Here is a 57007-nt window from a genome sequence, read left to right as displayed (position 1 = left end):
GTTCAAAACTGTGTTTTAAAGCTGTGCTCTGCATGTGACCCTGCCCTGCCCAACAGAGCAGTCTAAAAGTAGCACAGAGAAATTTACAGACAGAGACCACGGCTATATATTATCTGTAAAACTCAAGCTTTAAAAACATTGTTAAGTGGTTGGAACATATGGAAGAGAGGCATTTTTCTGTGAATAGAGAGCAAAATAATGCTCTTACAACAGCAGAATGCTTCTGGATCAGCCTGACTCACAGCCCGAGAGGCCATTAGTGTATGACACACACCGTCACTACTCACGATAATGTGTTGATCCCATGTGTGTGTGTGTGCATGTGTGTGAACTCTAGCCCTGGTGTCATACGAGTCCGTCTAGGGACCTCAGTGTGTGTGTGTGTGTGTGTGTGTGTGTGTGTGTGTGTGTGTGAAACCTTTCAGCAGGGCTTTCATCATTAGTCTAGTTTGTTCTGCTGCATGTATAGTAACATCACCTTCTCTGTTTCATTCTAAAGAACACACACACACACAAACATAGCACGGAACACCTGTTCAAAGGATGCTACATCATATGGACACGCTTCTCTCTGAGGGAGCAGCAACTTCTATTTGCACATGCTAAGATTTTGCAGCGTGTCAATATGGCAAACAAATTTTCTATATATAACTGCAAGGACAGTAATACCACTAATGACCACCTCACTTCTCAGAATCAATCCAATTCATCCAATAACGTCAGTGTCAATTCTATTACTAGAAGGCATCACATCAGCGATGACTGTATGGTACATTCAGAAAGCCCAGAGGAGCAGTTCTCTTTCCTCTACCCAGACTGGCTACCTCTACTTCTGCATCGGCATCTTCTTCTTTCTCTTTGACCTTCTTCTTAAAGCAATGGTTCTGCCAGAAATTAGATCTACACCATACAATTCTCAACCGATACAAGTTTGCTCCTTTAATTTGGCCTCCAACTAAGAGGCTAAGCTAACAAATAATGCACACTAATAATCTTCTGCATGCCTACATCGTCACACACTTGCCACAAACCGGGTCAAGTTGTAGACTTACTTATGTGCTTTCTGACAGCTACCTACAAAAAAAAGTATGGACAAAATTTGCAGCTTCAGACGGCTGCTACTACTGTTCTTAGCTATGCAATGTAGCATACCTTTGACAGAAACCACATAAGCCACAGAAGTTTATTTAAAATTTCTTGTAACTTGACGTTACTGATTTTTACTGAAATTGCCTTCAATGTTGCTTATGGGGGTGTTCAGACAAACACAAAGCTAAAAAAGAAGCAGTGTGCTTCTTAATAAATGCAATTGATTAACAAGTAGGTACTCGATTTAAGAGAACATGTAAGATGATAGATCAACTGTAATATCACTATAAGTAGATAATATTTCTGTAACAAAACACAAATAGAAGAAAAAGCAACAGTACAATTAATTGTGTTTGAAAACACCCAGAACTAGCTAGCTAGTATGTTTGGTGGTTGACATGAGAAGATATCCTCGATATTCATTGGTCAAATACGGGAGATGCTTTTTTTATGGTGCTCAACACAAAAGTTGATGGTTTTTCAACCCTAAATGCATGATTTAAAAACTTGAAGTGCACCACACAGGCTAAAGGGATGCATTTGAGTTGTGGTGTGTGTTGCTCTATAGCCAATAATGAAAAGGATTGCAGTTTGAAAAGTCAAGTTGGAGACAAGTTTGAAAATGTATAATCTGAATGCCCACTAAGGTAAGTGTATGAAGATTTAGATATGTGATTCACACCATACTAATCTAGTGGTAAAAGCTTAGCAACACAGCACCAGTTCAAAGCTAAAGAAGCAAACTTCAGACATCGGCCAATGTTCAATATTCCTTGGCTGATTTCTGACATTTGGGCTAAATGGCAAGTTTGCAAATTACGTTTTTTGCTCAACTACAGCTTTAAAGACTGCTGTGGTTGAACATTTAGTAACCAAACCACACTGAGTGATTGTAGCCACTGTAGCAAGCAGTTTTTAGTGTTTGTCTATCAGGCTTAGGTACATAGCGTGCAAAGACCACCATTTTGGAGAATGAGGATGGTTAGATTGGTTAGGATGGTTAGAGAAGTTTTCTGAATGATATGAAAGTATATCATCTAGTAAAAAGAAAAACTAGCCTACTGAAAAAACAGCAAAGCCCAGCATGAACTCCATGCTGGTCTGAACTGTTTTTTGCTGTTCTGGTGCTGGTTTAGCCAATCACCCAGCATGGTCATGATGGCTGACCAGCACACAAGCATCCAAAACACAAAATATGCTGGTTTGGCCGTTGACCTGGTCCATGCTGTTTTTTCTAGCAGGGATATTCTTCTAAATTCACAATGAATAAAGTCCCTCAGTGTTCACTCCTGACCCCATGCCTAGTTTTCCATTGTCATATTAGGCATGTAATGTGCACCAGACTGCAGCCATTGGTTAAAGTTTACCACTAGTTAAAGTTTGAGCCACGCCTGGGCAAGATGGCTGGAATCAGCCTGTGCAAGCAGGGCTAAAATCACAGTGATGATATGCAAACTAGCTAATTCTTAGCCCTAATAAGGCTGTAGCCTCTCTTGCTAATGCAGCTCCATAAAATAGAATGTGGACTTGATGACCGTGGCTTGGCTGTTGCCTGTGGCTTGCCAGCACTCTATGAATCGGTCAAGTATTAACTGCTACACAGACTGTCTGGCCTGTCCATCCTCTGGAGAGTCCAGACAGAGTGCACAAACCCAGACAGCTGTTGGCATTGATACACGCAATCCCACAGGGTGTTGCATAGGTAGAGACTATACGTTGGCGCTGTGCCAAAACCCTTGTGATCCAGAGAGTACAGGCATGTGGACTACAGGCTGGAACCTTGAGCTAAATAGATGCTTTATCATGTCAGTATCTTCATGTCACTATTTACAAACACTTTGTTTATGTATTAAGTTATTGAGCAGTTTGACGGAAAGTAAAAGTTAAGGAACGTCTTTCATCAGGAATAACATACACTGTAAAGAACTTCTGCATATTCTACAATTATCCACCATGTTCAGGCCAGTGTGATACTTTAAATGTGTTTTACAGTTTTACACAGCATCATGAATTCTGGGAAAACATTAACAGTACAGGTAGATTATACTGTATGAAAGAGCTTATTGTATGGTGAATTTAATGTTATTGTAACAATATTGTAATAATACATACAAAAATCATCAGATTTACTCTAAAACAAGTTGCCAAACGTACTTATCTAAAGCAGCATAGGAACATCACCTTCACTGCAATTTCATTTTGTTTTTCAGTTTTCCATTATTTAAATGTATAAAGCAAAGCTGAGCTGTGAATCAAGTTTATATGCAAATTTGACTAATGGTAAACGTAAAGCAAAGCATAGGCTACTCAACTGAGCTCATGAACAGAATTGAGCAAAGCATTCTTTTTTTTGTAAGTATCGTTTTTCTTTCTTTTTACCACTGTAACAATTATGCTAATTTCAGCTAACTGTGAGATACAATGTCTCTATGGGATTTGCAGTGTCATGTTAGCACAGAGCTAATGGTGGTGTAATTTCCCACACTGAGCTTATAACATTCTTCTTTGTATTTTGCAGTTTTTGACTCTTTAAAGTGCATTTATGGTGCAATTTAAATGCAATTTCAAAACTCCTGTTTCATTAACTTTTTCATTTCCTAATATGTGTTTGCATATACACTATTTGGACAAAAGTATTGGAACACCTACACATTACACCTGCAGGAGCTTTTATGACACCCAACTCTAAACCCATATGCATTGATATGGAGTTGGTCCCCCCTTTGCAGCTATAACAGCTTCTACTCTTCTGCATTATCCCTCCTCCACCAAACTTTAAAGTTGGCACAGTGCAGTCAGGCAGGTAACGTTCTCCTCGCAATCGCCAAACCATCACTCATCCATCAGACTGCCAGATAGAGAAGCGTAATACACCACTCCACAGAAGTTTCCAGAGTCCAGTGGTGGCGCTTTATACCACTCTATCCGACACTTGCCATTGTGCTTGGTGATGTAAGGCTTGCATACAGCTGCTCGGCCATGGAAACCCATGCCATGAAGCTCCCGGCACACAGTTTTTGTGCTGATGTTAATGCCAGAGGAGGTTTGGAACTCTGCACTTGTTGAGCCAACACAGTGTTTGCGATGTTTATGCACTATGCACCTCAGCACTCCCACTCTGTAACTTTATGTGATCTGCCATCTTCATGGCTGAGTTGCTGTGGTTCCTAAACACTTCTACTTTTTTCAGTAATACCACTCACAGTTGATATCTATCTATGGAATGTCTAGGAGGGAAGAAGTTTCTCAAACTGAATTGTTGCAATGGTGGCATCCTATTAAAAAATCAGTGAGCTCTTAAAACAACCCATTCAGTTAAATTTTATACACCTGTGATATTGGGGCTGCAACACCTGAATTCAATGATTAAGAGGTGTGTCCCAATACTTTTGTCCATATATTGTATATTCAGAGCCTGAGTTTGCACCCAACTACAATATAATTTCTGCAGTCTATATAGTGCACACCAGCAAATGCACACTATAGTTTATTTAACATTGGCAATGTTACTGCATGGAAATAATGGAAATAAAAGTTATTTTTACAACATCATGATTCAATTAGGGTTGGACTTTCAATTGTAGGAGTTCTGTTCATTTCTCACACACATAGACAGCAAGTAAGCACTGATAAATTAGTGTGAACACAACAGCTGTTGGCATTGATGCATGCAAACCTACAGTGCATTGCATGGATAGAGATGGTGTGTAGGCCATGTGCTGAAAGCATTGTGATCCAGACAGTACAGCCATGGACTACAGGCTGGAATCTTGGGTTAAATGGGTACTCAAGAGGAGTCATAAGTGATAGCATCACAAAAATGCAGACATTTCCCTGCGTGCCTCTGTCGCTCATGGATTATGTAGCTGTGGGTGTGAAAAGCCTTACAAAAACACACAATTAATTCCACTCCGTTGTGGTGAAACTCTGGCTCTTCTGAGTAGGCCGGGGTGAGAGAGTTCACTTGGCTTTGGTTCTCCGGGGTCCACATTTGGAACCTGTGTCATTCAGGCCGTTTCATAATAGCCTTTGCCAAGACAGCGCGAGCTCCACTGGCCCTGCCTCCGTCAGCAGATGCCAGAAGCTTGTCTTAAAACGGCTGTGTCCTCCGCCACTTCCGCAGCGGCATGATGCACCCAAGGCCAGTGCGAGCTGACAAAGCTATTTATTTCTGGCCCTCCAATTTGAAGGCTTCTCCAAGCATGCGGGCTAGTTAATTTCCACTCCACGAATTTGGCTTTACGCTGCTCCGAAATACCCCCTCTTAAATAACGGGGCGTATTTTGATTTGATTGAGGCGTCCTGGCTTAATTAGTGACAGCAGGAGGTGCAGGATCACATGGACCTGGCTAGATGTGCATCAGCACAGTAGACGTCCTTAATGGCCTCTCATAAATGAGCAATTTGATTTTTATGTACATAACTGACCGTGCAGGAATAATCAGACTGTCTCTAAAGGTCAACATAGACATCATTAGCTAAAGATAATGTTCAGCTTCCTTGTCAGCTGTTAAAGGAGATATAACTTTTTTATGACTGATCCTTCTGTACACAACCTTTGCTCACTTCAAAAGAATGACTGATTTCAAACAAACACTTTCGCTATGGACTAAAGCTGGCAGTGAACTTTGAACAAAAATGGCGTTTTATAGCAAAACAAAATCATTTTAGCCAAAAAGATGTGGTTTGAGTTCAGAGCAGTGTGTGCTGCTTGCTGAACAGACCTTCTTCTCATTCTGAGCCCTCACCCTGACTGTGATTGGTGTAAATCGCTGCATTATTTGTTCTGAAATCTCTCCATGACTGTGATTGGTCCTAGTCACCATGTCTTTTGTTCTGAGACTTTGTACTGACTGTGATTGGTCCTAATCATTGCATTGTTTATTCTGATACCTTCCCTTGAATGTGACTGGTCGTAATCACTGTGTCGTTTGTTCTGATACCTCCCCCTGACTGTGATTGGTCTGAATTTGTCATTTGTTCTGAGACCTCCCCTGACTGTGACTGGTTCTAATCACTGCCTCATTTGTTCTGAGATCTCCCCGTTATTGTGATTGGTCTTAACCACCATGTTGTTTGTTCGGAGACCTCCATCTGACTGTGACTGTTTCTAATCACCACATCGTTTGTTCTGAGATCTCCCTCTGACTGTGATTTGTCCTAGTCATCAGGTCATTTGTTCTGACACTGCCCGATGACTGTGACATTTGTTCTTAGACTTCCCTCTGATTGTGATTGGTCCTAATCACGAAGTTGTTTTTTCTGAGCCCTCCACCTGACTGTGATTGGTCCTAATTACCATGTTGTTTGCTCTGAGACCTCCCTTAGACTGTGTTTGGTCCTAGTCTTCAAGTTTGAGACCTCCCTGTGACTGTAATTGGTCCTAATCACCATGTTGTTTGTTCTAAGATCTCCCCTCCGACTGTGATTGGTCCCAATCACTATGTTACATGTTCTGAGACCTCCCACTGACTGTGATTAGTCCTAATTACTATCTCATTTCTTTCTGAGAACCACCATCCGCCCACACACCCCCGGAGTGGATTGGTTTAGGCGTTAAGCAGGCTTCTAGCTGTGCTGACACATATAGTTCTTTTTAAGTATGTTTAGCGGTAGTTCGATTTTGTTTATTTCTTTTGTTGTTTGAGTTACACAGTCAGCTTAAAGGTGTTTCTTGGCCTGGCTTTAAAGACTTGTTGATTTATGGGGCATGGATTTTGGCACCCTTGAAAAACAACATACCAAAGCTCATATTATTCATATTAAATCATATTATTTGTGTGTGCTGTCAGACTGCAGGCAGTATGACTTTCCATGACCTATATGATTCTGTCAAAAGCAGTTGACAATCATGGTACATTTAAGAATTGACAAGGAAGTAATTCTAGGTAAAAAACGTTTTTTATTTATTTTGTTTTGTATATGTTATCAGCTGACGACTGGAGCTAGAGCTGGAATGTCCAAATGGAAAAAAAACAAATGGAAATGGCATCCCTTATACATTTTGACATCAAATATTTTTATCCTGAGTCATTTTCTACTGGTAATTTGCACATTTAGTGACTTGCAAAACAATATTAAGAAAAAATAAAATGTTTCTGAAACATTCAAATCCAGAATGACTTTTTTTGCCACTGATAAGTGCAGGTTCTATCTATCCATCCTCAACAGCTCTGTACTTCTCTATAGATTATAGTTCAATTATATAGGTCAATTTCTTAAACACATCACACTATTCTATTCTAAATCAGATCTTGGTGACAAAGCATCTCACACATGTTATAGGGCTGCACATGTCATGTATACATTTCACCAGTTCATGTGTACAGTCATTGCACTGAAATCCCACAACCAGCTTGGGCAGCAGCATTGCTAATGGGATTATTCTCCACACCTCAGGATAAACACACATTAAAGGGGGGCTGGGAAACAGAGAGATAGTGTGAAATACAAACTGCACTTCTACTGGGCAAAACTTGTACCTTCAAAGTAAACCTGAGTCTTTGTCAGCTCATAGCATAATCTTGGGGGAGCTAAACTGCTCAGATATACTTGACGGGAAGGAATAGGAATGAGGGTTGAATATTGAGATAATATTTTAGATGAAACAAACAGTCCCCCTCATGGAAAACATCAGTGTGAAAACCTCTAAAGTTGAATGAGTTACTGAGAAATCTCAAGATGCAATCAGGTGTAATTATTTTATTTACCTATAAAAGGGTATGTTTCTCATTCTGTGACTTGCAGACTACTAAACTGCAATGAGCCTGTCCGTCTGTCCTTACAGCCCAGCAATAAAAGCTCTGAGCTGTTGCGTCAACAACAAAAGGTGCTTGGCCCCCTGTGCTATTTTCAAACCTGGAACGTGTGCTGCTGACAATGGCAGTGCTTTTGGTTCACCTGCACCGGTGAGGCAGCTTTGAAAAGGCTGTGTGTGTGCGTGTCTGGTCATGTACTTAGCTCTTTGTGGGGACCATATGTTTTCAGGATGATGGAAAACATGAATATTGTAATGTTGTGGGGACATGTGGCTGGAAAAATACACCAATAATGCAAAATTAATTTGAAAAAGTACAACAGACAAAATACACCTTACACCTAGGGTTTAGATGTAGGCACATGATTATTTAAATATAATAATACAGAGATGAATGGAAATACCCCTCGACGACAGGAATACAAACGTGTGTGTGTTAGGCAGGCAAAAGGCAGATTGCCCCTGCAGAGGTAAACTAATCCAACCCTAAAGACAGCCCTGCACCCAGAATAAAAGACCTGGTGCATGTGGGGTGGGGGTGGGGGTTGGAGGACAGCTGGACGGCTTTAGCACTTCGTCTAGCCATGCTGCAGAACGGCTGCCAAAAATAAAGTGATTTGTTTCTGGAGGTTAAGTCGGCCCGTTCTCTCCTTCGTGGCTGTTAATAGATGTGTGGTGGGGGGAGTGTGGGTGAAGGAGGGTCCTCCAGCTAAAACAGCAGGTGAAAATTGTCTTCTTTTTTTAAAATTGGATCACCTGTGCTTGGCTCCATCTCCAACCAAAAGACCTCCACTGGAAATGGGGGAATAGGTTTCTGGGAACTGTGCGGATATTTGTGGGGTGAGACAGGCCAGCACATGAGGTTGGGCTCGAAATGTATTTGAGGGCAATGGAGACTATTTCCCAGCTGATCTTTACTGACTGGAAAAGAGGTCAGTACAGTGTCACGGTTACAACCTCTGATCTTCAGGACCAAGCCAGTCAAGCCAGCCTGTCAGTCAAGGACCCTCTAGCCACACTCCCAACTGCTACACAATGATAACACTTTCAAAACACTACAATGTGACTCATGCACATTTATTGGGGAAAGAGGGAGGGGGTGTGACAGCGCGATTCTGACAGTAACCAAGCAACACAAAAGCGGGCGCTTGAAAGTGGGATCAAACTGAAGAGCAGTGATGCAGAAATCTGGCTCAAAACTACAAAAGGAAAGCCACTTCTGATGCATCGTATTGAAGCAACTTCGTATATGTTGCATATACTGCATTATCAGCGAAACAAAAAAATCTGACCTTTTATGACTTATTATGACTGAGTTATATTGACTCTTCAGACACACTTGAAGTGCAACATCCATAAGTTAGTGGACATGCTTCAGGTTAGGAGGACAGGTTTGCGACAAATCTATTTTGCACATTCTTACCTTTCATCCTTACCATAAATGTTCTGGGTCTGGGGTTTATTTCTTTAGTTTTGTACTGGAGCTATGAGACCAAAGTAGTAATAGAAGCTTATTGAACAAATCAGCATTATGTCAAACAGCAGAGAACTTACTTCTGAGTGGATAACACTGGTAGCACTGCAGGATTTTTTAGTAAGTTTTTAGAGTTATTGAAAAGTTATTTAACTAAGATATTACTTTCAGTAATTTTGTGATGAAATATCAAAACACTCAAACAGTTAAAAAGCAGATTTAAACTGGCTGCAAGGTAAGCTAAACTTTATCTTGGTTACTTTTGCTAGCATTGATTTTAATGATGTCTAACAGTAAATTAGGTTACACTAACATCCAAAAAGGCCCCAACTTCTCTGGGTTGGAGTGCATCTGAAATGGACTGATGCCCGGTGAAAATGTGTTTTGTGTCTTTCAGATTGTTAAGGAAAATGATACATTGTGTTCTCCAGACCAAAGAAAAGGACCATCAGATTGTTACCAGAGTAAAGTTCTAAAACCAGGGTCTGTCATGGTGGGTATATCAGTGACGATAACATGAGTAACTTGCACATCTGTAAAGGCACGATTAACATTGAAAGATACACATTTTGGAGCATTACGTGCTGTCTTCTAGACAATGCTTTTTTCAAGGATGTCCATGCTAATTTCAATGCTAAGACACATTCTGCATGTGTTACAACCTGCACGGCTCCTGCAGTCCAGACCTGTTTCCCACCGAAAACATGTAGGTGATACATTATGAAGTGCAAAATGTGACAGTGAAGGCAATGTATGATTGCACAGCTGAAAACTTGTATAATGGAAGAATAGCAAAGAAATCTGCTTTTAAAACTGGATCAGTTTGTGTCTTCAGTCCTCAAATGATTATTAAGTACTGTTAGGAAAGATAGTGTAACACAGTGGTGAGCATGCTCCTGTCCCAACTTTTTGGGACATGTTGCTGGCATCAAATTTGGAATTAATATATATTTACACACAGTTCATAAGGTTAAACATCAAATATAGTGTTTCATACTGTTTCCATTTTAACCCTTCAGACAGACTGCTGAACGGATATATCTGATGGACCTTTAAACATTCTCATTGAACAACTGAGCCTTACTACTCACTTTATCTGTTGCAAATTAACTTCCGGACTCAGCCACTTTACTGTAAAACTGTAACCTGATTCAGTTTATATGCACAGTCACTTTGATCTGTCACTCTGCAGTTTTATTCATCTTTGTGGTTTCATTGCTAAAAAACATTGTTAATTATCAGTGCATTGATAAAATGTTGTATAGTGTTTGTACAGTTCATCATATTTATTGTATTTATTGTCTGTCTGCACTGTTGTTTGCTGCTGTTCTGTGTTTAAAGTAACACTATGTGCTGGAGAAAACTCATTTTACTGAAAGCTGATAAAGCCAGAGCTGTAGCAATGAACTCTTCGCTAAAAGGGAGGAACTTCAGCTTGGGGGCAAAACTCTGAGCATGTTGGTCATGGAGTGCATCCATCTGCACTATGTGAACAATACGTTCTCACATGCATGCATGGCTATGTAGCCCGAGACCCTCAGCCGTAATGTTTTCACTGCTATAGCAGCACAGATGGGTCCAGATGGCATGGTGGCGAGGGAAGATGCAGACGTACACAACTACTCAACTATTCTTGTATTACACAAACTATGCATAGATAAATAAACTTGACTTTCGTTATAACAAGTTATTTTTTAAAGTGATATAAGAATGAAATTTACACATTTTTTATTTACTCCAAAAGTTGATTAGCCAAGACGTGTTGGTGTCCAAAGTTTACTTCTTTAGTTTTGCATAGGAGCCCAATGCAGCTAACAAGTAATGCAAGTTTACACTTGGCTGATTAGCATAGTGAGAACTGCATGCCTAAATCATCACATATTTTATCTCAAATCCCACTGGGTTGTTTAAAGATTTCAAACAGCCTTGCTTATGTGGTTTCTGACACTGTATGACATATATAAATGGACAAATCGCAGACTAAATCCAGGCTCCAAATGGTTATTACTACTGTTTGTAGCAATGCAAGGCACTTTTGTCCATTTCTACAGGAAACACTATGCCAAACACTAAGCAAATCACATATATGTCACATAAATAAATCTTAAAATGACTATAACTGTGTCATTCAACTGTTTTGATGACAGAATCTGATTGGTTGAGAGGCATTCTACAGTAACCGTTTCATTCCGTTGAGCACTGGTTGATAAGTAATGACCCCCTTTAGGCTGCAGCTTTTGGAAGGATATATTAGATAACCTCTCTAAGATAATATTTAATCTGCAGCCTGTTTGGTCAGATTCTGAGGAAAACAGCGACAGCAGAAATACATTACATTCTGAACCTGTCATTGGCCCTAAACAAGCTTTTCAGTTGTCACCTGTGAAAGTGGAACAACTAAACAAACTGGAATTAGCCAGAAATGTACAGAATACAATTCAGCAAAACAGATGGGCTGTGAAATGCTTTACAGACTGACTGGAACAAAAGAACAGGTTACTTTGGAAAGTACTGAAAAAACTGAGCTGAACCTGATACTGTGAAAGCTTCATGGCTCTATCTGTAAGGCAAAAGGCTACTACTTTTTTGGTGGAAGGAAATGCTGATATTAAAGCACATTTGATACATCATTTTTTTTCCTTTATTTTTTCTTTATTTTGCAGAACCATTGTATAAAAGCAATATAACACTCAAAGTTGTGTAATAACGTGACTTGCAGGTGTGAGTTGAAGGTCCTATTGTTCTGTTGAACTCTCTGTGAGTTATCTTGTGATGCTATTCATGATAACACACACTCTTGTGTTCTACTGCTTAAGTACCAAACTGAGTGTCTCTCTTTAAAAAAGTCTTTATGCCACATATTTATTCTCCCATGCTTTGTTGCAATGGAGAATAGAAGGAGAAGCTTGTGGTGCACTATAAAGAACACCACAGAGCATTTAGGGATATGATCACCTAAGCTAACAAATTATTTCCTTTGTCATTGTCCTTGTTAAATACTGTGTGCCACACCCAGAGAAATACCAAAAAAAGAAAAATAGATCCGGCTTTTCTGGCTTGGTCTTTTTACCTGACCGAAAATTACAGCATATTGTTAACTGATTGATGTGGTTTAGGAGTGGGCATGCAGGACCATGCAGGGATGACAAGAAGTAATAGAAGCGATATTATCCAGGCTTTGGATTACGTAGTCAATCAGCTGACAATATGCTGTTATGGTTAGTCAAGTAAAAAGACAAAGCCAGAAGACCAGATCTTTTCATCTGACCAATAAAACACCATGTTGTCAACTGAATGGTGTGGTTTGGGAGCATGCAATCAGGACCATGGAAAAACGACAATAAACACAAACAGCGTCCTCCAGGCTTTGAATTATGCATTCAATCAGCTTCTACTATTAGAGGACAGATTCTCATTTTTGTTAAGAATAATTTACAGTAGAAATACCAACCTTTAGATGTTTGAAAGCAAAAAAGCCAAATGACCTAGAAGAACATCATGTTCCACTGAGGATGGTGCACAAACATTACCATCTCCTCATCTTCAAACAGTGTATGTTGAGTAGCAGAGGGAGTAAGAGTGGGTTGTGAGTGAATGGAAAGAGTGTGTATTTGGCTCCAGTGAATTGCAAGCAAGCATTCTACTCTGGATTTCTCTCAGGTTTTCTGCAGTCGTTGTATTTGCTTTGGTTAACAAAGTGTCTACAGGGCGGAAACAATTAGCCACAAAATGGCTGCCTTGCACATACAGGCCACCTGCCTATAGATTTACGGCCTATTTGCGTGAGGTGTTGTTGCTCTGTGTTGAACACTGCTGCCTCTCAGACACATCGCACAGACATCCAGACGTTTACCAGTCACCTTCTTCTGGGCTTTTACTGTTTGTCTTGGAGTACAAGTCGGGCAAAGTGTCATGCAAACTAATGAGTGCGATGAAGTTCCGCTTATTTTCATTCACCCTTACAGCCATTTCAGGATCGGCCCCTGGATGACCAGATGTACTACTGAACTTAAAGCACGTTTGAATTCTTGAAGATTCACCAGAATACAGCTCATGACTAAGCATTAAAACATAATGTCATTTGGCCAATCATACAGTGTGTAAAATTGTAGCCTTCTATGATCCGTTTCTGAGATATAGAGGCTTCAAGAAGTGGGTGTGCCCTTTATTTTTGAATTAAAATAAGCCAGTGGCACAGATCTGACTGGCCACCACCACTGAATCTGGTAAGTGGTTGGTTGTTAGGCTATCAATGCTGGATAGTTGGTTATCGCTCTCTTTTTAGGGAAGCAGGAGAAAAGTGATTGTGTTATACTGGCGATTCAGTTAAATCTACAAGAAGTGTCACAAGAACATTTTTCCGGGGCTGTTTTTGTGAATGAAAATATTTCAGAAGCTTTTAGTAGCACAATGCTTGCAACAAGCACTAAAAGACAGACTCATGCGGCCAGAAATCAAAGACTACACTCACTGCAAACTGACTGAGCCCTACTATTTAGCTCTCTAACTTAAAATGTAATTTTGTTGTTTAACTAAATAAATACAGTACTGTGCAAAAGTCCCAGGCAAGCAAGAAAATGTTTAAAAAGCTGTTTCTCTGAGTTGTAAAGGTCAGAAAAACACTTGCTCAGAATCTGCTCAAAATACATTAACATTACAATAAATACAAATAACAATAACACAATAAGTAGTGATTTTATGCATGTCAATGTGGTCACTTAACCATTACTGAACCTCTCCTCTAAGAACCCATCCAATACCTAGTTTAATCAGTCCTTCATTAAAAAAAGTAATGTGTGCTTGTGGTGCATTTGAACAAATCTATGTGATATCATTGAACAGAACTGTGTATCTCTGATATTACTTCACAATATACCACACACTTTTTTTGAAAACAATTTTTGTAAAACATGAAAAGAACTTTTTAATGAAATTGTTTATTTCTATGTATCCAAGACCAGAGAAAGTAGAAATAGGTGTTTAAATGGTATTTTCTACACCTTTAATTTTATTTATAAATGCTATTTACTATAAATTATATAAACATTTTTTGTATTGTTTCTATTCAATTCTATAGAGATGTTTTTTTTCTATAACAAAAACTGTTTTAAGTTACAAAGTCAGAGTTTTAAGTTACAAACCCCATACTCCCAAGTCAGATTCTGTGCCTCGCTGGAGCCCCTCTCAAAAACTGGTCCAGACACACCACTGACAAAAAAAAATGTACAAAATCAAGTCAAAATCTTTTCGTGTAATGAGTATTTGCCAAATTTTGTGGTACACTGAAAATTATTTCTTTGAGCATAAAGGCAACTTAGGCTTGAGAACGTTTGGGAAGACTTTTGTGGTGATGATGATCACATGGATTGACCATAATGGGCTTTTTATTTCTTCAAAGTATGTCAGTGGTCTTCTTTAGGGTCCACAGTAAAAAGATGTGATGATTTCAATCAGGTGCTTCAAAAGCTTTAACAATGGTTTTTGGTCTTTTGTTCCATCAGTCAAATCTGGAGTGTTAAAGTACAAAACAGCATAAAATGATTATACTTCTTTCACTAAAGCAACAGGACTGGACAGACATCAAAGTTTTCATGCCACTCAGTAATCAGTGTCCATTGTTCAAAGGCTGACCAGTTAAAACATACCGTGCCTCTCTGATAGCAAGGGTGATGAAGTAGGACATGACAACCTGTGGGAAGCTGAAAACAGCCTTATGGGATAGCTGCATAGACTGTTTCAGGGCTTCAGTGATAAGCAGTGACCAGCAGCAGTCGCCAGTGGTTGTCAATGGCAACACTATCAGCAGCTGCCAAAATAAAAGGCATGGTCACTACAATAGACCTAAATTAAGTGTTACAGAGGGAGGCAAGGTGACACAATGCCAGGCAAGCTATTAGGTGGTTGTTTTCAATTGTAGCACCAGTTACTCTGATTTTTTTTTTTCTGATCTTTTTTCATCTAGTTAAACACTCTTGAAACTAATGATTCCAAAAAGGGTTATTTTGAGCAATATCAGTACTTTTGGTTAAATAAAGAACCTTTCAAAACCTTTAAAAAAGACATTTATGTAATTGAGATGTGTGAACAGTGAATGTGAAGGACATCCACATAATGTGAAGATCTTATCCTTAAAATGTTTTCTAAAACTGTACATCCACGCATGGTCACTGAAACCATAGGAGCAAGCAGACATGTGACTCACAACTTTTCAAAGAACTGGGGTTACCCCCCACCAATTTTTGTTTGAGTTCACCATGTTTACATTGATAACAGATATGCTCTCCCTAAACAGCACAGAACCCTGGCCTATAGGCACAAACAGACAGAGTTAAACTCCACAGAGCCAATCAAAATCTCCATTTCAGCTGGGCAGTGAGACACTTCTCAAACAACAAAACCTCTGTGATTTTGTGTTCAGTGAAAGAAGCTGCAGCTCACTTATTTGGTAAAAATGTTTTTACTGCGAATAGCAAACTAATGTACTTGATCACTGCAACTGTATCCACAGTTAAGGCAGTTATTTGCACTCATACTCCTATCTCTTTGAAAGAGGAGAGACGAAGAGGAGTGAGCTAGGCATGCAAAGATCTGTAAAACCCAGTATACTGTAGGAATGATTTTGCGTATCTTCCTCAATGTTCTACAACCCTTTTCAATTTAATGTGAAGATCTAGACATCAACAAATCTCTCAGGAATTCAACACTGATCACAAAAAATGAGAAAATCATAAAAAATGAGAAAAGACAAGTGAAAACACTGCTTGTAATAGAAAACTGTTTTCCCAATGATGTCATTTTGATAGACATCTTCACATCTCTTCTCATATCAACCATCTTCTTACATCAACCATCTCTTTACCACGTGTCTTTTCTAATGTCTACTAACAGAAAATCTACTTATTTTTCAAATTATATTTTACTGATACTATGAAGTGTTAAAACAAACTATTCCTCACCTGGGTAATCTGATAAACATTTTAGAGGTCTGTTTCCTGACCCAAGGGCCAATAAAGTATTGGGTTTTGGGCCGATTTTTCATGCACAGCATCGGGCTCGAGTTGGATTTGTTCGCTTCTGCATTTTCTCTCTTGCAATCTCTCTCACTCTTTGTCACACATGTGCTCACTCTCCCTCTTTCTCTAATAATGTTTTAGTCTATATCTGCGTTCATAATAGCATCTGAGTTTAAGGAGTGGGTGAATGCACCAATGAATGAAACCATGGATGATAAGATGGATGTGCACACAGGCTTGGGTGAAACATGTGACTGTTTGGGGCAGGTTAAAAAGCATTTGGGGCCATAGCTCTGGAAACTCAGGCCAAGAGATGACCTTAAACTTAAAACTGAACACCACAGTAACATTTCAAAAACATATTTGAAGTCACTGGTAAAATCTGGCAAAAATCACATAGTTTGTAGTCTTTAACTCAAATTACACACTAAAAACATGTCATTTTGGGTTGTTCTAGCTACTGCAAATGTTCCCGCTTGGGGCTTTACCAACAAGGTGATAAGCTCTTCTTTTGAAGAGCCTCGTAGGGTCGCGAAGGTGCCCCGTTTACTATCTCCTTAAACATATGGAAAGTTGAGCATTATGAGTTTTTCCATGAGCAGTATGACCTTTCATTTTTCAATCAGTAAAATGTCTGCTCCTCCTTTACAGTGTAAGGACTTTGGTGGAACCCAGTGAACCTACATGCAAAACTAACAATGTTTATGAATAGATTTAATGTTAGTTTTAGTTCTTTAGTCAGTGGCCCAGTTGTCTTTTGTCAGTAAAAGAAATTTATCATGTCTGTCAGTTAGCTGTGGTTCCACCAGCATGCTTTTTTTAAAGATCAACAAAATTTTGACCATTTAGGAACCTTTACTTTTAAATGTGTAGAGCCATCAAAAGCATATGCTCCCTAACAATACGTAGGCCTCTAGTAACAACAAGTAGACCTCTAGTGTTTTCACGCCCAAACCCATGATTGCATTAGCTAATAAGGCTGACGTGTTTTGTTGTTTCTTCAGACTTTTAGAGCAATGCCAGAGCAGGTAATCTTGCTGTTTAACGTATGCAAACAGGCACAGTCTCTTAGCAAAGGAGTGGTGGTGAAAATAACACTGGAGTTTAACAGTAAAAGGTGGGTGCCTGAAACTGGTAATCCACTAAGCAGATCCATTACAGAGTGACTTACTCCTATGATGAGTCACACATACACACACCAACACAGAGGTTTGTTTTTATACAATGTTAGGACATGGAAGTCATACATATGTATTATATGTCATCCCATATATATTATTCATCTGTAAGTACCTATATATAATAATAATAATATGACCCGTATGTATTACATTTATGTAAATCTCTATATGCATTAATATGGCCTATATGTCTTAAGTTTTATATGTATTATATATACCACATTATATTTGACATAAGTACATATAAGTAACAATATGCCCCATATGTATGATATATGTAAGTATGTGTAAGTATCTATCAATAATAATACTATGTCACAAATTTTTTAGCCTAACTCTACATGTAACCCTAACCTTAACCTTAAGCAAAAATAAATGGCTTTTTTCCTCCTGTTTTTCTTGGTTTTGCTATAATGTCAGGCCATTTCTACACTGAAAATGTATGAAAACCAACACATGCACACACACACCCGCACCCTTTCAACCCCATCAATTATTAAACGGTGCAATATTACGTGTTGCTTGGTCACACATTTACTCTGTATTGATGCCTCGGGTCATCTCCCGTAGACGTAGCAAACAGAAAGCTTAGGTGACTTGAGCTGCATAGAAGGTTGTGGGTTGTCGGCTCATTGTAATTACAGCCAATGGTACAGACGTGTGTGGATGTTCACTCACACACTGGATAGACTGCAAGTATGGATGTTGTGGCTGTCCATTCCTAACATCTACACCGACCATGACAGGATATCTGAAGAGGCAAAGCCAGAATAAAAAACACAAACCACGCGGACTGTTGGTTTGCACTGAAACTGCCAATGGATATTGATGGAGTGCTTCATTAACTGATTCTTTGTCACTAATATCTACAAGAGAGGTCATCAAGGGTCACAGATCTCATCTAAGGTAAGATTAAAAAGATCCCATTCTACTGCCTGTTACGTTTACACATGTTGCTGAGTGTGGAGATGAGGTGTCAGCTGCAAGTTTCTAAATTACATTACAAGGAGAGTGAAATCAATACATCCCTCTTGAGGAAAGGAAAGAGCAACAGGAGAATGAGAAAATGTTCCATAATGACTTACAGTGGGCTGAATAATTAATTCTGGGTGTGACCCTCCATTTCGGACACTTCTGCTGAATTAATTAACACTGATGGTTTGATCCCTTTTAACAGTAACATTTCCTCTTGTTTTTGCCATCATAAGTGAATGAGGCCCATGTACAAGATCTGTCTCAAGTTCATGCTTCCACTCTCAGCTAAAAAGCTTCTATGTAGTTCCAAAAGGTGTTCTATGAGTTGTAGCAGTAGTAAAACCTATTCTGGTGCTGAAAGAAACACTTAAAATGTTCTTCAAATAGCTATATATAATAGAGTCTCCATAGAATCCATAGAATTTGGGTGGTGGATCATTCTCAGCACTGCAGTAACACTGATGTGATGGTGGTGTGTTATTGTGTGTACTGGTACGAGTGGATCAGACACAGCAGTGCTGCTGGAGTTTTTAAACACTGTATCCACTCACTGTCCACTCTATTAGACACTCCTACCTACTCAGTCCACCTTGTAGATGTAAAGTCAGAGACGATAGCTCATCTGCTGCTGTACGGTTTGTGTTGGTCATCCTCTAGTCTTTCATCAATGGGCACAGGATGCTGCCCACAGGACGCTGCTGACTGGATATTTTTGGTTGGTGGACTATTCTCAGTCCAGTAGCGACACTCAAGTGTTTACAACTCCAGTAGCACTGCTGTTTGATCCACTCAGACCAGCGCAACACACACTAACACACCACCACCACATCAGTGTTACTGCAGTGCTGAGAACGATCCACTACCCAAATAGTACCTGCTCTGTGAGGGTCCATGGGGGTCCTGACCACTGAAGAACAGGGTAAAAGGGGGCTAACAAAGTATGCAGAGAAACAGATGGACTACAGTCTGTAACTGGAGAACTACAAAGTGCACCTATATAATAAGTGGAGCTGATAAAATGGACAATGAGCGTAGAAACAAGGAGGTGGTCATAATGTTATGCCTGATCGGTGTATATTCATATGCAAAAGTTTAGGTGCCCTGGTCAAATTACATGTTTTGTTGATACTCTAATGAACATAGTTATAGATGATTCCTAAATGACTGTAAAAGCTGAAAAGCATCAAGAATGATTTAATAATAAATTGATATTAATAATTATTCATATATAAAAAAATGTTGATTATAATTTGAGGTGAGTAACTTGACAAAACATTATTTTAAATAATTACATTACCAAAATACTTGCAATATAAAATAAACAAAAAAATACCTTTTGGTGCCTATTTTATAGATTTAAATCTACATTGTATAAGCTATTTTTGTACATAAAACTCTATATACTACAGGTTCTTCATCTCTTGTAGTAGTAGAGACGACTGCTACTACAACTACAAATAATAATATGATAAAAGAATATTAAATTAAAAAATAAGCTGAATGTAATAACGGCTTTATAACTGTGTGGAAGCAACTATAGTATAATCAGAATGGCACACATAAAAAGAACCATTTTCGGAATGGCAAAGACACATCTGAGCATTCAAATGGTTCTCTGAGTTAATATTTTCAGAGTGTATAACTATTGCCTTCACTGAAGAATCCCCTAAAGAACATTTCAGTGCAAATATCACATCCTAACTCGCAGAAAAGACAGAAATAAGTGAAGCAAAAGTGAAATAAAGAACACTGGCTGGAGTAAATGCTAATCCTCTGAGATAGACACCACCCTCCAAGTAAACACACGGGCAGCCAGAGGGACACCACACCCCCTCTTTATCTCCAGCTGATTACATGATTCACGGTGATCATTTCTCAGCTGTGACCAAAAATACACCTTATTCAGCGCCTTCATGCAGACCGCGGTGGTGGAGATGAGAAAGTAAACACAGCTGCAGAGGAAGTGAGATTCTTCACCCAAAGAACATTTCGCTCCGACGCTTCATATTCTATTATATGTGGATCCACTCAGCTCAGTGAAACGTTTCCACCTGAGGTTGTCAGGCTAAACTGATGACTGAGCAGATTGTTTTGTGGTGTTAATTGTCAGTTGTTGGGCTGGACATCAACTCTCGTTTGCTCCTGAGCCTGAGTTGTGATCTTGGACAGATTCTCACTGTGCTGAGCAAACACGGAAACGGAATGATAAAAGTATTCTTGAGACTTTATGATCACGAGTATAAACACTGCTTATCTTAAACAACTGTACATGCTGCTTCTGTCCTTTGCATTCATTAAAGGGGAATTCTACCAATTCTTCTACAGTAACCAACAGTGGTGATGATAGGAACCAGGTGTCAAAATGTTTATAACACAAACATATCAGTTTTATTTACTATCCAAAACAAGCGGTGAACTTAACCGTGTCTTCCGGGTTTTATGTATAATGTTGATAAAGCAAAAAAAAAAAAAGATAAAATGTTTTTTAGGAACTACCTTGCCTCCCTGAACATACCCCTCCACCTAGAATATATTTTTTGAAATGTGTTTTAGGCCAAAAGCTTTTCATAAAACTATTGTAAAACAATGTCTAAGGGCACCAGGCAGTGCATTTGTAACCATTTCATGTCATAGCTTTCTGTGAGGGAGCTTTCAGTGGCATTAAACTCTTCTGATGTTTGGTTCCTATCATCACCACTGTGAACAAGTCTGTCTTGGTAAGATTCTCTAGAACGGTTTTCACATCAAAGAATGACCTTGTTTACATCGTAATAATTTAATTATGCAGAATTTTAGTGGCTGGCCTCTAAATAGCCAATACATTTTACATTCAATGACATGACATACTGGAATAAATCATAAAAGGACAAACATAATATAAGATATGGGTAAAGGAAAAGGAAATATAACATCTTCAAGGTACTTTATTTTCTGAGAAAAAAGCCATTCATTCCCAGTAAGGCTTACTGACAATATCCGCTTTACATTGAACTTTAATCCAAACTGTTAAAGTATGGTAAATGATTAGTAAGGGCTAAGGTTAAAGTGACATAACAAAGATTAACACACTCACAGATTCAGGAAACAGTGTTGTTAAAGACCCCCTGCAAACAAAAACAAAGGTTTGCTCTTCTCAGATGGTTAACTGTGATCATTTAGGTTGGTATTTGTGTCAAATGTGTTCCCACTGGACAAATTTCACATTTTTCCATGACAACGTTTTCAGTACATTATACATACATACATACGTACATACATAGATAAATAAATAAACAAATAAATGTGGGGCAATACGTATCAGCACATTTTCATACTTCACAACATAGTCTGAATCTTTCGCATTCCAATAAAGAAAAACATGTTATGAGGATTATAAAAGCTACAGAATATTATGATACTAATATAACTAACATTCATGACATTAGAACAGTGTAGTTAGCAATCTGTAGTTAACAAGTGAGCATGACACATTGTGCAGAGTCATGATGTCAAGTAGCAGCAATTTTGCTTCACTTTGTGCTGTACAATATACTTTCTTAATAATATTTAGCATAACTATAAATAAATAGTCTTGAAAAACTGACCTTACTTTCCACAGAGATTATGTTAATGGAATATACAGATAATCATGCTAAAAAATAATAACTGCAACTGGTTATAAAGGATATGTAAATAAAGCCACTATGTTAAAATAATATTATTAATGTTATTGTACAGAATTTCCTATCACTTACTCCAGTCAACAACTGGAAAGAGGACATAGAACAGAGCTGACAGGACATACTTGCCCTAAGAGCCAAGAAATGACAGCACATCAGAACAGACAGTTTTCAGTGTGCCACTGGACCATGAACATTGTTTTTGGAAGGTTCTCTTGTGTCTGCTTCAGAAATGCATTCAGACACGGGGGTATGGTGTTTGTAACTGAAGAGTGACAGGTGGTCACTGCTGGAGAATGCTCAAAAGTGATCCTGTATCCACCACTGGGGGTTCAGTGTCTTTTACATGAGTGCAATGGAAGCTCTCCTGCTGTCACAGCCTCCTCTTACATCACCTGGTTGGATAACATACTGTTTCTATCATTGTGCTAATAAGTTAATTGGTTGATTACTGTGTAGTTAAACTTGTTCAAAGCAAATCTCTCTGGGTAATTGAGTGCTGGATCTTATCAGTCAAACAGATGGGCTACTGTAGTTCTTTGTGTAGTGTTTGCTGCACTTGTACTAGGAATACCGCCATTATTTTGATCTGACTGATTAGTCGAGAAAAAAAAACACTTATGATGCTGGCAACTTGACTGCTTTGAGTTTAATTTTTTAACCTGGGGCATCCAGAGCTCTGTGCACAAAAGGGCACAGGCAGTCAGGATGGAAAGATAGCATGCAAAATGTCTCTCCCATTGAAAACAACAGAAAAAAGGCACCATGGTAGGCAAAAGATGCATGCAGTGTGAACCCCCTTAAATTCTAAGGGGCCATATATTGACCCATACTTCAGTTCCTTACTCACATAAACACATGACATATTAGTTTCATAGTAGTTACTGAATAATTCACCGCATTATAACAAGTAGCTGATTGGATGTCAGCCCATTATAACATTTTATTTTTACCAGTTTATACCTTCATATGTTAAAGTAAAATAATTATTGTACTCATCAGTTTATAACCCCTCACAAGCCTCAGGAATCTAAATGTTGTGAGAATTGTTATGTATCATGAAAATGTTTTAAGTATTGTGATATTATATTTCTGCCATATTGCCCACCCTTCATTTGTACTTGTTACTAAATAATTTGAATTTCACTCTGTAATCTCTGTAAAGATACTGTGTAAGACTTAATAACAATAACTAAATAGTGATCCTGCAGGGGTTTCATTTCTAAAAACAAATGAACATTTGAATTATCCCTCTTTAGTTTGTGAACAAACACTGCAGTTGGATCCAAACTATCCCTCAGCTACTCTCCATCTGAGTCCGTCTCAACTGATAAAGGAGATTCAGTGTTGCCGAGCAACAGATTATTTGTGCAACACAGTCTTGGGTTGGTCTCAGTCCTAGCCACTTGTCTCACTTCTTTGGAAAGGCCATTTAGTATTTACACGAACATAATATCATGAAGGTAGTTGTGGATCGCTGGAGAGAGATTATAGACAGATTACTGAAATGATGTAAAACTGTCTAAATGGTGGCTGCCTTTCACCTTATTCCTGGAACAGCATTGGTACATGGTGTCTGTTCTTGGAAATGCACTTGCAATCAATCCATTCAGACAGCATATGCAAACCTGTTATGGATGTTGCCACCACAACAATGCAAAGTATCAGAAATGTAAGAGTTTTAATGCCTTAAACTTTGGGCTTATTATCAATTTATTAATCTTAAGACTTATTAATTTACTACTATGAATTATTTGGCAACTACTAATACACAAGTTGTAGTTATAAATTACACTGGATGCGTAGCACAGGGGTTTCACTGGCAACCATGCACTCTAATATCTTTATTAGCCTCATATAATACTACTCATACTGAGTGGCAAACCCTGATTAATAGAGCTAGGTCTTCAGATCAGGCCATAAATGTCAAAACTCTGTAAAAATGTGGAAAAAAATGTACAATATTGCTAATTTCTGCTACTGTTTGGCTGTTCTGAAGTAAACATGGACATTTGTCTTATTTAGTCTTGTAACCGACATTAACATATGTTGTACCTTTTATTTAGCAGTTTTACAGGGACTCTTAGCAAAGAATCATCTTACAGAGCTCTGTTTTCCATTTCTAACTCACTAAAAGGCATTCATATTCACAATCAGTGACATATCTAGGACTTCTATAAAGCCTAGAGTAACTTTATTTTCTCATTAAATTGGTACAGCCATTGGAAATCAAAAAAAATATTGGATGATTCCACTGTCAGTTCCTCCTAATTATGTAGGTAATTAATCTGACATGTTAGGACTTCAAGTCAGCTACTGTAGGCCTGACCAATGAAGGGACCTTTCTATGTAGATGATGTTTGTCTGACAAAACTGCATATTTGGCCAGTGCATCACTATTCCTGTGTTAGCCAAATCTTCCTGTAAGCCCTTGACAGTGGTTTGGGGGTTTTGCTTTGCATACCGAGCCAGTTTAAAAGCAGTGTTTTTCAGAGGTTTTTCTTGGTCTTCCAGATCTTGTCTTGACTTCAACAGTTCTCCTTCACTTCAATTTCTTGCTAACATCTCAGACAATGAAAATGATAAGCAGGAAGTGTTTGGATGTGTTTATAGTCTTTGCTTGCTTTGAAAGAGTCAATTGTCTTAGTTTTAGATCCTCAGCCAACTGTTCAGATGAGCCCATGGCTGTTCATTGTATGCACAACACAGGTTTAAAGAGTCATAACGTATTACTCTCTGGAATTGTCTACACCTGACTTGGATTAAGGCCTAACGAATCAAATAAGTTCTAAGATGTTACACTAGAGGTTTAATTGAAAAGGTTCCCAAACATTTTATTTATTTTTTCAGTATATTAAATTCAGCAAATATATGGTAACTGTGCATTAAAGTATATAGAAATATGTCATATTTATGTTTATTCTCTGCAGAACAAATTAGAAAATCAACAAAACATCTAATTCACGGTATGCAAACTAGTTGTGGGTGTTGCCAACACTACTAAGAAATAAAAGGGGAAAACAACAACCAAGAGACCAAGAAACCTTATTCACAGGTTGCCTGTCCACATGTGTCTTTCCTTAAGCTGTGATCACTCTACTGTGAGTATTCAGCTTCATGCCTGTGGGCTAGAGGGTTTCCCTGCATGGAGAGCTGCCAGGCACCACTGGCCTCTGGTCACTTGACTGGAGATGCTTGTGGTTAGGGATGTGGCTGTATAAGATGTTGGAAGATGTGAGAGGGAGAGAGGCAAAGAAAGGCACAGAGAGAGAGAGAGAGAGAGAGAGAGAGAGAGAGAACATAGCCCCTCAGCCTCAGGCTCTGAGTCACTCGAGTGTAACTAATGCTGCTGTCCGTGAGCTCTGGGTACCCTTCTCAAATGAAGACACATCAACCCCCAGCAGGCTGCGACCCGCTATGTAAAATCCAATAAAGGCCCTACAAGCTTCTGAAATGACCTATTATCAAAAGATAATGATGTTTTTACGGAGGAAATATCACAGCAGATGTTGTCTCGAGCCATGAATGCGTAAAAGGCCAACATACATGCTAATGTGAGCACTGTCAGAATGTGGCTCACAGCAGTGTTAAGCCTGGCTGCAACCTCAATGGCGCAGATGATACTGCACTTAGAGTGAGTGCGCCACTGGTTCTCGCATACACACATGCATGTGTCGCTACAGCGTGCTTGAGTCACCACCGCCGCTACCGTAAACAGTCAATGGTGATGATTCCAGAGGAGTTTCTGAACGTTTTCACCAGCTCCCACCAGATGGCTACAAAAATAAACCCTGCTAAATATGTAGCGTGTGGGTGAACAAGCGCCAGCGGAGCTGACATAAATATGCCTGCCAGCCCCAGGCAAGGTGCTATGGGGAAAAAGGGCTCTGTGATGAGCATGGCACAGACAGAAGCCATTCACTTTTTACCAGCACTTTAAAAACACTTTCAAACAGCCAACAATGTGATATTACTAGTCACTGTAGTATATAAAACAGCTAGGTAATATATAAAACAGCTAGCTAATAAGGTAAAAACATTATAAAAACAAATGCATTTTTAATTATAATTTTATTCTGTATCTTCCTCAGGGAAATTTAAATTGGTGAAGAAAAGCCCAGTTTTACAGTATTAAAAATAAATGTGCCAAAAGGGTTCTTTGGACTGATACCATAGAAGAAGGTGACCTAGCAAACTTGTCAATAGATGGTCTTTAAAGGAATAAGTTACATTTATTAACTAAAAACGAACCTTTTGTGTTTTAAGACAACAGGCTTAGATGTTGGTTGGCACAGTGTTCATTTCTGAGTCAGTAATATTTAAAAAGATTGCTTTCTTTACCAACAATCATCCATTCTGTCAAGAGCTTTTAACATTAGTTTGGAATAATGATTTTTCTTTGTTAAAATAAAAAAGTGTCTGAGTAAATGCATTATCAAAACATTTTAATGAGAAATTTTGAAAATATGTACATTTTAGTTAATAGAAATGGCAATCATCTATATCTTGGTATAGATACCTTGATTCAAAAGCCAACTATAACTAATGCTGACTGATGTGGATGAGCTTGAGCACGTGCACGCTGCTCACATACTCAATACCATAAAAAACTAGTATGCAGTACTGCACTGCAACACTCTTTATATTATATTTCCACTAAATCTGTAAAGTTATTTTTACCTCTAAGCAAAAACAAAATGTCTACTAATTATGGTGGATGTCAAGAATATCAGCTCTCTCTATATAAGCACTCTACGTAAATCAAAACTATGCAGTTCCTATACATGTTCATTTTGCGTAAGGAAACATGAATGTTACTGAGAAACTCCCACCTCCCACTGTTCCTCAAAGACACAGACTTTTCCTCTTGGAGTCATTTCTTCTGCTTGTATGTGCTTATGTATGTGTGTTTACGTTTGCTCTGGCCGGTTGTGTAGGCAACGTGTGTGCATGCAAATACACTCCAGCAAATGAATCAGTTGTTATGTAACCTGCCACCATTTCGTTAATTTGCTCATCAGACATTGCTGGGTGTCTGCTGTGTTGATTTACAAGATGGCTCTCCAGATGGATATCTATTGATTATTTTTGTGCCCTCATCAATGGGGCAGGGATCAAATGACCAAGCAGCACAAAGACTCTCTTGCAAAACCTGACTGGTTTATGAACCCAAATGGACACAGTGCTTCACAGAGCTGGCCTTTTGTCTTATAAACTACCATAGTGCAGGCCTGTATGTACAGTATTGTGCAAAAGTCAGAGACCACGCTTCATTTATTTAATTTCCTATCAATATGGCCATTCGGAACAGATTTATTTTTTTTTTACATCTACCCATTTGGATGTTGTCGCTGTCCAAAGAAAAACAAGTATCTCCATTTTTTTCAATTTTTATTTTTCTACATCATTTGAGTGCAACAGCTGTTGTTTACATTGTGTAAAAAAATCATGAAGACTCCACCAATAGAAATGCTCCAAAAATGCCTGGAATGAAATTTCTACATATTAACTTACATTGAAAGTAAAGAAAGTTTTTGGCCTCTCCTGCAAAGTTAGTATTTTGGAGACACTTGTTTTTCTCTGGACTAGTGAGTCTCATTTTCTCTATTTTTTTATCATTATATCTGTATTTTTCCAGTTTTGGAAACTGTTAGTTTTTTTTAATATATTTTCTTTCTCCTTACGGAAGTGGATAACCTCATATCCAGTCTCCTCAGAAAGATCTCCTTGATTAAACAACTTGTACTTAATGGCCATTTCGACTGGAAATTAAATAAATGAAGGGTGGTCTCTGACTTTTACACAGTACTGTATTTGGAGAGAGGTAACTGCTGCCTTTTCAGTTTTATCCTCTTCAGACGGTTCTCATTAACCTTGTCAGACTCTGACTCATATGGATTTGCTCTTTGAGGTTAATTCCTTTTTCGGATTCAGTGATACATAATTACACTATTATGTAAGAGGGCAGGGCAGAATAATGCTTATGATTGTGCAACAGGATGTGCAGAGTGGAAGAACTGCCTGACTGTCACGGCTCAGCTGTGTGTGGTAAATACTCTCTGGTGTAGTGTCTCTCCCCTGGTCTCTAGGGCTGGAGATCATCATGAGGTGATTTGTCGCTTGGCTTCGTTAGTGTTGTAGCAGAACAGGTAACGTTACACACACTCTAATTAATCATCAGGGGTTATGGGTAGGGAACATGCTACAGAGATCATTAGAGTTCACTCAAGCTTTTACACTATCTGCAAGTCAGTGAGACAATTATCTGAAGGGTGCAGTAGTTGGTGCTATGAAGCGTTGTGTACATGTACAAGCCCGGGGTGCTTTCATTCTGTTCTGAAAACTTTGAGTAGAGACAGAGACGGAGATGTTTCTGTATAAAACCCTTCTCACTTCATTGCCTGTTTAACAGGATTTAAACTGGTTTGGCCAACAATCTAATCTCCAGTAGGCTGTCACATATAATACTATGACTGTAATTATTTGAGCTTATCACAATAATTGTCCACAGTTGTAAGCTTTCCCAATCATATCGTAACACACATAATTTGAATAAAGTGTCTTTTCATCAGTTGGATCGAGGAAATGAAAGAAAGCAGAAAACACACTTATTGAGGCAGATCATAGGGTCTTAGTTTTAACCTCTGACTTGGCACTATAACATATTTAGGCGGCAGTGGTAGGTAATGTTAGGTAATATATTTGAGCTCCAGCTGTCTATCGTCAGTTGTGAGCTATGAAGTATCGACAGCTTGGAAGCAAAATAGCTAATCAGCCAATTTGGCCACTTTAGTGTTGTTGCACACAACAAAAAAAGACAAATAAACTGTTAATCACAATTCTTTATTCAGGAATTAATTTGTAGCTACAATTTTATCATCAACATCATGATGACATGCTTAATCTACAGAATTTCCCCCTTACTCCAAATGCAGTTGGTCACCCAAGACATGTTTGGTGCCTGAAATTTCTCAATTTTACACTTGAGCTACAATACTAATTTAGCTAACATGTAATTATAGCCACTGGTTATCAATGTCAAACAAATTTGCTAGATTACCTAAAAAAATGACAAAAGCAAACTTCAGACACCAAACATGTCTTGGCTAATCTATTTTTGGGGAAAATCATGTACATTTAATTTTTGGCCAAACCCTTTAAATATATATGATAACTTGCAAAAAAATTGCAAAAACATTCTGCATTTTACATCATGAATTTGACCAAAATGGTCACAATGTCCTTTGTAAAGAAATCTTGGACTGAATATACTGAAATGATCTCTTTTTATGAAGAAACGAAGATTCATACAGATGCGAAACTACTTGGGTCCTATGGTGGAGTTCTAGCAGCAATATAAGCCATGGAATAAGAATATGCACTGCATAATCAACAACAAAAATCCTGATATTTGACCTATTAGACAAAGACATTCTATAAATCCGAAATGGATGAAGAGATGACAGAAACGGTTGCATGTTTGTTGCGTGTTTCTCTAACAAGCCTTCCAGCATGTACTTATGCCTCAGTGAGCATGTTGCTAAGCAGAGAGATGCCACTCAGACTGGGACCACTGAGCATTCCCACTTCCGCTTCTGATGTCTGGATGCTCCAGCATCTCGGAAAACACTGCAGCTAAATATAGGCCAAGGCTTGCATGCTCCTCTAAGCTGATGCCTTTATTACAGGAGAGCAAAGAAGACCGTACATATAGTATACACATATAGTATACGGTCTTTGCATCACACCTCGAAAACATGAAATGTTCTTCATGTCACATGGCTGCAGCAGTAGACCATTATTTAAAGGCGATTATTACTGAGATACCATACCTTTTCAAGTGTGATCCATCAATTCAGCTAGACCTGATTTATCTTCGTAGGCTACCCACAATTAGTGCTGATATGTGAGTTTGGGGCTGGTAGCGATTGGCAATCAGCTTATAGACTTATTATTGATGGCCTTGTTTTGGGACTATATGACCCACACACCGTATGATCTTTTTGCCATTACTATAAAACCCCAACAAATGAGATGTACCTTACATCACATGGCACCAGCAGCAGAACCTGAATGGGGCTGGTATGGATGGGACCCAACAGCCATATGTCTGCAGAGCTATGTCATGTTATTAGGCCTCCCCAGAACGATGCTGAGCGGAAGTGTCAGCAGAAGGCAAAGGAAAAACAACACAGCCTGTGTTTGGAGCTTCTCAGACAGCACCACTGACTCATCCCCTAAAGATCAGATGTTCCCTCAGAGAGAGGCCAGGGTGAGGGAACAAACAGCAATGAGTTTTCCTTGTAGGCCAATGCCTTGAGAGCAAAGCATGTGAGCATGTGATTGATGTGTTAATATAATGAGATTTTATTACAAGTAATTTTGGACCATTTCTTTTGGTCCACTCGAAATGAAATATTTACACCAGGGGTGCCAAAACCTTTTGTCTTGGGGGGGGGGCAACATTTGTGGTGGACCTAGGGCCAAAAAATCAAAACTGTATACAAATAAAGAACATAGGTAGGTTTAAAATTAAGTTTTAAAAATGTATTTTACAACATTACGCAATATTTAGTTACTGAACTCCTTACCAAGCCATGGGCCTGCCGACAGGCTCAAAGTTTTATTACCCAATTCTATAACCTAAGAATAGATTCATTAGTTTGTGTTGAAGTCCCTGTAGTTAATGAATAATATGCATTAGTATGTAATACGCCTGGGGTTAAAAGGAATATGAAAATTCAATAAGTTTTATATATAAAACTTTGTTATAGTATAAAATATGTTGTTTTATTAGGTAAGTGGTTTAGCAGCCCTGGTCTACATAATGTAAAGAGCAGATAAGGTAAATGATTAAAAATCTTAAAAATAGCATTATGAGGTCTGTATACATGACAATATATCGATTTACCTCAATACAGAATGCAATTGTAGTTAATGTGGACATTTTGCCAGTTTGTAAATCAAACAATCTCCTTGGTTTGTTTTTGGAGATGCAAAACTATGTCGGTCTAGTAATGTACTAAATCACTATATAATTTGAATGCCCATGTTTCACAACATCTCAGCCTCTAGCAGGAGACTCAGCAGCACCTAACACCTACCATTGCATGCCTATCATATCCCTGCATGTCCATTCACAGCTTTTACTCTCTGGGGCAGTTTCACACTGGTGTGCTTGAGTGAATGGGTTTCTGTCAGCCCTCTCTGATAGCCCATTATCACAAGCTACAAGGCAACAATGTGAGACTGACATGGGCTCTCGCTCAGCCTTGTTTTTTGTGTGTTGGTGGAAACAACCCAACACTGCTAATGGTGGCGGTCCTTCACATAGTTCCTGATGAGGCTTCCTAGTAACCGCGGTGACAAATGCCCAACCAAACCGTCCCAGCATGCTCTATTTCCTGCTGAGTGCAGCCTGACACGTGGCCCCATATATGACTGTTTGAATCTGAGTTGCTGCACATGACAATCATACTGCCATCCTGACTGTAATGACTGTAATATGATTTACAGAACAGTGTACAAATTTACATATCTGTAATTGGTACCAGAAGATAAAAATTGCCTACTGATGTCATTAATATGATGGCTTAATATATTTAGATATGACCTTTGAAAACTTAGTAACGGGCAAGAGCACATACATTCATATGGAAAACTTTGCTTGCTCCTTGTGGCGGATACTTTTTTTTCACTTAGAAAATCAACATTTTGCATGCAACTGTAAGCTAGGCTTAAGCATTCATATTACTCTTTTAAGATATCTGTTTGCTATTACTTAGTGGAGTTTATTACTGAGATACACACAACTTCCCATTTAAAAGTTATTTGTCAATTCATCTTGACTTAATTTAGCTTTACAGCAAATATTAGCAATAATAGCAAATATTAAGTCCTGTTAGGCGGAATTCAGTGAGGTTGATTGAGGCAGTGAATGGCAACTCTGTTTGAAATGTTGCATGCTAATTTAAAATTTTGCCTTTAGGGTGGGTATATATATAAATTTATTCCATCCAGTACCAGAAACAACCTCTCAGAGGCAGTTAATTGTTGGGGTATGTTTCACCACATGGGCTCCGCCTAGTAATCAATCATTATTCATCAGTCTCCCAGTCTTTGATACTGAGGTTTTCCTTTTTTTACATTGACCTCTATGGCTTATCAACAAACATATTTCCAATGTATGCAGTTTCAGCTATGGGAATTTCAGCATTTGCAGTTTAATGCAATTTATTTTCTGTTACATAAATATGGACAACTATGATAATGTATTTTATGCTATGACAAGGGCGACTGGGTATTGTGACCCAATATAATCAACTTCATGACATTTATTGTCCCTACATGTCCTTTATTGTGTATAGGTTGGTGTCCTAAAGCATCTTTCACCTCTCTAATATGTGCTGCATCTGCTAATGTAATGTATGTGCTGTAAAATTACATTACAGTCCTAATACTATTGCTGTAGTCCACACATCACATTCAGACAAATTCCACCAAAGTAAGGACTGTTGAGATCAGTTAGAAGCTAATTTGTACAGCTCATGTACGCACTGTACTCTGCAGGGATCCTTATGTACTGTTCATGACATGCTAGGAAAGAGAGAGTAGGCCGAGTCTGGAGATAAGCTGCTCTCCTCCCTCTAGTGGACAATGATTCCAAGTGCGAAGGCTTGAAAGTCCATGCTATAACTAACTGCACAAGGGAATATGTATGCCAGTAAATGCCATATCTGGAGATAAATGTTTTTGTCTTTTAAAAACTTAAAATCTGGGAACATTTGTTTCCCCAAAAAAGGTTCTTCTACTGTTACAAGCTTGACATCATAATAATAGAGGAACCCTTTTTGGCGCTATATAGGACCACTTTCAAAAAGCTTCTACATATAACCATATATAACATATATATAATATATTCTCCTTCAGTCTGAAGAACCATTTCACCATGCAAAGAACCATTTAAGCACCAAATGGTTCTATATAGTTCCCTTTACCAAAGAACCCTTATAGAACCATCTTTTTTAAGAGTGTACACATAAGATTGAGACGACTGCACCCTCACTAAGTCATGGTCACTTTGTTGATAATAGTTCATAGATAGACAGTGCCTTTTTAAACTGACATTATAAGAGGGTGAAGTTAGATGTGGACCACTTTTACAAACTGCACCAACCACGTCCCTCTGCTCTGGGGGGATGGGGACGGGGGGGTGAAAGAGGTGGAGGCGAACAGGGACGCTAGATAAGCCAGGCAACACCCATAGTGCCTTACAAAGCTTTCCTCTAGAGTCCGGGAGAGAGTTGGTGTTAACATGCAGCTAGGAAGTTTGAGGCTTTGTGCGTGTGCAGTGTGGAGCTGTGCCTCTAACAGGGCGCGTCTTCCGTCGGGCGGCTCCGAGCGATGGTAAGCCAACTCGGGCTTGTGTTTGAGGAAGCAGCCCTCGCCGAGAATGCGAGTCTGGATGTAGCTGATTGGAGTAGCAGAGTTGGTGGTGATCGCCCAGCGGAGGAGGGGGAGGAGGGGATATTCTGAAGTGGGCTTTTTTTCCCTGTGTGTGACTCTCCAGCGGCCATGTTAACCAAGAAACCCTGCGCTGCTGTCTACCCAACTGGTAAGGAAGCTAAAGTCCGGATTCAGGAGGGCTGTAGCAAAAAACCGGGCCCGTGTAACTCGCCGCGCTGGACGCAGGACTGTTTATCCGGATTTATAATGCTCCGTCCATAAGGCGAGGCTTAGCCAGGCGGTTTCACGTTTGATCTGCCTCTGTTGGAGACTGAGGTAACGTTAGGCTACGGTAGCTTAGCTATAGCCATGCTCCGTTTCGAGCAGTCGAGGAATGTTTTATTTAATTTTATTTCCAGGAAATGTCTTGAATATCACACAAAGCTAATGTAAAGCAGATAAAGCGTTCTGAACGAGTAACGTTAAGCCGTTGCTAATGCTAACTTAGCTGTCTGTGATCAGCTTTGTTTCGAGATGAGCTAACCATAGTTTTCATTTGTCAAAATGCATTTCTACGATCATGTTGTTCACACGGGGGATTCCTCTCATTCGTCAGGTCTCATTTTTCAGCATTTTAACAACCAAATATGCCCTGTTGCTTGATTTAAACGATCGCAGCCACATGTACGCCTGTAGCCTCAACTCTGAATCTGCTTTGTGGATGCCCGTGGCTATTTGCCACAGAGCTAGCGCCTCCGTTGAGTAACGTTAAATGATATTTGGACGCTTCTTTCGTTCTCGTTGGATGTGTGCAGCTATGGAAGGCTCATGTTTCTTACATGTCGTCTTCTTAAACCCTAGGCAAAGGGGGTGAAATTTGCCAGCCGCAGTCTTCCCCCGGCATCAGCGTCGGGGCTCTCCGGGCAGGGACTGAGCCGGCATCGCCCGTCACATTACCGCCTCTCAGGAACACCAACTCGCTCACGGTACGGAAAACACTACACATTACACCATTAACCTTGCACAGCACTTAAACAGCACTCAGACAAGCCGCTGCAGTCATTGTCTAACCGGATTTTAAACCTGGTAAGCCCGAAAGACTGTTTCTACCTTAAAGCGGAATTCCACTAATATTTTCTAAACGTCTGCATAGTTCAGTCCTAAAGATGCTAACATAGCATAACATGGATTTCTTCACAGTGATAGTGATGAGAACCAGGAGTTGCGATGTTTACAGTGCAAATATAATGATTTTATTTACTATCCAACACTACTAGTGAACCTACCGAGTCTTGGGTGTATTTCACTGTAACAGTGCTGCTAGTTAAACAGAGGTAAATCTGGAAAATAGAGGTAAATTTTTATTGAGGTCTATTTTGCCTCACAACACCCTGCATGTATTTCTCCAACATGAGCGCATTAAAAAATATGTTTAAGCCAAAAGACTCTTGCAAAACTATTGTAAAACAATGTCTTAGACAAAGTCTCAGACATTTCTTTTAATAGCTTTCTGTGAGGGAGCTTATAGCGATTATAAGGCACTATACGATTTCTGTAGAGCTGTATTATAGCCATATTCCTAGGTGTAATACCTATAATATAGTAATAATATAGTATTTCTGTTGTGCTGTCCTGTGTGATGGCACAATGCCACTTTTTTCCGATACCAGTGTTTAATCCTTGAGTATTGATCAATACTAATCCTGAGACTATATTTTTCTTAAAAGCTACTAAGCACAGGAAGAAATACATGGACAGTAACATGACATCACACACTCTGGGTGTGTCCTATTTTAAGATATATTTGTTACAATATTGGATTGGATTAATTCGTTTTCTGGGCCCTATAGTGTTAACTACTGATACTGATATGCCACTTCTAGTACTGTAGTACAGTAAACTATAGTAATTGTCCAAATTTAGTATCCAATTTTTATAGGAACCCTGTAGAAATGCATATGGTTTTACTATAGTTTTTAAATGATAAAGATGTATTTGAACAAAATAAACCCTTCATAATACCAAATTTTGACCAGATCCAAGTCTGTGTATCAAAATGAATCCCACATGGTTCACTATTGGACACAATATTCACTGTTTGGGTACAGAAGCCATTATTTCATTACTCATGCAGTGTATTATATAGAGATCTGCTTTTGGGATGTTTAATTGTTGAACACCAAGCAGGCAGTTTGGATGACCACTGTCATATGAGGTGTAGGTTCCAGGTTTGGTCATGAGGCGTGTACGTCAGCTGCTTTTCGTTTTGACCACATCTTCACTAGGGCTACAAGAGACATTCTGGTTAGAGTGTGGGGACAGCCTGCCTCAGGAGCCAGACGGAGGCCAAATACAGTGATTATAAACACTGGCCATGATAGCACCTGTTAAGTCTAGAGGAAAAGCGATAGGAGCTCAAGCATATGGGGTCTACCTGTGCATGTGCCAGGGTGACATTTAGTAGCTAGCCTTGTGTAAAACTGCAAGAATAGAAACCCTTTGGTGTGATTTGTGCACTGATACAGATGTGAACAGTAGCGCTGTTTAACTGTCATGGTAAACACAGGCGCTAGACACAATTAGCCATGGGCTAACATATTGTGTTGGAGCTGTGGAGCTTGCCAGTGGTGGGGGATGGGGAGAAAACCAGTTGCCTGTGGGCTTATGCTTAGAACAGTAATCGAGGCCGGCATACTTCTGTCCTGTATTATTATGCATCGTATGAACCAACGCGATCTGCAATCTCCAATTAGACAAAACCTTTCATGTCTATATCAAAATGTAAATATACTGAATGCTGTAAAAAATGTAAATTACCAGCATCTGTATGAAAAAAAATCATTCAGTATTCCAGCTGTATTTTGCATAGTGCTGATAGAATGTATTAATGCCATTTAAATGAACTAAGAAGCAGAGTCTGGACTTCTTTATATAGCTGTCATTCTAATTCAAGTAATTACAGGCGCTCAGAAACCCCAGCCAGCATCGAGCCCAAATAACTCAATTAACTGCTCTCTGGCATGCATCTTACAAGAATGAACTCATGTCACATATATTAGTGAAATAAACCTTGACTGTGCTTCTATGCTAAATATTATTCCTTGTTGCACATCTACCAACCATTGTTGAAAATATCAAAAGAAAAGCTTAGCCTTTAGGTTTAGTGCTCGGGTGCATTTTATTTAGAAAAAATGGTTCTTTTCATATTGTTTCAGTTTTTTTGTGATCTAATCACCAGGAATGTAGATGAAAATAGGAATTACATTAAACACAGATGTGACTGTAATTTTTATGTTTTTTTCCTGCTGTCAGAGCCCCATTGTTTCTGTAGGAAATGAAGCGGTAACATGTCTGCTGTTACAGTGTAGTTATAGAGCAACTAAGTAGGCTATTATTATGATCTCTAATTATGATATATAACGTTAATGATAATTAAGATTTTAAATATTTTAAATTACTGCTCCTGAAGCAGTGATGCTATCTCTTACTTCTGCAGTTATTATTATTCCCCTGATCTCATTGTTTGCCATAGTGCCGATTCTTTTTTGAGTATTTTTCAACATTTCTGTCCTTATTTGACCTCTAGTGATATATATTTCTGAAGATTTCATTTTTGCTAAACTCTACCATAGAAGACAGAAATAGGGTAGGGGAGCGTTAAAATGATTGTCATGCCTCCTGTGCCCCCGAGACACACTGTGTGTCTTTGTCCAGCTGCCGTTTGTGTGTCCTTTACAGCTGTCAGTACACGTGCCCTCGCAATGACCCCCTCCCCACCTGTCCACATTTTGAATTAACCTCAGAGAGGCCAACCACAAAAGGGGGATGAAATTGTCGAAGCATCCATTCAAATTCATTATTAGGTCCAATTATATGCTGTTTGTGAACCATATTGGTCTGTTGATGTCAGTAGAATAATGTGGTTATAAATGCATTTACAGCACATAACAGTAGTATCTGTGCACATACATACTACATACGCATACTTCCTATACATTAGACCATGCGTAGGCCATGTATTTGCCTATGCAAAGCTCTAGAGTTGATATCATTCTTATTTTCTGACATGGTTAAACAGGAGGATGTGGCTACAGTTTTTATGTGTTTTAAGGGCTGGCTATGTCAGGACTGTGCAATTTAGAGTGAAAGCCAAGCATTTGCAGTTTGCATTTGCATTTACTCTTGCAGTTGCCATGTGGAGTGTGAGAATAATAAAATAAAATAAAAAAATTTAGCAGAAAACAGAAGTCTCATATTCTATTTATACTTCATGATTAGGTCCCTCAAGATGTCCCGTAACATGTGTTTGAAAAGCTTGAGATTAAAGGGGGATTCCACCAATATTTCCAAAGTTTATTTCATGATTTAATCACAAACCCTGTCAAAATGGTGATTAGGGCTGAACAATTTAGGGGAAAATATCTAATTGTGATAATTCTCACCAATATTGTGACTGCGATTTAAACTCTGATTATTATTATATAGTATATAGTATATATATAATATAGTGTGCTAGACTGTTGGCCTAACTCATTTACAAACAGTTTACAAGCTCAGTGTTATTAGGTTAGATTTCCCTACTTGAAACTTTAGAGAATGTAGGCAGTGCTTGTGATTAAAACATCACACTCTTTTAAAATGAGATTTCAAAATAAAAAACAATTAGCGCTCATTCACATGTAGTGTTTTACTAAGATGGGATATGTAGGTTCACTGGTCATTTTGGATTCTACATTTTTTTTTGTTAGTAAATTTTTCTACAGCGCACCATTTCACATCATGCCACTTTGAATGACCTTTTTTTACATCTCTACAATTGAATTATATAATTTGTAAAAATGTACCAAATTCCAGTTTGTTTGAAGACCCACTAACAGAACACTAACCTTTTAGATATAGTAAGATATTGTGCACAGTTCGCATAGGGGAAAACATACTGTACCAAAAGACTAGAGAATTCCACCCTCGTTTTGCAGGACATACTTGGACAAAGACAAACCTCTGACTGAGGCAACAGGATATCATAGTGAAAACAATTTGCAGAGACAATCATATTATCAAGGAAGCAAGCATCTTTCAGAGGGGGAGCTTCAGGAAAGCAGGAAATGCATGCCTAATGTCTTTGGTAAACAAAAGCTGAGCTTGTCCCTCAGAATTTGAAGAAAAATGTGAAATGCAGAGCACACAAGAGAAAGCAAACTGGATTATATAGCTTTGGATCACACATGAACTCAACTGGTCCACTAGTGGCATCCAAGTTCAAGGAAAGTTGACTCCAATCCTTTTTAACAACATGGACACCAAATCCTTTGCACCAGTTATGTAACACTGAAAATTGTGTTTGTTTGTGTGTAGTGCTGTATGTCATGGACATCATGACAAATCAGTAGAGTATTTATGACTGTGAGGTCATAAGATATGAACAAGACATTTCATGTCTGTTCAGCGATCTCTGCATTAAAAGCTGCAAGTGGTCTGTGGGTCAAGCCAGCCAAGGCCACTGTCACAATTAAACCACCTGTGGACTGTCTGTCTGTAAATAATTTGTTGTTTATTTATCTGTAATTTATCTCTGAGGCTTTTCTTTCCATACGTACATTGCATTCTAATTTGTAGAATGTGGCAGTTTCTGCTAAACACACCAGGAGGATGTAGTTGCTCTGTGTCCTAAGCTTGGTCAACACAGGTATGCATTGTTTAATGAGTAAATCAAATTCCAAACGTAAGTAGTCAATTTCACAGTGTGTTCAGGCGAGTGAAAATGTAATGAAAATGAATGAAACGTAAGGTGCACAGAACATGGTGAAAGTCAAGCCTGTCAGTCCTGCTCATAACCTCTCTGAGATGTTGCCCTGAGTGACCTCACACTGCCCTGAGAACAAGATTTGAATGGTTTATACGTCAGAGGAGACGACAGGAGGATCCTTCTTAATAGCTACTGTGGTGCTGTTGCCTAGGTGACTAAAACAAAGCTGTAACGGACAATCTAGAACAAGGGTCACTGATCTTATCCACAAAGTGCTTATGTGGCTGCAGGTTTTCATTCCAATCAAGCAGAAGCACACCTAATTCCACCTTTTTGTCTTAGGGTACAAAAAACTGATCAGTTGTATGAAGTGTGCTCTGCTCAGTTGGATTGAAACCCTGCAGCCACACCAGACCTTTGTAGGTAAGACTGGTGACCCCCGATCTAGAAAGAAACACCTCAAAGAGAGTCACGTACTGGGTTTCAATCACAGACCAGTGTTTCCCAACCCACACTGCACAGTGCTGTTCACATTTTAGTGCTTTCCCTGTTTAAACACAGCCACTTTAACTCAATAAGAGGTTGTTAATGATTTGATTAGTTGGATTTGGTTTACTAGCAGCAGGGAAAACAAAAAAAAATGCAGGGCAGTGTACCTCTAGGGCCAGGGTTGGAAAACATTGCCATTTACATATTACGCGTATGTCAGTCAACATATAAGTAATTTGTTGAATGTATTGTTCTTGGAGGAATCCTCTACTAATGTTTCTCGCTTGTGCTTTTGCTAGGTTGGAGGCAATAAGCACGCAATGAACGACCATCTGCATGTCGGGAACCACCAGCAGATACATGTTCAACAGCTGTTTGAGGAAAACAGCAATAAGCGGACAGTGTTGACTACACAGCCGAATGGGTTGACGCCAGTCAGCCGAGCAGGTTTGGCCCTGCCGGAACGACAACAAGAAAGCAGCCAGTGTCGGCAGGGCAGTTCCACCTCCATCAAATCAACGGACAGCAAGCCCAAGCCAGCCCCATTGACTCCTGAGCAGGCCATGAAGCAGTACCTGTCCAAGCTTACAACATTTGAGCATCAGGAGGTCTTCAGCTACCCTGAAATCTACTTTGTAGGCCCAAATGCAAAGAAACGGCCAGGTGTAGTCGGGGGTTCCAACAACGGAGGTTATGATGATGATCAGGGCTCCTATATCCATGTACCCCATGACCATATAGCCTACAGGTATGAGGTATTAAAGGTCATTGGTAAGGGCAGTTTTGGACAGGTGGTGAAGGCCTATGACCACAAGGCCCACCAGCATGTGGCCTTAAAAATGGTACGTAACGAGAAGCGGTTTCACCGCCAAGCAGCTGAGGAGATTCGGATCTTGGAGCACTTGCGCAAGCAGGACAAAGACTCTACCATGAATGTCATCCACATGCTGGAGAACTTTACATTCCGCAATCACATCTGCATGACATTCGAGCTACTCAGCATGAACCTCTATGAGCTCATCAAGAAGAACAAGTTTCAGGGCTTCAGCTTGCCGCTGGTGCGCAAGTTTGCGCACTCCATCCTGCAGTGTCTGGACTTCCTGCACAAAAACAGGATCATTCATTGCGACCTCAAACCTGAGAATATCCTCCTGAAACAGCAGGGACGCAGCGGAATTAAAGTGATCGACTTTGGTTCCAGCTGCTACGAGCACCAGCGAGTCTACACCTACATCCAGTCACGCTTCTATAGGGCCCCAGAGGTCATTCTGGGTTCTCGGTATGGGATGCCAATTGATATGTGGAGCCTGGGTTGTATCTTAGCGGAATTACTCACAGGGTACCCTCTCTTGCCTGGGGAAGACGAAGGGGACCAACTAGCATGTGTCATAGAGCTACTGGGCATGCCCTCCCAGAAGCTGTTGGATTCCTCTAAGAGAGCCAAAAATTTTATCAGCTCAAAGGGATATCCACGTTACTGCACAGTTACGTCTTTGCCTGATGGCACAGTGGCGTTAAACGGTGGACGGTCACGCAGGGGCAAGCTTCGAGGTCCGCCAGGAAGCAAGGATTGGGTAACAGCGCTCAAGGGCTGCGATGACCCCCTCTTTCTGGACTTCCTCAAGCAGTGTCTGGAGTGGGACCCAGCTCTGCGCATGACCCCTAGTCAGGCCCTCCGCCACCCATGGCTAAGAAGACGCTTGCCAAAACCTCCCACTGGGGAGAAAACGACCGTAAAGCGGATCACTGAGGGCACAGGTGCTATAACATCTATCTCCAAATTACCTCCCACATCAGGCTCAGCCTCAAAATTAAGGACTAACCTGGCACAAATTACCGATGCCAATGGGAATATACAGCAGAGGACAGTGTTGCCAAAATTAGTCAGCTGAATGCGAAAAGATTTTAGGTTTTAATTTCTTTAAATGGTGATATAATTGTGGAAAGCTGAGAATTCATGAGTGTAAGGGTTTTTAGGAAAACAGAGTCTTTAATGCATATTCACCATTTATTTTCAGCTTTGTAGCACCTTTTTTTTGTTTAAAACACTTTTATAGAAATACTAAAATGGCCAAGAAAGAGGGAACAATACTTTTAAGTTTTTATCTCAGGACTGTGTGGAATGCTGCACCCATAGGGCATTCATACAATCTGGTCTATTACTAATGAAGTCCTAATCAGTTTCCTTACCTATGTCTTGTAGATCTTGTAGCACAAAAGGCGAACAGACTTTCAAAAATGAAGTTAATTTGGGTTTGATGCGTACACTAGCTTTTAGTTCCTACCTCTATAATCTATCAGATCAATAGTGCATTAATGGAAGAGGATTTAAAATGTTTTACTAAAAGCTATGCTATCTGCAGTTGTGTAGCATTTAAAGCTATTTTTTTCAGTTGTCGGTATCATGAATAAAAGGGTAGGATGAGATGTCGCTTGAAGACCTTGAGAGGAGAATTGAAATTCATAACGGAAAAGTGAATGTTTGAGACTGTTATGAGGCAGAAGGGAGAAAAACAATGTTTACATGATAGACTTGGTATGTGCCTAAAAATCTCTTGACATTCCTTATAAAATTGAAATGAGGAAAAGAGAGACTTCAGGATGGTCTACCTTTCCAAAATTGACTGATGGCAAGAAAGAAGGAGTTTATGTGGTTTGACTGAGGAAAGTGCTGTTGGCAGTAACTGACTGGCTCATCTGTATATAACTATAAGCTATACTCTGGAAGAGCTGCTGTGATCACGTTGTTGTACTGTCTAGGAAAAAATCTTTGGTGCTTTACCTTTTTTATTTAAAAGGTATTTTTTACTATTTTAATGCCTATGCTCATGGAACAAAATGATGTCGTGAAACTAATCCTAGTAAGTGAAAAGTAGTTACAGCAATAGGGTTGAAGATCTTTTGAATCACTTACTCTCCCTTCTAAAGACTGCGGGTTTGCAGTGAGTTAGAAAGGTATGTGCTAATCACTTATTGACAGGCGGTTTACTTGAATCTGAGCCAGTATTAACACTATCATGGAAAGACTATGGCACAGAGGGGCACTTCAAGCGAGGGTTGGAGTCGTCTCATCCGATTGTCATGTGTAATCAGAGCTCACCCTCTGCAATTCATATCACTTTTTCTGTATTTAACTTCCTAACGTGGACTCACTAGTATGCGGCCAGAGTTTAAATTCTTAAAAGCTTGTTCCCTTCTTGAAACTACATCACGCTTTTACCCAAACCTAGAAAAAAAAGATTTAGAAATGGATATTTCACTAGACGCCATTTTTTGTAGCATTTTTTGAAATAGTATGGTAAAAAGAAAATTAACTGACGTGGGTCTGAAAGCTTTGTAAAAGTTTAACTTATTTATTTCTTGTTATTGTTTCTCAAAGAAGAGCTAATATAAACAGAAACAGTGGCCTGAATGTGTGCTGTTGGCTTGATATCAGTGGAGTGACTTATGATGTAATGCACAAGAATTCTGTCTGCTACTACTTCAAGACTCTGCTCAAAGGAAGAAAAAAAAAGCATTCGTGCTTTGCTCTCGACCAGTTGCGGATGTGGGAGGTGGGGAAAGAAAGGGGTTGGACAATGGGCTTCTAAGTGGAAAAGCAACGCTGTGGCACTCACATGGGTCTTGAGCCCCCCTGCTACTGGTTGGCATGGTACATGGCTTGCTGCACCCTGCCCAGACCCCTTTGGACACCCACCGTACATTTGCAAATGCACAGTAACCTGCCAACGTCTGCAGGCCGTTCACATTGTACTTTATACGTTTTTTGCTGTTTTTTGTGGATTAACAGTGGTGGGGAGTAATTGTGCCCTTAGGTTTTAATACAATGTGCCTTTGGTTATCAATGCCATTCATTTTTTTTCATCCCAACAATGATCCCCCCCCAACCCATTCACTTCCTCATAGCTATAAAGAAATCTAAGGAATTATAAAGATCCTCTTTATATTGGTGATCCTCTTGCACTTGTCCGAGCATTGCCCAAAGATCCTCTTGGAATCCATGCAGTGGATTTTATGAGGAATGTGGCCGCACAATTGAGAGGTTTTATATGCAGTTTAGACACGCAGAATTTCTATCCCATGATTTGAGAGAAGAACCAAGACCCTTTGCCAACAGGGATCTCTCACCTAGTGAAAGCTACGCTCTTAATGAGAGAGAAATGGGTCTTTTCTACTGCATCCATCTTGTCTTAACATCAATTTCAAAGGGTTACATTTTATTACTCTAGAAAGAACACATTTTACTATTTTACCTCAGACTGTTGTGATATTCTTGTAATTTATTAACCCAGGGCATTTGGTATATACCAAAGTGCATTCTACGTTGTGGCTGGGGAAAAAAAGCCAGAGTTTCTCCATTTAGTCGAGGAAGAGGCTCTTAAGCCACTTTTGCCACTCAAGGGCCATATCTGGAGAATGCTTATCTTCAGTCAAGAAGGAAAGGTAGGAGATGGAGCCTTGAGGCCCACCACCTTTTAAAATGTCTGAATGATGTAGCATACCTCCAAACGTCTGTTATTTGACATGGTTGGATGTATCTTTAGCGCAGTGAACACTGCCGCCCCAAAAATCCACAGCGAGTCAATAGTCAGCCTAGTGTGCAATACTGTGGTAGCGTCTTTGGGGCCGATCGAACCAACTGGCTGAGTGTTATGTTTTGAAAGGATGTACCTTTTTTTGCTACTTTTTGTTGAAAACGTTATCCAAGGATCTTGAATCTAGCTACCCACTGTCAATTGAAGTCAGTCCTTTTTTTAACAAAGAATCTTTAAATAAGGAAGCAAAGTTGACACTATGACATTTATATTCAACCATAGAAACATACTGTACATATGTGAAATTTACTAAGAATTCAATGTGGACGTGTACATATGTATAATGTTTTCCTTTTTGTGAAATGCTGCTGATAACACTACGTCACCTCTGTAGTGGATTTTAATCTTGGCGGCCAGTTTTATGATACTGTATGTATTGTACAGCTGATGGAAGTAAACTTTTTTTTTCTAGTGATCATTTGTTAAATTTTATTGTTGTGGCCGGAAAATATTAATAATAAAAGTTTTAATGTCAGTCTTTGCAAAACTTCTGTTTCTGCTGACAATCACTTGCACAGTTTGTATTTACAGAAAATTACAGACAGGAAATGGTTATCAACTGTATGCTATGTATGCAGGCTATAGACATTAGATTAAAAAATAAGGATGCATGATCATATAAAAATCATATATATTAGCAGATAATTTTCATTTTAAAAAATAGCAGCATCAGACAGATCAGTCTAGATTTGACTGATATTTCACACTGATATTTGATGATGCATTTACTGTACTCTGGAAGAGCAGAAGGTTCAGACGATGCTGTGTTACTGTGCTAATATCTGCATTTTATCCATTTTACTGCATTTGTAAACCTATATTTTTCCATAATGCTGATGCAGTTGGATTTAGTCCCAATTTCCACATTTTATAAATGTTTATATATCACAGCCCACAATACCCATATCTATAAAAGGTCGGAGTATTCCTTTAAACATAAGGGGATTTCTGGTTGACAATCATGAACGGTTATCTGAGCACAAAGTCTTTGTGTACAGACTCACAGATTGGGGGAAGGGAGCTAATGCCTGTCAGCAACTCAGCACAGCTATAAAGGTCAAAAGACTCAGCATTTGGTTGTGGACGTTTTCGTCATCTCCTTTCAAGCCTCACTGTCTTCGATACAAGTGAAGTGTGTAGTGCAGGGTTTGCATTCATGGCAACAAACTTTTGGATCTCAGAAAGACTGCTTTAGGCAGGACACAGCATGCATACAATTAAGTGTTCTTCCATTAGAGCCTCCAAACTGCTTTACTCGTTTCACACACATGGAACAAGCAAGACCCAAGGCACTCCGTAATTAATTCAACCCAAGGATCAAATTTATGATGCAAAGTCTCAGCTGTGTTGCCTGTAACAGGCAAGGCAACTGAACAGTGTCGCTGTTCATGAACAGGAACGAGATGTGTGGGCACTGTGTATGTTTACGCAGAACATTCGTTTTGGGTAAACGTGGGATGCCGTTTATTACTTACAGACGAGGAGTTAAGGAACTCCCACGAATTTAATGAATGGTACAAGCACCAACTAACCATTGGTCTCGACAACTGCTGTTGATTCATATCCTAGAGCAAGACATCAATGAGTGGGCCCCATAGTAACCAACATAATCACAACAGAAGGCTGCAAACAAGTGAGTCATTCTCAACCAAGTCTGCGGCTCCTTTATCAGGTTTCCACGCAAAGTATCACCTTAAATCTAGTTTTGAATGCTAGAACTGAGAAGAGAGCATGAATACAGCATATTATTATTAATCAATTTTGTTGACTGCTCACTTATTATTGACGTATTATTGACTTACTGTCTGGTCAACACTGTGTTCAATTTATCTTTGTCTCTGTTGGGAGAGTTATGTAATATATCGAACCAACAACTTCAGATTACAGCTTTCAGTATCTATGGCACTAGTTCCCGTCCCTATACCAAGAATATGGCTGGAAGGTTATCTATAAAAGACGTAAAATGGCCTACTGGGGCCTGAGATGTCACCTTATCACAGAGAAAACATTTTTACACAAACAGCACAGCACATAGGAGCTTGTGGTGAGTTCAGCTAGCTCACATTTTCTCATTTTGATGTTTAATGCTAAACTATATAATCTGCAAAGTGCTGTGATATTAAAATATGTTGCTTGTCTGACCTGTGTCCACATCGTCTATGCATGTCAGAAAGCTGTGTGGCACTTTACTGCACATTTCTTTATCCTTACCTTCAACATGGCAGTTGTCAGGTATGGGAGGATCTGTATTTTGCCAGCAGTCTCGCAACTCAGCCAAGCAGATGTTACTGTAGAAACCTGGCAGGCCTAACAGGACAGATTGGGTTGGTTCACTTGTTCAGCAGGTCAGTGCTGCTTCTGCCGAAGCTGAATAAAGCCACGTATTTAGGCTACACAGAGTACTTCTAGAATTTCCTACAGCAGAAGGCAGCCGTCTGCCATCAATGGCCTTTATTGTATAAAATGATCCTCCAAGACCCCCCCTCCGCCCCCATGTCCAACCGTTTTAACGTATAATACAGAAGTTCTTGATGTCAGAAATTGAAATTAAACAAAATGTTGTTAGTACTTGTGACATTTTTAATTTTACAAGCAAAAATTAAAATTCTAACATGAAAAATTATGGTGGGAATAATATTATTTGGCACGTAGCTAAGATTTCTCTTTGGCTTTTCCCATTGTATGTCAAAGGGGGAGAACAACCTTTACCTGTATGAATTGTATTTTAACTAATACAATTTACACGAGTTAAAAAATTATGATATCCAGACATTCTAATTATTAGCTACATGTAGAAAGCGATTTCTAAGCTTACTTAGTTTAAAAGATAAAACAGCTTTACATCTCCTTTTCTCAGAGAAACAAGTGAGGGCTGTAAAATTCAGTAGACGTAGCTAGTTAGCTAACCTAGGTTAGCTAGCTAAGCTAACGTTCGAACAAATGACAAAACAGCAAGGCCAGATGATAAGCTAGCTAGGTCCAGTACATAAACAACAGGATTTCTTCTGTTGTAAAATAGAATAGTTTAAGAACACATATATTACATAACAAGACATATTATTTTGTTTCTAATAACTATCTATGAGCAGAGTCTGGTAGGTGACTAAAAGAATAACGTTACGCCATATCTCGTTTAAACATAGCCAGCGACGTTAGCTTTTCCAGTTAGCTAGCGAGCTAACGGTTACGAAGCTGCCTTACTCCTGTTTTCCTCTCGCTGCAAAATGTTCGGTTAGCTAACTAGTCCGCTTCACAACGAACCCCGGGTTTCTCCACGAAAAGGTCCTTTTAAAGGTAATACAACTAGCTATAATACTTACAGACACGTTTAGCTACTTTTACAAAAGTAAAAATAAGCCTACCTTTTCATGGACTGTAAGAGTGGAAATTTTTCTGTCAGGGTTTTGAATTCAGAATCACATAAGAAGCCTTGACGAATCACCTGTAGACTGTGATGTAAAGACTTGTAAAGATACACCATGTCCTAGTGTTTATAGACAAGCTCTGATTAGCGAATTCAGCTCCTATGAGGTTGCACTTGTATGAACTCCATAGAAAGGCACTAATAGAGTGGAGCAGCGGTTAAACATGAGTCTGAGGTCACCATGCCCAATGCCAAGGGTTGGCTACAGGGGTATAAAGCCCCCGAACAGTGGGCTGTGGAGCAGTGGAACTGTGTTTTCTGGGGTGATGGAGCTCCAGCCAATATTGGCATGATTTCGAGTGGTGCTTGTGATCCAGAACTAAACAACCAACATGCAATATTTCAGCATCTAGTGTAGAGCCTTCCAAGAGGCTGTTATTGCAGCAAAGGGGGTACAAACTGCCTATTAATATCCCTGATTTCTAAAGGAACAGTCGATGAGTGGGGGCCAGATTCACTAAAGTGTCTTAAGAAAGAAAATCTTAGATGTGTTATATTCTTAAGAAAAAAGTTATGAGAAATTGTAAATTGCTACTCCTGCCCTCCTGCTACTCCTGTAAAAAAACAATGAGGATTGTCTTAAGAAAATAATTAAGATTATCTTAAGAGAAGCATCATTTTTAAAGAACACTGGGCCTCATTCACCAACCATTCTTTCTTCTTAAAACCCACTTGCGCCTTTTTCACAAAGATTCTGACTTTCACCAGTGTTTTCTTATCTGGAATTTGTTCTTAGGTAAGAACAGCACCAACACACACTCAAGAGCACAAAGGTGGGAACAGTTCTGCTTTTTAAGAACACGTCATGAATCTGACGTAGACTTTTCTCAAAAACAAATTAAAAAAAAAACTTAGGAAGATATTGGTGTAGAAGGTCCATTCTTAAGAACTTTTTAGTGTTTGTCTTAAGAGCCTTCGCAAGTTATTTCTTATGAAAACTGTTGTGAATCCGGCCCCTGGGTATCTACAAACTTTTGGACATATAGTGTACAGTATGTTTATGTTTAGCAGTACTTTTCCATGACCTGATCAGAAAAATCACCTTGCACAATCCCAAGGTGCACCCAGAACTAGGACTACAGCTGATTCTTGGTATAAGCTGCTGTACTGTAGGCCAAATATAGACTTCACAAAATAACCTCTAGTCATAGTGTTTGTATGTTTTGCTAAGAGTTGTCAAATTGGACATATGGGATGCATTTAAAGCAGCAGCAGAAGTGCTTTTCTTTCTCTGTACAGTATTTTTTGCGCGTTTTTCAGGCTGAGCTGCTGTGGGAAGCAGGCCCATGTGACAGGCCTCTGTAAACAAACAGAGCGGCTGATGTCACTGTGCTGGAATGCAAAGGAATGCACATTGCAGTGAAAGAGTGGATTGGAAACAAGCGGCAGAGGTATTCCCTCAAACAAAACGAAAGGTCCATGTCCAAATCTGCAGATTATAGCCTATGTATGTAGCCTGAATGTACCAAAAGATAATGCATTTTTACTATTTTCTATCCTGTAAAAGTGCCTGATATATATAAATGGTTTCTATACTGATTGGCTGGCCTGTACTATGCTGCATTTATGAAGCAGTCTGGGCTGACTGCCTATAACATTAAGGTGTGTGTGTGTGTGTGGGGGTGGTGTGGTGGGGGTGTGGTGGGGGGGGGGTGTGGTAATAGGCTGAATAGGCAGATGTAATGGAATGAAATACCATGTCTTTGCAGCGTAATTGAGCCATATGAACAGGGGAGTGAATGGTTGATTTTTAAATTAAAACAAAAAATGAAGGTTCAGTTTTAAGTACTGTTTAAAGATTTGTCTGTCTCTGATGCCCTTGCATCTTCAGGCTCCCTTGCTTGTAGTTGCAATAACATTAATCATGCTTTACACTGTGTGATTACAGCAGTCTTATGCGATACTGCATCTCACACTGCACAGGATGCTGTAAATAAAATCTTGGCCAAATTCCATGTCAGGCTGTGCAAATTCAGTTATACTGCACATCAGATTATATGATAAAGATTTTCACAACTTAACTATCTTGTTCTCACGCCTTACTAAGTCGTGGCCACAACTTAACTATCTCGTTCCCACGCCTTACTAAGTCATGGCCAAAACTTAACTATTTCATTCCCACTAGGTCGTGGCCATGCATTAGGATCTTGTTCCCACACCTTACTTAGTTGTGGCCACACATAATTTTTATTTATACGGGATGTCACCAGTGGGGCTCTGTAGTGATCCACTGCTACATGGAATGCTCATTCTCGAAAAATTAACTTGAGGTCAGTATAATTTTACTGTTCACTGCAGGTCACTCTACATGTGAACTGAGGGCTGGGCCAGACTAATACTCTTAAACTTGTGAGGAACAATTTTTTTGCCTTATCATCTCTCACACCCTCTCACGCAGACACACAACATTTTGTGCTGCTCCTTATTGCTTGTTTTTAGTCATATGTCATAGTAGCAGTGACACCCAAAGATTTTGGCTATGTTTGCTTGCAGAACTGGTAGATCAGTGATCACATGGAGCATGTCACATTAAACTTTCAATTTTAACTCACAGTCAAAGAACTCTTTCACGATTTGTGATTTGTTTCTGTGACGACTTTATCATGATGATTATCACACAAGCTTGTGTGAAAAGCAGAATTAGGCAATGCACAGTAGTGTGTTGAAGCAGAATTTTAATTTTAAATCTTTTAAAGCCCTGGGCTTTGATTTGTGTCCATTCGATCCATTTGTAAGTCTCTATGCATTTTTCTTCTATATTCTACATGTACAGTAGAACTATGTGCTGAGTAACTCTTCAAAAAATTAAAGTGGAAAATTACAGTCATCATTAATTATGTGGCAGTTCTGACTTTGAACTCAAATAGGGTTCACTGTGATTAATTCCTTCTAACTCAAAGCGCATGGATGCCTGTGCTGTTGCCGATTTGACAGACTGAAATGATAAGGCTTATATTTGAAATGTTCTCTCACCTCCCTGAAGCCTGTTTAGCAGTACAGCAGTACAGTGAGTCTGGCAGTACAGTTGTCTTGAAATTCAGGCTGCAGTGAAAGGAACACCAGATTGTTCTAATTATGTCATAATAGGCACAGTTCCAATCAAAGAGACTGGCACAAGGCAATCATACACAGTCACGACTAGAGCTAAGGTAGGGGATTTTTCTGCATTGATTGGTTTGATAATGCAAGGCAGAACACAGTTAATAACTTGCAGTCAGACACTGAGAGAAGAAGCTCTGTCTATCAGAAACATTGGCATTTCTGGATTTGATGCAAGGATCTATACTTCTATACTTCTTTATACTTAATCTACAGGATTTGAGGAGTGGGCCAAGCTAAGAAACACCAGAATGAAACAGACTGCCCACTCATCATATTAGGGCTTTGTCAATTAAACTGAATTATTCAGTTATTAAAAAATCATTGATTGAAATTTACCTTCTTAATGAATCGTTCATGATTAGTTGGCAATTTTCATGATGATGATACATGTTTTAAATGCTTCTACTAGTCTACCTTACTGAGTTTGACACATCAATTTATATCCATATCTTTCCCACATACTGTTTTTGTAATATATTTTATCATAAAAGCTTTTCACAGACTTCCTTGATGATCTTTTCCAGTAAAGTATTTAGGAATTGATGAAAAACTGTACATTAGAGATGGCACAGTACAACTTTTTCTAACAATATTGAAACCTTGAGTACTGACTGATACTGATCCAGTGTTTCTTCTTTAAAACCTACTAAGCTTTAAAATGAACTTTTTTATTTGAAGCACTTCACTTAAGATGGACATCTAAAATATCAATCCACAAGAGGAAATGCACAAATACCTGTGCCGCTGGCTGCCACACAACCCCAAAGCGTAATAGATCACTCCCAATGCTTAACAGTTGGCAAGGTGTTTTTTTTTACAACAAAGGCTGCTACTTTTTTCTGCAAAGATACATTTGGTGCTTGTGCCAAAGAGTTCTGTTTTACTTCACCAGTCCACAGCACTTGTTAGCCTCTGGCTTATCAAGGTGTTGTTTTGCATACTTAAATAAAGTTTGCTTCAGATGGCTCTTCATGCAGCTTATATTTTTGCAGGCAATGCTACACAGTAAAATGGTGCACCGCCACTCCTGTGTACACTGATCCTTCCTGCATGTCCTTTGTTGTCATGTAGGGGTTTTGCTTTGCCTTTCTGGCCAGCATATGAGCGGTTCTACCTGAGAGTTTTCTTGGTCTTCTAGATCTTGCCTTGACTTCTACAGTTCCCCTTAACTGCCATTTCCTAATGACATTTCAGACAGAGAAACTTGCAAGCTGGAAGTGCTTTGATATCTTTTTATAGCTTTCCCTTTGTATGCATCAAATAGCTTGATTTTCAGATCTTCAGCCACCTGCTTATAGGAGTGTATGGTTGTTGAGTGCTAACACAAGCATTGAGGAGTCAGAGAATTTATTACATGCTGGAATAAACATCAGCTGACACTTCCTATTAACAACTTGTGACTTGCCTAACCAGTCCTAACAAACAAATTAAACCCTAATGAGTTAATTAAGTTATGAGACTGGGTGTCCAGCCTTTTGCACATTTTTTTATTGTTTTCTAAGTTGTAAGTTTCTAAGTTTTTTTTATTGTTTTATAAGTTAATCAAATATAAAATAACTGTGCATTGATATTCTTTTCACTTCAGAAATCAACAAAATATGTAATTTGGCGAGGGGTGCTCAAACATTTGCATACAACTGGACTTGAATTGTCATTGTTCAATGAAGTCCATTTTTATTGTTTGATTTTTCTTTTAAAAAACTCTGGTTACTTGGTTTTTTGAGATAATCGTTAGACTACTAATACAACATATTGTGAGAGCCCTACATCTTATATAGGAGAAATACTACCCAACTGTTTATTATCAAGCTTTATATTTTCAACTTTATTGTTGCTCTTTTGGCTCAGGACAGTTTTATTTTTATTGTGTTGTCTTCATAAAACATGAAATATTAGACTGCTCTTTATGTAAGGCACTGAGGAAAGAAGCAGACATCATAGTGTTTGACCTATCAACATTCCTGGACCTGCAGCCCTTTTTAGTTAGTTGATTTAGTGACCGGCTCTCACCTCGGGTGGCATTTGTTGTGGGTGAGACTGAAATCCCCCTGCACTGTTTGTGGCTTTTATGCCTCTGATTCACTACCCTTGTCTGGACTGCGGGCCCCCTGTCAATCTCACACAGAGGGTACATTTCGTACCCTTCCCCACTGCCAGCCATATGGCATGGTGCCCCTTAGCCACACAGGACCGGGGCTTTCTAAGAAGCCAGACAAGTGAGGATTCTGAGAGTGGATGTTAGAGGGTATAGAACTGTAATGGATGCTTCCTGTCCATTTAATGCTGGCCCGTCCCTGCTTAAACATGAACACTGCCAGAGGTATCCTAGTCAGACAGCACCTGATACTGCCCTGAGATTCCCCCCCAACCACGACGATATGTGTTCAGCGTCTGCAAGCCAAGCGTTGCTAGAAGGATGCAAATTCTTAGTTGTACACCTTACATCTGTTTTGGAAATTGCCACCTGCTAGCCTCACGGTTGATGTGGTCTCATACTGCCGGTTGTAGCTTCTTCCTGTCATGAAGGAAGCACTGAGGTAGGATGTATGTGCAAACGATATACTTCATTTAAATCATCCTGGGTAAATCTATACAAAACAAACTAACAACACAGTTAAACAGGGTAGTAGAGCTAGGGCAAACAGCAGACTGCTGAGGGCAGAGCCAGGGTGGGAAATGGTGACACTTCCAGTGTTTCCTTTTTCTATAAAGATTTAAACTAAGTTTTTTCCCAAGTTTCTTTCCCCTGTGAGTTATAGCCTGTTCCCACCAAGTCTCTCCTCTGTCACAAAGCTACTAACCTCAAAGCACTTAGGGCCATCATAAACCACTAGGACCATCATATCTTCCCAGCCTTGGTCATAACTGGCTACTCCAGCAATTCTCAAAATATTTTGTCATATTTTGCACCATTTTGTCATGTAAAATTTAGGACCACCTAGCGTAGCCCTAGCAGGATAAAACCAGGAAATATTTATGACCTTTCAACATCATCAAGATCATTCCAACTTATTATAAACCACACTGAAATCAACAGAAAACCCATTGAAATTCATAAAGACGAAACCTAAATTTAGCCTACAATAATGTTGACTTTGCATAATAGCAGTAAAAAGAATTATACATGCACATATCCCTGCTGTCAGAACAAAACCTTGTATCTCTATTTTTGTTGTTTTTCAGTTTTTGTCATAGTTTGAAAATGCCTGTTGCCCTTTACACTGTGTAAATTTAATGATAAGTAGCAAAAAGAAATGGCCCATAATTACTTGGAAAGTCTGGTTACCTTGAGTTACATTAAAAATAAAGTATGTTTTTTCCTTCTCCTGTAAAGTTACCATTTTGGAGATGCGAGGTTTTGCTCTGACAGCAGCGATATATGCATTGTATATGCACTTATGCATATAGAAAACAGAAATAATAACCATAAAATAAACATTCTTGCCCTTGTTTAAGTAAGGTCGAGGCCACTGACGTATTATGTGGGCTTCCTCACTCGCCTCCTATAGTCTGTGTGCACATTGAAATGCTGTCTGTCACTGGTAGATATAAGTTTTAGCCCAGGAGTTACACCATGACTACTTTTGGATGTCTTCTTTTGAGAATGAGGAATGGGGAGGGTTGCTAGCCGTTCACAGAGAGGTCCTAGGTAAAGAGCGTCATAAGGCCCTTACAACAGCTGTCTTTGGTAACCTCCATGTAGCTTTGAGCATCTGGCCGCTTTTCCAACTTCCAAGAAAATGTATAATAGTAGTAATAGTAGTTGAAGTCAGTTATTAATAATGAAATTACTTGAAGTTTATTGACAAACAAATTTGATTTTCTTTTAGTTAACAGTTACAGTATGAAGGTTCAGTGCTTGATGTTTCCCTATGTTAACTGTCTGCTTACGCTAACATTTGCTTACCTTCAACCTAAATTAGCTAACTAACAGACACTCACAGTAGAATAAAACACCTTTCAGTTTAAAAATTATTGTTATTCCATTCATTGTTTTCTTGGGTTGTCAAGTAGTGAAAAGTGAAGAATTTTTTAAACTGTTACAGTTTTCAAACTACAAACTACAATGTTACTGATACTCTCATAAAGCACCTCTATGGTAACTGCTCACTTCAGTCTTCTTGATCTAGCAGACACCCTTGCCTCGCTTGTAGTAAACTTGTAGTTCCACTGCATTAGCTAGCTGTGCTACTCAGTGGTCCAATGTGGATGTGGGAGGGCACAGGACAGCAATAGATGCTACCTGACCTGTTGTATCTGTAGTTAGCTGTAAGTGGTTATCTGCTGCAGTGAGCTCCTTAGGCCAGATTGAGTGAACCTCACAGCTGTGGTGGGCTGAACTCTCCTAGAAGAGAGGACATTCATGTGCCATTTTTAAATGGGTACCTGCGCCTTCTGCACAGGGTTGCAAGACTCGCACTGCTTGGCTTGTGGCCCGGGGTCAGCAGTAGCAGGTGATCGTCCATAACTTGTGTTGTCATCAGCAGCGGGATCAGCTGAACCATCGTCAGTGAGTCCATAACACCTTGTGCTAACCCTGCATAAGTGTAAAATGTTGTGACGTGAGGTTTCTTGTTCAAACATGCTGCTGAAATCTTACATGTTCTGATGAAAAATAGAACGTTATATGCATGAAAACAAAGCTGTTTTGTGTTCAAGTATAATCTATGCCAATTTGGCTTCACATGGTTTATATGATGTAGCTGGGTTCATTGTGAAGACGTTATAAAGAGGTTAATTGTAATTAATGGTAATTTATTTTAGCACTGAGTATCAGTGAAGCATCAGATTTGCTTTTCTAATGGACCAGGCCACAGAGCTGCAAAATCTAAGTGTAATCTGGAAGTTATCTAGTGTGTTATTTGTGTTTTTTTCCAGTTCTGATGAATGCCATCAATCCAAATAACTAGAGTTGAGCGGTGACAGGATAATTAACTCTCCATAGAAATCGAGAAGCCAGTGGCTTGGGCCAGGCTGCTCACCATATTAGGAGCGTGTGAGGCCGAGATTAGGGGGCTGCTGTGATTCGCAGGAACTGCTAAGTCAGTCGAGTGGAAGCAAGACTATTTATAGCCCGCCTGCACCCAGGAGAAGGGCAGCTTGGAATCAGGGACAGGGGATCAGAGCGCCAGCACACAAGACCTTCTGACCCATCACAGGACCTTTCACTCAGGTCTTTCACTACTGATCCCGCCATACATACATATATGTCCAATCCCAGAGCTTCAAATTACTTAAGTATGTGAAGGCCCATATCCTACATTTTTCTTGTATTTTATTGTTTCCCCTGAGGTCCACTTATAATGGTTGTGGGGGTTTATGTAACAAAAATAGTCTTAATTCATTTACACAGCCATTTCCCAACCTCTCTTTATCCCTCAAAACAGGGGTCTCCAATCTTATCCATGCAGGGCCGGTGTGGCTGCAGGTTTTCATTCAAAACAAGCTGGAGCACACCTGATTCCACTTGTTTAATCAGTTGGTTTCACTCTTCAAACTGCTGATTAGGTGATCTCCTGCTTTGTTGGAATGAAAACCTGCAGCTATACCGGTCCTTTGTGGATAAGACTGGACACCCCTGCCTTAGAATTAAACTGGCTGTGCCTTCAAGACTGCTATATGAAAATGAGCTCTGTTCTGATTAACTGTCTTATACTGTGCCTTATTCAAAAAGCAGACCAGACTGAAACACTTCTTATAACTTCAGTTTGAATGAGCAGGGCTTTACTGCTGTAGCCCTAATATGTGGATATATGTAAATGTGTTGATTTTTGTGACATCACAGAAACAGTGAATTCAAAATGGGCTACTACAGCTTAATTCCCATATGTGGACTGTGGTGTGAATGGGATGTTTTGAAACTTAAAAAGTCAAACAAGTGAGGAAAAGTTTGTTTTCTATGATATGGGCCTTAATATATGCATTTTCCACTAAAATTTCAAGCAAGGCAGTGCCTGGTTACTTTAAGACCTGTTATTATTGTCAGTGTTGGTTCATTTTATAGTTAGGTTATCAAATGTAAATGAAAAACAGTTCTCTGGATCAGTGTCTATGCCTA

The 57007-nt window shown here is 39.3% G+C and overlaps 1 protein-coding gene across 4 annotated transcripts; it reads left to right on the top strand.

The window, feature by feature from the left end:
- Window positions 1-18056: 18056 nt before the first annotated feature.
- On the top strand, window positions 18057-44838 carry dyrk2 (dual-specificity tyrosine-(Y)-phosphorylation regulated kinase 2). Of its 4 annotated transcripts, none has more exons than XM_036577543.1 (3): window positions 18058-18420; window positions 34455-34579; window positions 40128-44838. In XM_036577543.1, exon 3 carries the CDS (start codon window positions 40149-40151, stop codon window positions 41718-41720), a length of 1572 nt encoding a protein of 523 aa, XP_036433436.1. In that variant the 5' UTR covers window positions 18058-18420; window positions 34455-34579; window positions 40128-40148; the 3' UTR covers window positions 41721-44838. The 4 variants fall into 4 exon arrangements, with proteins under 4 accessions (XP_036433438.1, XP_036433436.1, XP_036433435.1 ...); XM_036577542.1 differs by lacking the exon at window positions 18058-18420 and adding an exon at window positions 33364-33762; XM_036577544.1 differs by lacking the exon at window positions 18058-18420 and adding an exon at window positions 33793-33929.
- Window positions 44839-57007: the final 12169 nt, after the last annotated feature.

This window comes from Colossoma macropomum, unplaced genomic scaffold (genome assembly GCF_904425465.1).
Source record: "Colossoma macropomum unplaced genomic scaffold, Colossoma_macropomum, whole genome shotgun sequence".
In the NCBI taxonomy this organism is placed as follows: Eukaryota; Metazoa; Chordata; class Actinopteri; order Characiformes; family Serrasalmidae; genus Colossoma; species Colossoma macropomum.
This window is presented reverse-complemented; position numbering and strand designations above follow the sequence as displayed.

Excerpts from the sequence above, each read along its gene's own strand:
- dyrk2 (XM_036577542.1), top strand. The coding sequence starts at position 33,723 with ATGTTAACCAAGAAACCCTGCGCTGCTGTCTACCCAACTG. Across the intron at positions 33,763-34,454 it reads CGCTGCTGTCTACCCAACTG|GCAAAGGGGGTGAAATTTGC; the intron begins GTAAGGAAGCTA and ends CTTAAACCCTAG. Across the intron at positions 34,580-40,127 it reads GGAACACCAACTCGCTCACG|GTTGGAGGCAATAAGCACGC; the intron begins GTACGGAAAACA and ends TGCTTTTGCTAG.